Genomic DNA, 60,948 nt, shown 5'->3' on the forward strand with positions numbered 1-60,948 from the left:
TCAGTTGATTAATTATATGTTTTATTTTGCAGGAAAGTCGTGATATCAAAACTAATAAAACATAAAGCTGCTTGCTGACTTTTCTCATCTCATAGCAGCACACAATATAATACAAATGTTAAAGACACTTTTTTAGTTTCTGTGTTGCTTTCAAACGGTTCTGATCATCGTAGAAAAGCCTGCACATATAAATACACTTCAACAGTCGACTCTAATTGCTAATGAAGACCGTAAGATTTAGTTGAAAGCTCAGGGAAATGGAACCATGAATGGAGACTACTTGGTCAGAAATGTTCTTTAAATATCTCGGCTGCAGCTGCATTCCACGTTTGTGAGTAATTCCTCTTTTGGTTTCTCAGTGGCGTCTCACGCAGTTATGACTGTTTTTTGTGGTTATTATTATAACAGTGGATGTTTAAATATAGTTGGTTTGTGCGTTAATGGGTCTTATTATTAGTGTGTCTCTGAACAGACTCATGAGTTTGGGGGATTCCCCTGTTCTTGCTCACATGAAATACCAAGAATACCTAAGCTGTTCTGATGTCCTTCCAACTGAAATAGTCATTAGAAAATACTTATGTAAACTATATACTATATACAAACAAACAAAGAAACAAAAGTTATTCACCAAATATGGCAGGAGTTGAAGTATATTTTCTTCATCTTCATGCACCCACATCCTAGTTGTTTTATGTTTTTGTCTTGATGCTTTTAGGTTTAGTCCGATATTTTCAATTCAATTTCGACCGAATTTCTTTAATGAGAAATACATCAGAAGTCGAACTTTTCAAGGTCATTGCTCTGCTGTGGCTCTTTCCAACATCATGCTGGTCTTGTTTTAGTTAAGTGTGATAATGAGCACTGAGCAATAGTCAGCTGATTTGTAATGGATAATGTTTTAGACTACTAAAGAAAGCATCACATTTACATATCATAAAGTTAAACTCCAAGCAAAAGAAAAGATGCTAAACCTTTTTTATCCCCTACACTCACATCAAATAGAAGTGAACAATAAGTGAATTTAAAGTTTGAGCATGAGCAACATGGGTCTGGAGGTCGGGCGAGGGTCTCTCGAGGCGGGCGGCTCCTCTCTGGAGGTCAGACGAGGGTCTCTGGAGACTGGGGCTCTGGAGACTCTGGAGACTGGGGCTCTGGAGACTCGGGCTCTGGCGGCAAGGTCTCTCTGTCATTATCTTGTCTCTATAGATCATCTGTTTTTCAACATTAAGATTTACCTTGATTGGCCCAAAAAATTAAAATGGTGCACAAAACCGTGCTATTGGTTATGTAGAGTATACAATTGTGTTTACAGTTCTGTTGGGATTCGCGCATCGGTGAAATGTGAATATCACGTAACAGTAAGGTGATGAATCCTGCTGCAACTCCACATGAACTGAACATATATGGACATAACATGACGGAAAGACTCTAGTACCTTCTGTGCGCGTGAGTCCCCCGTCCTGTCATCCCTGCAGCATGATTATTTCCAAGAACATTCTGCATGACAACTGAGGGTTCCTCTTTTTGTGTGAAGCTGCAGTATATAAGACCCCAGCTCCTCTGGTTCATTCATAATTTGCTGAGATCCAGAGGCAGGTTGAAGATTTGAAGATGTGGACGACTCTCTCTGCCAGCCGTTGGATTAGCCTGCTCACCCTGGCTGTCCTGATGCTCTTCTTTGCATCACAAGGTAAAACTGAACTCATGATTTATGTGGAGCGTGTGCAGACACCAGCTTTTGTCTTCTGGAATCTGATTATAATACAAAAAAAGGATAAAATTAGTCATTGATTTGCAAATTATCAATTGTCAAAAAACTATTAGTTAAGCAAAAATGACAAATATTTGCTGATTCAGGATTCCTTAATGTGAGAATTTGCTGCTTTTCTCCTTCGTATGTGATAATAAACTGGACATCTTTGGGGTTTGGACTGCTGATCAGACAAAAGGAATTAAAAGGAATTCCAAAATGTCCCATTGGCCTCTGAGATATTCTTTTGACATTTCTGGCATAAATTTTAGCATTAGCGTCTATTTGCAAAATGCAAATACATTGAATAACTAATAGAAAAAGGTTTTGATGGAATGACTTAAGGATTAAATACACTTCATGTTTTCATTATTTCTCATTATATTTTCTAAATGATCTCGGCTTGGTTTCCTTTTTTACCCTCCTCAAATGGAAACACTACATGTGAATAGGGGAAACAAAAAGATGGGTTCTTTTGTATTACACATTTGCAGAAATGTTATGTTTAAATATAAAAGGCATTATCTAATGCAATGTTTTGGTGAATTCAGGAGAAATCTACAAATGCAAATAGGAAAAGTTTAAAAAGCCCAAAGTGTCTGGCATTAAGTATAAGCGGAGGTACGTTTTTTTCCAATATCAGGTTCTTATGCAGTGAGCAAATAAAATATATAAGACGTACCAGCAGTGATTCAGGGAACTATTTCGCGAGTACCTCCCAGTGTGTAACAGGTCTTTCCTTCTATATTGATGACCAGACCTTGTGATGTAATGCAGAATAATGAGTATTTTCTCTCCTCGTGTGTGTTTTTTGCAGTGGAGTCCTCTGGACAGAGTGTACCGTGCTGCAGCAACTTCAGCTCCAGGAAGGTCCACATCATCAGAGAGTGTTACGAACAGAAAGCACGAAGGAACTGCCAACACGCCTTCCTGTAAGTATTATATCTGAGTACGGGACACCAGAGAACCAGTCAATGACAAACCTCTTTCCAATTCTTGTCCATTTTCTCCACTGTTGGCTTCATCCTGAAAACAGAAAACAAAAATTGTATTATCAGATTTTGGAGCTTCTTTTAGGTCTAATTGGTTGCAGAAGAGAATGCAGAAATGATAAATGTTTGTGTTCAAAACGCATGATCACAAATGGACCAAATAACCAAACATTCAGGTGACAGAATGTTTTGTGTCTCTGTTTCCAGGGTTATAAACAAGAAGCATCGTTGGTGCATCAGACCAGATGCTGCGTGGCTCCAAGCGAAGATAGCGAAGGTGAGAATCACTCAAAGCATCTCTCCATCAGTTTAGCATTTAGCAAAAAAGTCTGGATTCTCATGTTTAATACCAGAGCAGGTACATTACTGGCTCATCTTATTGGGCTAAATTTACAGGTCTGGAGAATCTAAGTTGTTTCTAAAATGTTATCAAGCCTCTTGTGACTTTTACCTGCAGATGTGAAAATGGATTTTAACAAAGTAGTACGAACTTTCCCAATAAGGTCTGGCTCAAAGAAAGTACAGATACAGACTGTTACACCTAAATCACTTTGGTTACTAGGTACATTTACTCAAGAAGTAATTTACTTATTTTTGAGGTACTTTATCTGAGCATTGCCATTTTCTACTCTGCTACATCTCAGAGGTAAACGTTGTACTTTTTACCCCCCTACATTTATCTGACTTGATGCAACTTTTTATCGCATCCGAGTGTCTGAACAGCTGGGCCAACATCTGTAAAAAGTGCAAAAGTGGCCAAAGTTTTGCCTTTTGGCAGTAAAATAAGTTGAACTAGTAGAATAGCCGAGTTTGTTTTAATTGACTTGTTTTAAAAATGTAGGCCGTGCAAAAAGCATAAGAAACTACAAACAAAAACAAGAGTCAATTTCTCAGTAAAACAAATTGTTGTGAGTCTTTTTCTAATTTGACATTTTCCTTTTTCCTCTCCTTCTCTACGATGCAGGGAGAGCTAAGCTGTCCTCCTGATCTGTCGCTTTAAAAGACGTCCTGGAAGTCATGAAGACAAAACGTCCCAGCGAAGCAGCTACCAAGAAGATTTTCTGCCGGTTTACTATTTATTCGTTTTAAGTAAATATCTATTTAAAATCTAAGTTATTTTTTGTATTAAATATACGGCTATAAAAACTGAATTGTGTGGTATTATTTGTGAGTGGTGGCAGAGTTTATTCTTTGAACCTGGAACCCAAAAATAAATCATGTTAAACGGATTTTAAATGTACATGCACGTTGTCTGGTGGTATGAATGTGACACTGTGCTGACTCAGTGTCACATTTCTTTCAAACCAAACTGTAAGGATTGTAATAGAAAAGATAGATATTCATATACAGTAGGTATAGAATTGACACAACATAACAGACCAAGAAACAAAGTTTAAAGGAGTCATCTAAATATAAAGCGAAGGTGCAATTTGCTCTGAAACAAACGTTATGCTTAGGCCTGTAACCTTAACAATAAGTCTCAAAAATCTTTTTTTTTTCCATGACTCTATGGGTCCAGATGACTCTTTCTATATAAGCCACGCCCATTGGCAGTTATATCCTTTTTCTACTGTTTTGATTTGGGTCCAAAACAGTAGAAAAAGGATATAACTGCCAAATTTGTAGCAACCGTCACCAATTTTGGACCGATCATCTCTGGACTGAGTCAGAACAATTCATTTTTTTGCAGATTTCAATGTTCCACACAGTTTTGCTGTCGCTGGCACAGGATGTTGCACACAGATATAAAGATCTAAATACATAAATATAAAAGTACTGAATTGTATGAAAGTGTAAACCTTTTAATGCAGAAACAAACTGGTCAAAAAAGAAGGAATCAAAATTCCAGTCTATCATGTCTATAATCATTGAATTTAATATATCGGCCCCCTTGTCACAGATAACCAATCTTTGGGTCAGTGTCGTCTTGATATCAGGTACCAGTGTCGTCTTGATATCAGGTACCAGTGTCGTCTTGATATCAGGTACCAGTGTCGTCTTGATATCAGGTACCGGTATCGTCTTGATATCAGGTACCAGTGTCGTCTTGATATCAGGTACCAGTGTCGTCTTGATATCAGGTACCAGTGTCGTCTTGATATCAGGTACCGGTGTCGTCTTGATATCAGGTACCAGTGTCGTCTTGATATCAGGTGTCGTCTTGATATCATCTTGATATCAGGTACCAGTGTCGTCTTGATATCAGGTACCAGTGTCGTCTTGATATCAGGTACCAGTGTCGTCTTGATATCAGGTACCAGTGATATCAGGTACCTTGATATCAGGTACCTGTGTCGTCTTGATATCAGGTACCAGTGTCGTCTTGATATCAGGTACCTGTGTCGTCTTGATATCAGGTACCAGTGTCGTCTTGATATCAGGTGATATCAGGTGTCGTCTTGATATCAGGTACCAGTATCGTCTTGATATCAGGTACCAGTGTCGTCTTGATATCAGGTACCGGTGTCGTCTTGATATCAGGTACCAGTGTCGTCTTGATATCAGGTACCAGTGTCGTCTTGATATCAGGTACCAGTATCGTCTTGATATCAGGTACCAGTATCGGTGTATTCTGTTACCTGAAAACCCCCAAAGAACCAACCATATTTAAGGAAAAGGATGCCATTTAGGCATTCTTTTTGTATACTACAGCTACCAGTTTTAACTTAAATAATGAAGGTCCTGGTTCAAAACTATAAAGTGGATAACATTAAACTGTATAATGTGAAATTGTCGTCAAATGATCCGCGAGTTGTTGGGACTACAAAAACAACTCGTAGTCGTGCAGTGGTGTTACAGAGTGACGCTTCTCTTGCCTCATAAACATTCTTTGACAAACAACCTGTTGTCCACCACCGGTGATCCACTATCTTCTCGCCATCATCACCACAGCAAAATGATTTCAAATACAGGAAACAATGCGCATGCACAGCAACGGTTCCTCTTTTAATGTGAAGCTGCAGTTTATATATCTTCACTCATCTTTACACTTTAGTCAAATAAACATTTAGTAACTGAATAAAGAAGCAGGTAATGTGATCTAAAGTCCAGCTCTGCAGCGTTTTGAAGATGTTGACGACTCTCCCTGTCAAGATTTGTCTGCTCACTCTGGCTGTTGTGATGCTCTTCTCTGCATCAGAAGGTACATTTATTGTGTTTGCATTGTTTTTAATATATATATAATATCTAATAGAGTGCTGTTTTTGATTGTGATTGTAGCTCAGGCCCTAATGCAACAAATATGAGGCAAAATGTCTCTGGTTTTGTGGGATTTTTGATAACTAGGTACCCTACATATTATTTAATATTAAGTAGAGTTGGTTTTATCTTAAAATAAAAACCCTTGACTTTTAAAACATAGTCGAAGTAGTTCTATGCTAAAGCAAAATGCAGAAATCATCCTATTTTTTAACACTAAGTCAATGTTTCTGTATTCGGGGGTTTACAGTCTAAGTATATTCTTTTAAAATATTTCCAAAATGTGCTTCTTTTAAATAAGCTTAAGTACTTCCATTACTCTCCTTGCTTCTTAAGTCTCAACTTAAAGGATAAGTTCAGAGTTTATCTTAATGCAACGCTCACATGCCAAATGTTCTGTTTGAATGAGTGACTGGTTTTAAATCATTCCTCATCTCAGTGCTGGCTGTAAAGAAATGTACCCACTCCGACAGCAAGAATCACTGTCTGAGGATTTCTTTATTTTTACTGAAACTTTATAATTTTCTTTAAATGATTAATTTAAAGTAATTTTAGACATATTTTTAGAGATTAATAATAACATTATTAACAATTTACCACATTTATTATTACTTCCCTTGAATGTCTTGGTATGATTTTGAAGTAGACATTACTTAGTGCTGACCTCTGCACGTTTTGTATGAAAAAAAGAAAAGATACATATTTCTTATTTGCATTTAATCTCTTAATTTAAGGTGAGGCAGTAAAAACTAGAGACCATCTTGTGATTCAGTCACACCAGCCTACTTCCCGCAGCCTTGCTCGTACCACACCAATCGACACACTTATACAGTTATACTGTACTAATATAATGATATTTATTAAAAAACCTCCAACTTCATAGTTATAAAAGTGTAAATTAAAGTGTTTAACAATGTGTAATGCTCACGATTTTGGTAAACATCTAATATTATTCCTGAATGATGACAGTCTCTCTCTCTCTCTCTCTTTATGTGTTTGTGTTGGTCTGTCACAGGGGATGCATTTATACATCCACCCTGCTGTAGCAAAGTTACCAGCTACAAGCCAAGAGGTCGAATCGCTTGGTGTTCTGAACTGGAACCTGTAGGACGGGGCTGCAAACGCGCCTTCCTGTAAGCACAGCATGCTATGAACACCATCACATAAACGCTAAACACTAAACCTGATCAAACAAGATGTTTCTGTGCTCACCTCTCTCCAGTGTTAAAGAACTGTTTTGAAGATTACCTTATGACAGCAGAACACCACTCAGTGACCACTAAATTAAATGATTTTTACTTTTAATTTAATTTAGTTATTGCTGATTACATAACAGTTATTTTGGTAAAACTTTATACAAGATCAAATAGTCAAAAAAATTATTTTCTTGCTAACAGGGGAACACTGAGCTGCACTCTAACTCAAATGTTTCATTAGAGGTGTTAGAGGTAATGATTAATGACTAATTGTTTTATTCCTGTTTCCAGGGTTAAGCCTGTGTCAGGGGGATTAAACTGTATCAATACAAACGCCATGTGGCTCAAAAGGATGCTACAGAAGGTAAGAATCATCCATTCAACAAGTTTACAGCCATGCCAGATAAACTCTTCCACCTAGTCCCGCCCTACTGTGCTATGATTGGCTGTTACATCTGTGCTGTGATTGGCTGTTACATCTGTGCTGTGATTGGCTAGTACTTGTTGCCCTCAACTGTTCTCTTCATTGTGTTAAATTCAACAACTTCATCCACACCAAAGACTCTTGTCTATCTTATCAGTTTTTATGCTTTTGTCACAGTTAACAATGACAATGCTAATATGCTAATGTTTAGTAGGCATGGTGGTTATCATGTTTAACACCTTCAGTTAAAGTGTTAGCATGCTAAAAGTAAAGTACTGCTAAGGCTGATGGGAATGTCTTTAGTTCTGCAGGTGTTTTGGTCATAAACCAAAGATTTGGACTCATTTAAATGTCGACCTGATGACGGCACTACATAGAAAGTCAGATGATCAGCAAAGTAATTCCAATTAATCCTGAAGGTCTGAATCAAATGACAAGGCAAATAGTTGTCCAGATATTTCACAGATGGTGTAAAATGAACAATGTGAATTTTCCAGGAAAGTAGGAAGCGGCTCTTTTGATGACCACACAGAACAAGCGTCATGATTAATCATTTTACTATGACGCCGCACTATTTAACAATCCCTCTGCTGTTTGGAAATGTCATTCAAAGTTCAGAGCTTTCCTTTTTAAGAAAACAAAGTAAACAGGAATGGAAAATCTTTACAATAAACTCAAAAAAACTATTAACAAGTCTTTTCTCTCTGTCTTCCGTGCAGGGACAAATAAAATGTCCTCCTGCGCTTCAAATTTCCAAACGCAGATTCAATGTCCTGGATGAAGGTGTTGCAGCATAAACTTCAAAACAAAGGATCTACTCGGAACATTTCTGCTGATTTATTCCATTCATGAAAATGTCAATTTCTTTTCAGCTTTTAAAGCAATCTATGCTATTATAGTTATAGTTGACTTTACTGAATTATGGCACAGTGATGACAAAAAAAATAAAGCATATTAAACGGATTTAATTGCTGTTGACTCATGTTTGTTTACATAAACCTGGTTGTATAGTAGGGATTATTTGCATAATTTCACAATATTATTACCTTTTAAATAAATCAATGTTAATTCTTTACTGTCACCGACGGTTCATACACATAAATCTAACAGTAATTAAAAATAAAGAAGAATAAAAAGATGTATTATAAATAGAAAATATGTATTTACTGTGACGTATCAAAACAAAAAGATATTGCACTCCGGGATTATTGATATTGGCTCTATATATATGTTATAAATAAATAAGGGAATTAACTTAGGTTACAACTGGTAAGTTAACATCTGTAAGGAGTTGTGGTTGAAATGTAAAACAGTAAGATGGTGCTTGAATGAGGCTTCTTTAAAGGCCAGATAAGTTCTGAAAAACCATGTCTTTATGCAGCAGGTGACAGGAAACAGAAGAGTGTCCTCCGTAGAGTGTCTTAAATATCATTTCATTGGAACTCCATGACTCAAACCATTAAAAAACCCTATTTTTAGCCATCTTGATGTCAATTATTCTGCTCATTGATGACAGTACACCAGAGAAATAACATCATCAACACTGAGGAGGAGGATTTCTGGTAAGAGACTTAACAAACCTGTATATATAAATATAGACATGATGAACACAACGCCACCATCTTCTTTGTGAATAAGTCTCTGCGCATGACAACAACGTTTCCTCTTTTTTGCATGACGCTGCCGTTTATATAGCTTCACTCACCATTACACTTTGGTTCAATGAGCAGTTAGTAACTGAATAAAGAAGCAGTTAAACAGCTCTAGGGTCAGTTCTTTGGTGCCGTGCAGCGTTTTGAAGATGTGGACGACTCTGTCGGTCAGGATTTGTCTGCTCACTCTGGCTGTTGTGATGCTCTTCTCTGCATCAGAAGGTACAACTCTTCTTTTATGGTGTTTTGAATTGTTTTGAATTTAGAGTAAGAAAGTATTATCCAATACAAACTTTTTTTTAAATGTAATTATAGGTTTGTGCTTAATGCAATAAGTTAGTAGCACAATATTTCATGATTTTGTTAAACTATTGAGTACTATATAAAAGGTTTTCTTCCAATCAATAAACTGAAACACACATTGAGAAGACTACCTATCCTTTTTTTGTCATAAAGTTTTCATTCATTTTAACATATTACCATTATACATGGCTACAGTGTTAAGTGCATTTAAAATAATACACTTATTATTTACGACTACCTATTATTTAATAGCATTTACCAGTAGTTTGTCTTTTTCTCCAATTATAACCTTGATAAGTCAGAACTTTTTTAATTTAACAAAGTCCAATTCATTTTTTCCGTTTGGTAAACACTTATTCTGTCTGCTTTCAGCTGCTTTAGGTATTTAAAAATCGTTAAAAAAAAGTTATTTGACAATTTATCAACTATAAAAATAGTTGGAGATTGGTTCTCCGTGTCTCGATTTGCTGATAAACTTTATGTTCATTGTATATTTTATCATTGTTTAGTTTTTTGGTGCTATTGCATATACATTTATATTTGTATACTGATGATGTCACGATTTGCTATATTTAGTTTTATATTTGAGAAAAACTTTCAAACTACGGTGTTAAAATGCTAATCATCCAACCGAGGCAAAAGTAAAAGTGGGGAGGAAGAACATTTCATTCCATTTCAAATGAATTGCAGCCTAATGAAGAAATAAAAGCACAACAGAAAATGTAAAATATCCTATTCTACGCGTATCTCCCAGTGTGTAACAGTGTATCATGCTTTTTAATTTAATGAGTGAAAAACATATTGATGACAGTTTCTCTTTCCCTTTCTGGTACAGTGGATTCATCAATACATTTTCCCTGCTGTGAAAGAACCCAACGTCCAAAGCCTATCAACAATCATGATATCAAGCAGTGTCATGAACAGAAGCGACTCAACTGCAAACACCACGTCTTCGTGTGAGTACATGTCACCAAACATCAGTAGTTGAGATTGCAGGCGAAGAAACTCTTAGATATTTTATAGTACAAATACAAAGGATGTAAAAATTCTCCTTCACAGGTAAAAGTTCTTCATTCAAATATTTACAAATAAAAGTATAAAAAATATCAGCATTTAAGTATACTTCAAGTACCTCTGAGATGTAGTGAAGAAAAAAGTACAATATTTACTTCTGAGATGTAGCCAAATCAATAAATGACTAATTGTGTTATTTCTCTGTTTCTAGAATGAAGCTGAACAGCGGTGAGCAGATTTGTGTCAAACCAACTCTCCCGTGGCTCAAAGAGAGAATACAAACGGTGAGAATTAACAAACAGAAACCTTCTCTGTCATTACATTACATTACATTACAGATGATTACAGAAGACACTGATGACAGGGAGGTGCCACCATTTAACTAACATTCATGCAACATCCAGTCCACAACAAGCAACTTTTTGAAAATGTGTCCATTCTTTTTAACCTAAAATGGTTTTGCAGCATTACATTGCAAGCAGTGTGGATTTTAGTGAACCGGAACGTTTCCTGGAGAGAATGATGTAATTTGGTGACAAAGAAAAAAAGCTATCTTTAAAGCCATGTTAACTTTTAATTGTTTCCTGTTGACACATTTAGCATTTTTGCACCTTTTAGATTAGCTGCTGAGCACTGACTTCAAGATTCTCTATTGATTAAACTGGTTATTAATTGTGAATTAATTCATTGGAAGTGTACAGTACCAGTCAAAAGTTTGGACACATCTTCTCATTCAATGTTTTTTCTTTATTTTTATTTTTATTTTTTCTACATTGTAGATTAATATTGAAGACATCCAAACTATGAAGGAACACATATGGAATTATGTGGTAAACAAACAAATGCTCAACAAACCAGAATATGTTTTATATTTTGAATACCTATGTTGAATACACTTCCTGTAAGTCGCTTTGGATAAAAGCGTCTGCTAAATGACTGTAATGTAATGTAATGTAATGTAATGTAATATTTTAGATTCTTCAAAGTAGTTGAATGAGAAGGTGTGTCCAAACTTTTGACTGGTACTGTACCAATTCAATACAATCTCAATTTTCGATTAGTACAAAAAAAACCATAGTTATTGGAAATGATTAGTGAGCTAAAGAGCTGTAAAATAGAGCAACACCAAAGAAAGTGCACATTTGTTGGATTTGTTGGATAACGCTTGAAAAAAATATATAGATATAATGTATTTAATTTCCTTTTCTCTTTCTCCCTTTCTCTGCATCACAGGGAGAATTAAAGTGTCCTCCAGAATTCTCACTGAGAAAAAGAGTCCTGCAATATGATGATCTGGAGTAGCAAAACCAAAGCAACTACTGGGAGCAGCTTTTGCTAATTTTACTAATTTCTTTGCTTTTAATATTTTAGAAAAGTATTATTTATTTTTCTACATTATTTTCATAATTTACAATATTTGAAAAACGGTCAAAAACGAATAGCAGAGTTTTGCTTTTTTGTTGTTGTTGGAAATAAACCTGGAAACTAAATTATATTAAAAAGCTTTTAAATGTGTCTCAATCTCGATTGTCTTACTTTTTTTAAGGTCTACTTTTAGTGCTGCAGGATACTTTGGTATGAATGGGGATTTCTGAGTCTGTGCAGCAGAAATGGAAACACTGAGTGTGTGAATAATAGTGTGATCAGTCGGGGAGGTTTATTCTTAGCCGTCTAGACTTCAGCTCTGAATGCATTTCTGTGTATTTGTACTGACATACATGTGTTTTATGAATGGGGTCATTATAAATAACTCAAGCTTTGGGTTTTTCTTTTTTAGCCTCATAAACATTAACATGGCGTTACATATAAAAATATACACATTTATGGACAGAAGTGCTTCATTTGTTCAATCTACTGAAATTAATTCACTCACCAAATTAAAAAAACTAAAAATAAGCTAACTGATGTCTCCTTATTGTTTCATTTTTAAATACATATATTATTAAATAAATGTTATACGTTTTATAATGAGAACATTAGAAAATTTACTGTATGGATGATTCCACAATTCTTGTTATTTGTGGTCAGCACTTTTTGGTTTACAGGCCAACTTGGAGACGTACCCACACTTGATTTGGCATCCATGTTAACTCTAAAGCTGAGCCGAACAGCTCTTTCTTGGACCTTCTCAAGGTGCTCAGAATAATGGAAACATCTGAGGCTCCATGAAAACTTAATGTGATGAAAAAGATCATAGGTACGCAGGTGGACCTTCAGTTCGGATAAATAACAAGATGGCTCAATCTCTGGACCAGTTAGAAATCTTTATAATTTAAATAGTTTCATTTAAATCCCAGTCTAAGAAAAAAACAAGATAATCCTTTATTAATCCCTCAGTGCAGCAGAGTGGACGGTGCAAACAAACAAATAAGAGATATAAGTAGAAAAACAAGATCAAAACAAGTATAATAAATAAGTGAAAAAACATTAAAAAACAACAATAACTACAGAATGTTACAGAATGATTGTTAATATTGCACAGATTATTTATATTGCATGGTGGATGTATTGCATTGATATAGTCCGTTTTTCGTGTGTGTGGCCTTTTGGGATTAAAAACATAAAAAGAAGAGAGAAAGGGCTGCAGGACTTTGGTTTAATAATCCCAAGTACTTTCATTTCATGTTTTTATTCTAGTCACATACATTAGACGAGGCTTCTTAGGTTTTCATCTATTTAACTCACTACTTGCTGGAGCCCCGGCGTCGGCCATCAGACCTCTGGAGCTTGTCCAGAAAGCTGCAGCACGTCTGGTGTTCAATCGCCCCAAGTTCTCTCACACAACTTCCCTTCTCCGTTCTCTACACTGGCTCCCTGTAGGAGCATCCAGTTACAGACTCTGGTGCTAGCCTACAGGGCAGTGAAAGGAACAGCTCCTTCCTATCTCCAGGCCATGGTCAAGCCCTACACTTGGCTCTGCTGCCTCGGGCGATTGGTTGCCCCGTCGCTCAGAGGTCCCTGCGGCCGATCCACCCGGTCACAGCTTTTTTCTGTCCTGGCCCCTCAGTGGTGGAATGAACTCCCCACTGACGTCAGGACAGCAGAGTCGCTGCCCATCTTTAGGCGCAGGCTGAAAACTCACCTCTTCAAGAAGTACTACCCTGAGCCTTCCTCGTAGCACTTATTGCACTCGTATTAGTTGTTGCACTTACTGTATTTGTATCAGTTCGCTGCACTTATTGAATTTGTATTTGTTTACTGCACTTATCCTATTCGTAGTAGTTTGTAGCACTTACTATATTCGGATTAGTCTGTTGCAATTATTGTTTTCGTAGTAATTTGCCTCTGCACTATACTTTTGCTCTGGTTTATGCTTTAAGATGCTTGTTTAAGAAAGGAGATGCACTTATGACTTCTGGTGACTAGTAGTTCTCTTGAATACCTATGTTGAATACACTTCCTGTAAGTCGCTTTGGATAAAAGCGTCTGCTAAATGACTGTAATGTAATGTAATGTAATGTAATTTATCCATTCATTTTGTATCTTTTATAAATTCATCTGTGTTCACAGAATGACGAGGCTCTTTCAAAATCATTAAAAAAAATGAAATTGAAAAAGATCAGATACTGTGGAAAGCAATGTGAAGCAACACAATGCAGCAATATCAAAACCACACATCATTCCAGACAGTACCACAGGTTTACTGAGTTGCGTGCTAACACCGTTTTAGAGAAGCCACAGATATGCCTTGTCACGGTGACGGAGACCGATGAAGCAACGGAAAAGAGGAAGAGGTGCGTTTTAGGCCGAAAGCAAATCATGAGAATTAGAAAAGGTAGTTGCTTCACAATAACGTTTGTTTTCATTATAATCTATAATCTGCATTTCACTGGGACGTGTCAAATGTGTTCAGAGTGAGAGAATCCAAACGCAAAAGATATTGGTCTTAAGTCCAAATCAGAGAAATAAATGGAAATATTCATATACTTCAGCAGTAAATCTGTTCATGCATGCATTCAATTACTTTGTTATTAATTTAGATTAGTGTGCAATATCCCCATTTGCAGCTGCTCCTACACTATAATGAAGGAGCCATCCAGAGCTGCAACACATGCATTTAAAATACCAATGGAAAAAATCTGCACAAGGTCTTTTAAGTTGTAGTTCATATGAACGTCCTCAGCAGATGAAGATGGAGCAGCTGCATTTGTTTGAATTCAAGACAGCATTCCGAGCGCCTTAAATGCTAACTTTGGTATTTTCAACCTTGACCCTATTTGAAAAAAAAATGTGTGTGTATAGAAGGGACAACATTTCAAGTTTTAAGATGCAAATGTCGGCCGACAAAACAAGCTGCGAGTGCAAGTGAGCAGCGTCAATATGAGGTTAGTTCCTCTAAAAGACCTGGTTTTTTTTTTGCCAATAACAGGCTCACATTGTTATCATGTGTGTCTCACAAACTCATGGAAAGGACCCTACAGACAAATAAACCATCCAGTGGCTGTTGTCTACAGCTTTCACTCTATCTGGACCACTTTCAGAAAATGTTGGGGAAAAAAACCTGGGCAAATAAGGTCCAGGTTGGAAAATACCCTTGGAAAGTTACCCTCTGAGCTCCAATCCCTTTTGGGGCGTCTTTTTGCTCCCGTCACATTTTACACTCCTTCGCCTCGTTTTTCAGAAACAGAACAATCATGACGAGAAGTAGAGAGAACTCATTCATGTCTTTTGAGCAGAATAACAGTTATAATGACGTACATCTTACAAAAGAAAAAAAACCTGCATTATTTCTCCCACATCAACAATCTCAAATCGTATTTATTTCCCCTTTACCAAATATTGCGCCTCCTGTGATTTGAACATTGCAGTAGGCCGTATTGTGATTTGGATAAAAATTGGATTAATTGTTTATCCTTGCATGTTATGGACAACTAACCCACCTCCCTCCTACTGTGTTTACACCCCAACGTTCCCATTTAATCCAGTGCTCATTACAGACTATGCACAGCAGCTTTATCTTTTGTCCAAACACTTTGCAGAACTGACAGGTTGTCTGCTTGTCAGTTAGTTTGAGTTACTTTAAGACACTGCCTTAGCTGATGTTGCCCCGACATTCCTAAATCAATAGACCTGCCTCTGGGTCTGTGTTCTAAGGTAGTTTGTTACCCAGTTGGTAATCCACCCACGGTCATATGGTATCCCAGCATGCATCCTTTCCTCCTTTTTTCTTTTCTAAATGTGGCTACAGGTTTTCTCTTCCCCACTGGATGGCGGCAGAGCTGTGACAAACACTGACCTGAGTTCACCGTCGCTGCTGTCTGACGGTGACTCAGCTGCTGACTCTCATCTGTCTGGTTTCAGTGCTGCAGATTCGTGAAGAGGTTTTTTTTCTGCCGGACAAGAAGAAAAAGTGTGTTTTGGTGTTTATAAAACATCGAGTCTAATAAGTGTGGCTCTTTTTAACAATATAAATAATATAATTCGATACATTGTGACAAATTAACTTCTTATTCAAAATTTATTTAAACATTACAGTAAAAATCTAAAATAAGAAATTACAAAAGCAAAATTTACAATAAAAATCACAATAAGACACGACACTTACTCAACATGAGAGATCAAACTTTTTGAAGTAACCCTTATTAATAACACCATCACGCATTAGTCACTCTCACTTTAGGTGTCAATATGACTTTACCGGGTAATATTTATATGACCGTCAAGGGACATTAACACCTGAAACTAGAGATTGAGACCATAAACTCATGTTTACAATGTTTACTGAGGGAATAAATCAAGAGAGAAGTAGAGTCATTTTCTCATAGACTTCTATACAACCAGAGGAGTCGCCCTCGATAGATAGTAGAGAGAATTCAATTCAATTCAATTCAATTCAGTTTATTTTGTATAGCCCAGAATCACAAATTACAAATTTGCCTCAGAGGGCTTTACAATCTGTGCACATGCGACATCCTCTAACAGGGAGAAAAAAGGAAGAAACCTCTGGGAGAACGACAGAGGAGGGATCCTTCTCCAGGATGGACAGAATGCAATAGATGTCATGTGTACAGAATGAACAGCATAACAGAGATACAGCTTTAAGACATGAATGCAGCTTTAACACATGAATCATTGACTTCCCCCAAGGCTGAGTGAAAACTAGATGAAATCTAAATGCCACAAAACAAACAAACAAACAAACAAACAAACAGCAAGATAAGCATCTGAGAAGTTTCCTACAGCGAAGTGACTGAGGGGGCAGCTGTTGTCGCGGTTGAAGTGTTTTCATTCTGAATCTTATCACTCGTCACTTACCGAAATGTCAGCAGAAGGTGTGAACATCACGGCTACTTCAGCTCAAACCCACCATGTTCTTTTATGAATAGATCTTGGAAATGAATGTTGATTAAGTAGTAGTGAAAATGTTGAGAAAATGTGTCACGCACAAAGAAGCCAGGTCCAAATTGAGATTAAAAAAAGGAAACAATTTAGAAAATATCGATTCTTATGGTTCATCTTAACCTTTTTAAGCCCTGCCATATTTTATTAGATAAACCTAAACATAATACCATCATTGAAAACCAAACATTTATCCCTAATCCACCAGATGGCAGGTGGATTTTAAGAGTTTAAGAACTCTCTTTAATATATATATATATATATATATATTTATATATTTTGGTCAAACATATTTAATGCAATCTGTTCCGCAACCAGCATTCAGTGCGGGAGGAAAAAATTGTTGTAAAAAAGATATAAATGGACTTTTAAATAGTGTGAAACAGACATGTGATCAACCATACGGTTTGTCTGGTTGTCATGGCGATTTGCTGTTTGTCAAGTGAGCTTACAAGAAACTGACCATCATTTCCCCACATCCTGTGAAACGGAGGTGTGATGAGGTTGACAGAACATCGGCCTTCCGAACTGAAAGTATTAGCAAGACGCTGAATGCCCTCTGGTGTGATTAGTGTTTCACATGACCTGTCACATGTCATACATCCGGAAAGTCTGTCTTATGTGCATAATTACTTCTCCTTTTTCTAAAACTTAAAGTAGATATTGCAGGGGGGGCAGGAAGTAGTTGAGGGGTTGACTGTTTGTGGAAATATTGTCCTTCCTTTTCATTTGGAAACAATGAAGTCACACATTTTCCACTGTAGAAGGACATTTCTTCAAAACCTCTAGTCTGACTATTAATTATTTACCTTTTCCAAGAATTGGATGATAACATGGTCTAAACATGTCTAATTAAAGAGGTGTTTCAGATTAAAAAGATACGGCTCATTTTATATAGAAAAAAACTTTTTTTTTTTTTTACATTTGACACCAGATTTGCTCAACAAAAGAAGAGAAGTTGCTTTAGATACAGAAACTAAGACCAGAAGCCTCAGTGTCTGGCCTGTCTGTAAGTCGCTTTGGCCTCTAAATGACTGTAATGTAATGTAATGTAATGTAATTAATCATATACAGAATACAGTGGATAAAGTGGATTTAGTCGTCATGATGTCACCCATTGGTTTGTGGACTGATGTTTTGAAGCCTTGAGTTCGTCATTTAGGCCATCTCATTTTTTTCTAGATCTGGGCACAAAATTGAGGTATTGTTTGACTGGAGAAGTTACAATACTACTTGGTATTCTGGGATGCCCCCAGAAACGCGGTTCTAATAAATGAAAGCTTAACGCTAAGCTAATTGTTTAGCTGCAAATGTACTTTAAAGATTTTGGAACTTCTTGTATCGCTGCTCAAGTAAGTCTTTTTGTTTAGATACAAGAATTATAATGCAATGTTGATTCTTTTCCTAATTAATTCACTTTTTTTCTCACAAAAAAATCAAAAAGAACCGTTAAGAGTATCGATAAGAGTATAAGTATGTATTAAATCCTCCAATAGGTATCCTCCTATTTCCTCAGATACCTTAAAAGTATCAAGTACTAATACTCAGCCCTATTGATCCCTGGTGTCCACCAACAAGTCTTTGCCGCCACCATTGAAACCAAAGAGTGTAAAAGTGGATTTGATGAATGGACATTTCGCGTGGTCCGCTGTATTTTGGTGCAAACCCCAATATTGTATGAGATTACTGGATCATAGACATCCATTACAACCCACTTGATATTGTGACATGGAACATTTTTCTTTGTTTTCCTGATCTCATCATTTTGAATGCATCATCATGTCATTCACACAGGCGACCTTCATGCATCAACTCTGCACTTGAGGTAAACCACAAGATATAGAGAGAAGATAAACGTGTGAATATATACGTGACTGGAAAGTTAGGGTCTGTGTTTTGTGTACACGCGACGTGCAATAAGCTTTATATAAGTGATGCTTCCTATTTCATCCATGCAAATTAGTGAGATCAATAAACGGTGTTGCATGCAAAGTCAATGCTGCAATTGTGTTGGTAAAATACAAATGTAAAATTTGTCAAGTATAAGCTTTAAATGTAGGAACAAAAGAAATGTTAGGCTTTTTAGATCTTCACTCTACAGACTTTGTCTCCAAAAAGGTTTGAATGATGAGTTACTTCCTAATTTAATGTTATGAGATATCCTCTGTTTGTTTCTGATGAACTGTTTGTTTTGTACTCGTCCAAAATGGATTACATTAGAATGTTATCATATTGTCTTTCTATGAAGGATTCCGTCTTCATGAGCTTCTTGATGGCCTATTTATATATTTCTTCTCTAATTCCATTTCTTCTCCTTTCTCGTCTAGGGACATACTCTTCAAGCTCCAACCAATTCTGAATTATATATTTAAACGTTTATCTTGGTATGGCAGCTTTTCTTCATTTTTTTAAACAAGTTTCAAGTTACTTAGATCAAAAACTTCAGTGTCTGGATTCAGCAGAGACTTTTTTTTTGTAACCATTGAACAGGAAGTGGCCATATTTGGACTGAGGAGGAGTGACGTATAGACGCTGTATACGTCTCTGGTAGAGACCTGTCAATCAGTGTGTAGCTCCGCCCTAAAGCATAAACAGCTTTATGGTCTGTTTGTCAAGCTCCAACCAATTCTGAATTACATATTTTAAACACTTATCTTTGTACGGCAGCTTTTATAACATCAGAAACCTCAGCGTCTGGACTCACATGTTTTCATGCTTGTATTGGAGGCCTTTGGTGCCATGATGTGATGTTTGGGATTCCTGATTGATTGTGTGATGTCATTTTGTAGTGTGACCTGATTGGTCTACATAGGTCTACCATCCTGTTTAAGATATGCTCTCCCTTTGTCTTGTAAAGTATCCTGATGAAGGTCTATGGACCGAAACGCTGTCACTAAATATCTCCGAATACAAGTAAAGAAGACAGTGTTTTTGTTCTCAAAAAAAAATCAAGTATAAGTTTTATATGTTTTTTTCTGATAGCTGCAATCAGTTTGTCATGTCAGAATGTTACCTGACAGCTACGGTCATTCACTCTGCGCTTATTAAAGAAAATATGGGGAAGTGGTTTGTACAGAGGATGTAAGCTGTTCAAGCGGAAAGACAAAATTGAGAAGTCTACATATTGGTGGTGTAAATAAAGCAGAATAAACACTTTATTTCAGACTATCAGAAACTCATGTGTCAGGTGTCTATCTTCTTAGTTACATTACATTACAGTCATTTAGCAGACGCTTTTCTCCAAAGCGACTTACAGTCAGTAGTATGTTACATATCATTCACCCATTCACACACTGATGACAGGCTACCATCAAGGTGCCACCATCAGACTCTAACTAACATTCATCATCCAGTCCACACCGATGGCCTTCAGGAGCAACTTGGGGTTAAGTGTCTTGCCCAAGGACACATCGACTGGGTATCGAACCACCGACCCTCTGAATGGAGAACTACCTTGCTCTCCACTACGCCACAACCAGGGCGGCTGGGGCATAGGTGAAGCACTGCAGTGAAATATGGACAATGAAAGATAATAATAATAGTATTATGTTGTGTTAATTTCAGCCTCTAAACTCCTTCTCACTCATATTAGTTGCATTCTGCTGTGTCCAAATGACTCCTGACTGACTTTTTGAGACAGTGCCAAGTAAAGGCTTCACATTCTTTCCACGCTGAATCAGAAGTCATGAAGTCATGAATTCAGTGTAAGCTATTGTCACCGCAGTAGCTGACATTGACGTAAGCACATATCCTCTAAAAGGGCACTATTTGAAAAATGCAACTCCTCCTCTGTTATCAGCTCTTTTCTTACACAACACTAAGCTTTTTGAGGTAAATTAGTTTGAGATGTGGATTAAGCTACTTTTCCCTTGCAGAGCAGTTTTTATTTGTATTTTTAAGTGGGGAAACTCTGTGGAAGTAAGAAATAATCCATTCAGCATGTGGAGCCCGGTGAAAAACACCCCATGTGTTGCAACCAAGAGTGAGAAGTTGGGTGAAAAGAAAGTAAGAAGGAAGTCTGGTTTATTTTGATCCTCTTACCATCAACCATAAGATAAATGATAGCAGCCGGGGAATTTAAACCCAAACTCAAGACACAAGCTGCGAAAATAGCAACTCTAAATGTAAAAAAACATACAAAGCTGTAGCCTTTAATGTCATACATTTATAGTGTCTGAGTTTGCTATCAGTCACATTTCTTTGAAAAATCTAATTTCAAGATAGCTCCACTAAAACTACACTCAATCATTTCTTTACATGGATTTTACTACAGACGGGACAATATAGCATTTTATGGCGACAGAAAAACACTCACAATAAGTTGATTGTGGTAAATCATCTGGATATTTAGGAATATTGTCACCGGTGACTTGAAAAAGCTGTCTATCAGGCTATAATGTAGAGAAATAGAGCAGGGTTCAACACGTAAGAAAGAACAGTCGCACACAATTTAGCTATTTATAATTAAATGTATTTATTTATCGAAGTGGGACCTTATGAGCCATGATTATCTTCATTTAAGATTCACTAAAAAAGATGTGTCCTATCTGTTATTCAATTAAAATATTAGTTTCAAGGTGAAGTGATTCATGATTATCTGGAACATGTCTTGAATCACAAATATTCGGGACAGTACATTGTCATATGGTGTTATGCTTAAATTGACCTGGTTTTCCCAGAATCTTTGTAAAAAATAAGAGCTGCTATCGTTTGATGTGTGCAGGCTTGCTTGAACATTAGTTCGTCACAGAGCTATCAGCTTCAGTAATTACGACACAGGCCTTCTCCCCTCCCAACACCTACTTCTCAGAAAGGTCTCGTCACCGAACTCACATGCAGGGCTTCTACAGAGATGATGATGACTGTTTATCTCAAATACATTGGGAGGACAAGTGTTGCATTTGGCTGCAAATGAATCACCAACTGTTAAGATATCACACCCAAGAAAAAAAAGAAGCTGTGTGGTCAGAAGGGTGACATTCTTTGGCACCACAGAAGCTGCTAACACCAACTACTCAGTTCCTCTTTGGATACTTCAAATACAACAGACACATTAAAGCACCTTTAGGCAATTTTTGTCAATCAGGTAGCTGCTTGGTCGAAACCACTTGCATCAAATTGAGCTAAAAACATCTCTTTGGGTTTTTACGAGAACACAACAAACTGAAAGTATTGAGAGAGTGGAAGGTTCTGCTTTTTCCAGTGTTTTGCTCAACATCATGTTTCAGTATTTGTGGTCGTCGGTTGTCTGTGAGTTTGCATTCGCTGCTCTGCTTCACAGTTTTACAGCTGGAAGTTTACAAGCTGCAAGTTTAAACAAAGTCACGCATACATGTGTTTTTTTTCTTGCCCTAGATATTTAAGCTTGTATCCTATTTTTTATTATACTCACAATACAAACCAGCAAACCACATTGCTTAATGTATTGCTCTTTCTGCAAACTAACTTGTGGCTGTACAGTTATACTCTGTATTTACACCCATTTCCACTCCTCTGAGCTGTATTGATTTCTGCTCATTAGGTAACATAACATTTTGGCTTGTTGTTCCACTAAAACGTTGTAATACTAGCTTCCTATTTACCTTATTGGTAAAGTCCAATTTAAAGCTCTTAGTAGACATTGAATGCATCATTAAGACCAAAGAAGTAGTCATATGAATGAATGAATTGTAATAATAACAGTTGCCAGTCACAACTCACAAAATGGAAAACCGTAGTCATGCACCTATTTATCGGCCTATTTATTTGAGCTTAAATTGGCCTGGTGTAACAGACCCCTTTGCACATGTGAACCGCAGATTCATTTTCACAGTTAAAAGTTAACCATAACAGCCAATATTTAGTAAAATATGCAATCAGGACATCTGCATAAATAACTAGAAAATGCATTTCCTGTAGAAAATGTTCAGGAATCAGGAAAAAATGTTTTTTGAATTGTTTGTATCAAATGAAATGATGTGCCTGCAAACATTCAGACTGCTATAAACAGCTCCTGGTTTTTGATGAACTTTCATTATTGTCGTGGCATAGGTTAGGCACTATGATATCAAACAAAATCTATACTGAAGACAATGATTTTATACATTTTTTGACTAATTAAAGTGATTAAATAAGACACTATTCAGTGAATAACAGAAGCTAACCTTTAATTAGGGACTAACTCTTAATCACGACTCTGTTGTGGAATCATTTGACTCCTCTCTCTTTATTTTTAGACATAACTACATAATGTTTGACACACACAGGAGTGAATAATTCTGATTAGTGTATTACATATGGGTTTGTACTCAGGGGTCCGTGTTGAGATGTCTGAGTGTCACTGTAGTGGAGCCTTTCGTGACCAAACTTGGAGCAATTTCTGCCCAGAACGATTGACACATTCAATGATGAAATAAATGCCACAACAGCGACTTCCTCAAAATAGTTTCACCTTGAAAAAAAAGGGTGTCTTGAAATGAGGCAGATTTACAGTATCTTAAATCTACAGACTCATTCATACCTTTTTTCTTTGTAAATGCTTTAACCTGCTGGCCGGGTTGAAAAGCATGTTTTCGTTAAAACTACACCGTTTATCAAATCCAGATGCTGCAAAAAAACGTCATTATCATCAGATTTCCATCTTTCCAATGGTCCTTAAACACACCATGTGTAACAAACGCTTTCATCAGAAAAAGCAACTGAAACAAAAACTGTGGTATGTCATTAAAAACATTTTATTCTACATGTCTCATTTGCCCCAAATAAACCGTGTGCTTGAATCAGATTCTGTGAAAGACATTAAATCCTGAGCTCTTCAGTGGAACTATGAAGACATAATTGATTCATCTGAGACCAGCAGTCATGTGACAACAATTCAGAGAAACTTGGACTAAATTGCTGCTGAACACAGGGCAGAGAGGAGAGGAGAGGATGTAAACTGCTCTCCATTTTTGTTCCAACATTAATTAGATGTTTGCCAATTTTTGTTTGCCGATTTTTGTAAAACAAATTATCAAAGAAATCCAGCTTGAGTTTAGTTTCTTTTTTATGATTTATGTCATTATAACTGTGTTATTCTGCACTAAAGACATGTTTGAGTTCTCTCCGCTTCTAGTCATGATTGTTCTGTTTCCTTAAAGAAGAGTACTTTTATTTTAAAGCTTTAATAAATGTAATGATACAAGTTATGGCTTTAGGGTTGACCTTTGGCCTGTTAGGGATTCCTAACAACCCACGTGATCAGTTAATCAGAAATAAAAAAGTATTATTAGACTTTTTTCCAAAGAAACGCGATGATGAAAGTGCTTCCTGTTGGTCAGATTCTTCGTGGAATAACCCCGATACATGAGCGGGTCATTCATTCAGACGAAGAGAGAGAGAGAGAGGAGGGGAAAAGAAAAGAGAAGGAAGATGACTAACCGGAGATACCGCTTCCGCTTTTTCAGGCCTTAAAAGTCCTGCTGTCCCCAGACACCGTCAGTTCATCAAGCTCTGTGGAGACGAAGGGAAAAGAAAGACAACCAGAGTTAACTTCACTCAGGATTCATCCGTTCAATCTCGTGTCTATCATCCTTTATTTTTTAATGAAAATGGAAAACTGTGGAAGCATGATGAAGAGCACGCTGGTCGTCTTTTTCCTGGTGGCTGTGGTTCAGTATGGATCAGCAGGTGAGATCAAGATTTAGATCAACAAAGAAAAAAAAGTTCTTGTTTCGTTGTGCTTGTATTGATTCTATTCGATTCGCTTTTGTTCGCTTGTTTTTATAGTTTCTTGTGTAATCTGTAATATTAACTCTCATCTGTTTCCCTTTCAGCAGAAAAGCTGGCATCCTGCTGCAAGAAAGTCACAAGTACGGAGATAACCGATCCGATCTTAGGATACATGGTGCAGCTGCCCAACCCGCCGTGTGTCAGAGCCGTCATGTGAGTACAAAGATTAGTAATACATTTAGGAAAAATATATATCATTTCCAAAACAGGAATGCAGTCTGAAAAAGTGCTCCATATTTTTAATAATTAATAACTTTGTTTTTTTTATGTTATTTCTATATATTTGCCATGAAACTATTTAAACTATTTACATTTAATACACACAGTACCTGAAGTCCTACATCTGATGGTTCTGAAAAGAAAGACCCATTTAAGCCTCTACCTCCCATTTAACTGGTTAATTGATTCTTTTTTAGCTAATTATACAAACTTTAAATCAACTTCTTACATAGTTAATAATATACACCTCATATTTCTGATTGCTCTTTGTGCAATAATGATTAAACTGTGCAATAATGATTAAACTGTAAACTGTCCAATAAAATTCTTTAGCTATTGCTTATATATTCTGTCCATATAAGAAACTGTAAATACATATTTTAGGATTTAATATTTTTTTATTGCTTATATTTCTTTATTCTGTATATAACAGCAACTGTAAATACATATTTTCTCCACCAAGGATCAATAAAGTATTCTGATTAACAGTTTGATCCCAGTTTGTACTCTAACAGCTTGTACTAACAGTTTGTACTCTAACAGCTTGTACTCTAACAGTTTGTACTCTAACAGCTTGTACTCTAACAGTTTGTACTCTAACAGCTTGTACTCTAACAGTTTGTACTCTAACAGTTTGTACTCTAACAGCTTGTACTCTAACAGCTTGTACTCTAACTTGTACTCTAACAGTTTGTACTCTAACAGTTTGTACTCTAACAGCCTACACAGTGCTGACGTTGTATTTCTTTGTCATTTCTGCAGCTTTCAAACAGAGAAGGGTCTTTTCTGCAGTCAGCTGAACGCTCGTTGGGTTCGCCCCAAGATCCAAGCCTTCCGGTGAGTTCATTTTCCACGTTTGTTCGTCTTTTTCTACACTCACTCATTCCATAATAAGCGTGTGGTGTAATTTAATTTTCTTTTCCTTTTTTATTCTCACAGGGAAGCAGCAGCCCGATCCACTACTGTATCTCCGATCCCCTTGTCTCCCGTCTCCCTCCTCTCCATCATCACCTCCACCGCCTCCACTTCTTCCTCCTCCTCTTCCTCTTTCCCCTCCACATCCGAGACGCCTGCTGGTGAAACCATTTCAGAAACGGCGACGAGTGGCATCTTCTCCACCTCCAGCCGATGAAAAAACAAAGATGAAATTCACCAAGAAGTTCACGATTATCACCTCAACCCTTGATACAAACTAATGTTTGAAAAAAAAGCACTTCAAGAACAGAATTATGTTAAATTATTATTATTTTGAATATCTAGTTTCTTTCAATGCCTTTAGAGTGAAATTATTTATTGGTTTAATTTAAAGGACCAGTGCTGATAGAAGTATCCAGTATTTATTATTACCAAGTGTATTTATCAATGTTTACAAGTAACTGTGTACAATTTAGTGATTACAGTCCTGAGAAAATGTTTTGAGCTATTTATTTATTAGAAAACTTGTGAAAACATGAAATTGGCCAGAAATAAACGTTGCACATTTGATCCTGCACTCAGTGTTCATATGTTTCATTTGCATCTTATCTGACTTCGTTCTCTGAAAAAGCAAGAAAAAGTCTAATGGTTTTACCCAGAAATAAATACTTCATCGGAAGACTACACTAAAATAGTTATTTCTGATTATATAATGTACATTATGGCATGTGGCAGCTGCATGTGGTTAGTGGTTGGCACATTTAATCACCCACAATGACAGCAACCTGTTGAAAGTGTCACAACTTCATTTTCCCACAAAAAAAGCATCTTTGATTTTCACTTTTATCTTCACAGCTTTATAAAACATTCCCCCCCCCCTAGGTCTCACGTTGACACAAAGCAGCAGCTTTCCTCGCCCACAAACATTCACACTTAGTATTATGCCAAAGAAAAGTAGCACCTCTGACTCTGCAGTGTTTCCAGTCACATACTTGAAAGCACATTTTGAAGTATTGCATAAGAAAAGCTTCATTGAAACAGAAACAATTTGATAAAAGTTCCTCAATTGCAAAGAATGTTTACACTGATTTGAGGTGTTTTTTGCCTTTGTTGAAAAAGAGTTGATGCACCTAATGGATTATTGAGGCGCCATTTTTTTTACTGATTCTACAGCCGGTGTCGGGTTACAGTTTCCCGTTAACCATCACAGTGTGAAATAAAGTTTTACTGACGATATTCATTAAAAACACTACTAATGACAAGTTTTTTAGTCTTTTATATGCTAGAACTCTTATCGAATCTGCTCATCTGTTCAATTCCTAATTGATACTCTATTATTTTGTGAGAAAAAAGACAATTAATTTCCACCTGTGTGTGTTTTTCCTTTACAAACATCCTTTCTACTGCTTCATCCTCCGCTCTCTCTCACACTCTCTGTGTGACTCACTGTCCAGCGGTGGGTGTTTCACCGTTTCTTTTTCATAAAAGCTGACTTCAATTTGCTGAGCATTTCTTTTCTACTACTGTATTGTAAATCATGTGATTGCTGAGGCCCCCATCAAACCAGGAAGTCTTTTCATTTGAGTGAGAGCCATGGATTTATAATAATACAATGAGACAGTAAATTAAAGGACATAATTATGCAGAAAACAACCCCCTGCGGCCCCAAAAGCATTCTCCCCTGTAAACAAGCCGTCTGTAAAACTGACACCTCGAACTACGTGCTGAGTTTAAAAACTGCAGCCAACACTGTGACTTCCTGTTGTACCTTGAAGGCCATAACATCTATTAATGTAATGTAACATATTTAGTCACTTATCTCTTCTTGTTTTCTTGACATGCAGATACTGTCACAGTTTTCCTGTCCCGCCATCTCCTGACCCGCTCCGGCCGACCCCTGCACCTCCTGACCCGTCGGTGATCCATCCGACCCCTGCACCTGCTGGGCCGCATCCTTCCCCGGGTCCCGTCCCGGCTGGGCCGCATCCTTCCCCGGGTCCCGTCCCGGCTGGGCCGCATCTTTCTCTGGGTCCCGTCCCGGCTGGGCCGCATCTTTCTCCGGGTCCCGTCCCGGCTGGGCCGCAATCCTTCCCCTGCTCCTGTTCGTGTTGGGTCGCAGCGTCCCCCTGCTCCTGTTTCCACTGGGTCGCCAGAGCCCCAGGTCCGAGAGACCTTGCCGCCAGAGCCCCAGGCCCGAGAGACCTTGCCACCAGAGCCCGAGTCTCCAGAGCCCCAGTCTCCAGAGCCCCAGTCTCCAGAGACCCTCGCCTGACCTCCAGAGAGGAGCCGCCCGCCTCGAAAGACCCTCACCGACCTCCAGAGAGGATCTACCCACCTCGAGAGCCCCAGTCTCCAGAGCCGCAGTCTCCAGAGCCCCAGTCTCCAGAGACCCTCGCCCGACCTCCAGAGAGGATCCGCCCGCCTCGAGAGACCCTCACCGACCTCCAGAGAGGATCTACCCACCTCGAGAGCCCCAGTCTCCAGAGACCCTCGCCCGACCTCCAGAGAGGATCCGCCCGCCTCGAGAGACCCTCACCGACCTCCAGAGAGGATCTGCCCGCCTCGAGAGACCCTTGCCCGACCTCCAGAGAGGATCCGCCCGCCTCGAGAGACCCAGTCTCCAGAGCCCCAGTCTCCTGAGACCCTCGCCAGACCTCCAAAGACGCCCCGTCGGCCTTGTCTTCCCCGTGGCCGACCTCCAGAGAGGCCCTGTAGGCCTGGTCGTCCTCCTGTTCGCCCCCTCCAGATGGGTTCTGCCTGTCCGCCTTGCCTCAGCCTTTCGAGGATTCTGACTCTGCGGCCTCGGAGGAGCCACACCCACCTCATCAGCACAATCCCTCTCACCTGCTCGCTCTGCTGCACCTACTCCCTCCAGTATTTAAACCCTCTCACACACACTGCCAGATCGTTCGCCGCATTCATGCCCTTGGACTGACTTCCTGTTGCCGACACTGCCTGTCTGGACTTCCCTGCCTTGCCTGTGCCCCGGTCAATGACTCAGCCTTCTGTCCCTGACCACGAGTATAGCCTCCGCTTCCTCTGGTTTCCGTCTGCCTGATCCCCTGCCTGTTTCCCTGACGGCTTGGCGTTCTCCTTATAGGAATTCACGACGTGAGTCTGACCCCGCCTGTTTGTCTGACCCTGCCTGTTTGTCTGACCCTGCCTGTTTGTCTGCTGTATGTTCCGCTTTAAATAAAGCTGCTGCATTCAACTCCGTTTCCTGCCGCACTGCTTCTGGGTTCACACATACAATTTCATAATTATTTTAGCTTTCAGCAGCACACAGCCTAATATAAATGTATGATTATTTAATTTCACGGTTTTATTATCTAGAACTTTGCAGGTTTCTTTAAAATACTCTGAATAAAGAAGGAAACCGTAAAATTCTCAATGTAAATTCAGATTGAAAAGAAACATTTAGGCCATAATATTCTGTTTTATCTCTAAATCCATGCACATTGCACTTTACTCTGTAAGTGGATTTTAAGGTATTTGTTTTACATCACAGAACTGCAGAATGTGAGTCACTATTAAGCAGAGTTAAACATAATATATGCATTGTCATCATACCTGTTAGCTAGAAAATCGAAACCTGCTGTGTAGATATATGACCCATGACAAAACGGGACACATCAACCACCAGGGTGGTGTGTGTGTGTGTGTGTGTGTGTGTGTGTGTGTGTGTGTGTGTGTGTGTGTGTGTGTGTGTGTGTGTGTGTGTGTAAGTGTCAGTGTTTCAAGTTGTTTTCTGAGAAAGCTGTTTTCTCAGAAAGCTGTTTTCAATTTGCTTGAGAGCCTAAAAAGATTCTCTGATGGGGGGCGGAGGTGTGAAGGCACAGTGGCCGTAACTTCTGCCTCCAGCCAAGCCCAACTTTATAAAACCATCCACTCTGCACTCACCCATAAACGTCCAAAGCTCCTTCAGCTTGTGTAGTTGCAGCCTGATCAGTGAGAACCCCGTCGTTCAACATGTCCCTGAAGATCCTGTCCATCGGTCTCCTCCTGCTCTCAGGGTGTCTCTGCTTCCAGAAATCTGACAGTAAGTACCAAAACCATGAAACAACTATCTCATATTCTCCCATATTCTAATGTTTTAACATTTCAGGAGTCGTTTTCCTTTCAGCTTCAGCTTGGTGCTTCATTTTGCGTGACCTGTGTGTGTGTTATGTTTATCATATCATTATTGTGATTAGAGTCATGTGTATGTACTGTATCTATCTCTACTGGAGATGGTTGTTCAAATTTGGGGAGCTTCTTAATCATAATTACATATTTATATTATTTTTATATTTATTATATTTTTTATATTTATTATATTATATATATATATATATATATATATACAAACATTTATTTATTTAAATTTTTATTATATTATATTATTAAAATAGGGAGAAAAAAATGATCTTGTTTTTTTGCCGCTGATACCAACTGGCGGATCCATATCGGCAGATACAGATCAATGAAGTTGTTTTGTTTGATTACAGCAGCTGGTCTACAAAAATAATTCAACCGCTGTGAAGTCATTAAACCATGACATTTTTTAAATGGTATCTTTTTACTTTGTTACAGTAATTTATAGTGTTTTTTAATTCAAATGATAAGGAAATAAAAGATTGTATATGTTTTGATTAAAAACATCGTCATTAGTAGTCTTAATGATGTATTGTAATTGGTTTTAACAGCTCATAATTAATCTCTAATATATATTTTACAATTCCGTGAAAACATCTTCAATCAGCTGGATTTATTCTAGTTTATCCCCAAAAACTACATTTTAAGAGATTACATTTGAACACCTGATTGGAACGTTATAATTTTACCCAAAATTAATTTTAACTGAACGGAGCCTGAGCTCATCATAATGTAACTAAATGGAAACTCCGTCAACGTTAGCCATTAGCGGTGCTGCTAACGTTACTAGCTCTCCTCCTGTTGATTTAAACACAGATGTGTAACATTATCAGAGAGCAGTAACTATAAAAGCATTATTGCAGATGTCTGATGGCATATTTTTTTACTTTTTTTGTCAATAAAGCTTTATTTAACACTGTGACGGTTAAACTGTGTAATTAACCCGCGGTTCACGGATCGCCAACGGTCCTCTACACCACGAGTGCATTGAAGTCATCTGCTTCGGCCAAATACACACATTCTGTAAACCTCTCACGTTCTCTCTGGCCTTCTCAGGACGACTAAATAAAAAAAAGAGTTTGCCATGCTGCACTAAGGTCTCCAGTGCGAATATCACCAACAAGGTGATTGGTGAAACATATACAAAACAATCTCGAGGGCGTCTCTGTGTGGAGGCCATCATGTAAGTTTATACATCTCGTCAAAAACACACGATCAGAAACATTTAGACTCTCCCTCATTCTCTCATTCAAATCACTTCTGTTTATTTGTCCCAGCTTCGCCACACCAGGGGGAAAGGTCTGCGTTGATCCAAATGCCATATGGGCCCTGAGACGTAAGTCTGAAGCAACACTGACACAGAAACAACAGAACACAGAAACACTAACGCTCTCCTCTTTTGTCTCTCTCTCTCTCTCTCTCTCTCTAGTCATTGCTAATATGACGAAGGTGTGAAGCATCGACGCCTGTCTGAGCAAAACCTTTTGAAAAACCCCAAACAGAGCAACACCGACACACCTGGAAGTGTCATGTGAAAGATATTTTGTATCCCGAACTTCTGATATGTTTAAATCATAACGAGATATTTTGCAGAGTCAATTTAAATTCAGCTCCGTATATATTCTCATTATTATCTACCCAAGATCTTTTTTATTGCCAGTGATTTGATTCATTTTAATTAAAAGAAACATTCAATGAAATCGTAAGTAGAGACGTACATTTGAGACCAAAAAAGTATTGTTTACGTTTTCTACTACTTTGTCATTTGCGAGAGCCTTCATCATGTCAAGTGTTGATTTAAAAAATTACATGTTGTTCAGCTGATCACGGTTTTCTTAAAGGTTGTGTCACGTTGCTTAATTCTTTAAATCAAACCTGGCTCTTAAAATCACCTGCTATCTTTCTTTAATAATAATCGACTCACTTCGCTTTTCTCAATAGCCGATACCGATATTTTAGAGCAGGGCGGCCGATATATAACGCTGATGTCATGTTTTTAGCTTGTTTTGCTTCTGATTAAATAAAATAATTGTGTACATTTTTTTTGAATTGCTGAACTTAAATAAACATTTATTTTTAACACTGTCTCTGTTTGCTTAAGCAGATCTGCACTCTGTCTGAAGTGCATTTATTTAAAAAAAATGTAAAATGCAAATAGCTAAATAAACTGGTAACAAACTTTGTAAAAGAAATGCAAGAATTGAAAAATAAATAGAAATAGTTAAAGTGTTCTTCACTGAAGAGACTTACACAAATAAAAATAAAGAAATATTGTTAGTTTAGTAACATTTTTCTGGTGTTGGCTAACTTTATCGGTCTCGTGAGAGCGGCTAATTATCTAAAAATGTAATGAATCTGCCTGATTAATTAGCCAACCGATGAAATGTTCTATCACTATTGTTGCAGCAATGCAAATGAAAAAGAGGAGATGGATGTGACAGTGAAGATTGTGAGTTCAGACGTTATTGGATGGGTATTTAACATCCTTCTGGAAGAAAACTAATACATTTAATCTTGTTCTTTAAAAGAAAATAACTTGTTTGGAGGGAGAAAAAGACGCAACAAGATCTGCAACTGCACTGTCTTCAGAAACCTGCACGAACAAACAAAGAGGAGAAGGGTGAATCTAATCTAAACTTAAGGTCGTAGGTTTTCAGCCTGTATCGAAGGCGTCCTATCAAAGTGCAACTCATCATTTTTATTGGTCGTGCCTGTGCCGGAGTTAATATGAAGTTGTGAAGCACTGACCCAGGTGATTTGTTTAAACTTGAATTTTCAACTGGACTTTAGTGCCACCTGGTGGCCAGCAACTGTAAAAACAAAACCCTGTGTTTATACACCCAGCTCCCTGTTCACTATGTGCATCTAGCTAAAACAAATATGTACAATACATAAAGGTCATAATGTTTTAGAGAGGTGTTTGACCGCTCTAAAACATGGAGGGAAGATCAAGAGAGAGGAGAACAGGTGCAGGAGGATGAACAGTGAAAGAGCACAGATTGATAGGAGGAGGAAGAGGGGTGAAAAAGCAGACGGTGGCTCTCAAGAGACTAACTGAAAAGATGGAGCTCAAGGAAAAGAGGACTCAGGAGGACTGTTAAAAAATTTAGTTTTAGTCCTTTAGAGCGAAGAAGGCACCGGAAAGTGACAACCTTTTGGGGTGAAATGTAGGCTAAAGCTTAGTTTATACTCGCCGTAGAGAAGCCCCGCAATCATGTGACTGTCACAAATAATTCACTGATAATTCTTTAGAAACAGGAGGTATGAAGGCGGTATTAAAATTAATCTTCATTTCAACGCGAAGGAGCAGCGGCTCTACTCCGAGCCTAACCACATCATCTGCAAAAAGCAGGGATGTGATTCTGAGGTCCCCAAACTGGAAAATCCTGAGGTCCCCAAACAGGATTGGTGACAATGGGCAGCCCTGGCGGAGGCCAACACTCACTGGGAATAAGCTCGACTTTGTGCCGAGTATCCGGACACAGCTCTCACTTTGGTCATACAAGGACCGAATGGCTCGTAGTAACGAGCCAGGTACCCCATATTCCCACAGTACCCCCCACAGGACTCCCCGAGGGACACGGTCGAAGGCCTTCTCCAAGTCCACAAAACACATGTAGACTGGATGAGCAAACTCCAATGCCCCCTCCAACAGACCTGCAAGGGTAAAGAGCTGGTCCACTGTTCCGCGGCCAGGACGGAATCCGCATTGCTCCTCCTGAATCCGAGGTTCGACAATCGGCCGGAGCCTCCTTTCCAGCACCCCGGAGTAAACTTTCCCGGGGAGGCTGAGCAGTGTGATACCCCTATAATTGGAGCACACTCTCCGGTCCCCCTTTTAAAAATGGGAACCACCATCCCGGTCTGCCACTCCACAGGCACTGTACTCGACTTCCACGCGACACTGAAGAGACGTGTCAACCAAGACAGCCCAACAATGTCCAGAGCCTTTAGCATCTCCGGTCAATCTCATCCACTCCTGGCGCTTTGCCGCTGAAGAGCTTTTTAACTACCTCAACGACCTCCGCCAGGCATATGGACGAGTCTTCCCCTGAGTCTTCAGACTCTGCCTCTTCCACAGAGGACGTGTTGGTCGGGTTCAGGAGTTCCTCAAAGTGTTTTTTTCCACCGCTCGACAATATCCCCAGTCCGGGTCTGCAGTTCTCCCCCCCTGCTGAGCACAGCCTGAGGCAAGCCCTGTTTCCCCTTTCTGAGTCGTCTCACGGTTTGCCAGAACTTCCTTGAGGCCATTCGAAAGTCCTTCTCCATGGCCTCCCCGAACTCCTCCCTTCTGGCCAACCGGTACCTGTCTTCTGATTCAGGAGACCCCTGGGCCAGCCAAGCCCGAAAGGCCTCCTTCTTCCACTTGACGGCCTCCTTGACAAGCACTGCTCGCCTTCCGACCACAATTTCTAGCAGCAGCTTCCACAATGGAGGATCTGAACATGGCGCACTTGGATTCCATACGGCCACAGGTCTGATGACACAACTACAAAGTCGATCACAAACCTTTGGCCTAGGGTGTTCTGGTACCAAGTACACTTATGAACCTCCCTATGCTCAAACATGGTGCTTCTAGCACAGAAGTCCAACAACAAAGCACCACTCGGGTTCAGATCGGGCAGGCCGTTCCTCCCAATCACACCCCTCCAGGTTTCTCCATCGTTACCCACATGAGCGTTGAAGTCTCCCAGAAGAACTATGGAGTCCCCAGTTGGCGCCCTTTCCAGAACACCACCCAAGGACTCCAAGAAGGCCGCGTACTCCGAACTGCCGTTTGGTGCATAGGCATGAACAACAGTCAGAGACTTCCCCCTCGCAATTTGCAGTCGCAGAGGCGACCCTCTCGTTCTCCGGTGAAAACTCCAAAACAGTGGCGCTCAGCCGTGGGCTCGTGAGTATCCCCACACCCGCCCGGCGCCTCTCACCCTGGGCAACTCCGGAAAAGGATAGAGTCCAGCCCCTCTCCAGGAGTTTGGTTCCAGAACCGGTGCTATGCGTGGAGGTGAGCCCAACTATATCTAGCTGGTACCGCTCCACCTCCCGCACCAACTCCGGTTCCTTCCCCGCCAGAGAGGTGACATTTCATGTCCCTAGAGCTAGTCTGTGATGACGGGGGTCAGCACGCCCAGGTTCCCATCCCTGCCTGCCGCCCGGTTCACACTGCACCCAACCCCAATGCCTATCCCTGCGTGTGGTGGGCCCACAGGGTTGCGGCACGAAGTAGATTTTTTGGGCTGTGCCAAGGCGGTTTCCCATTTCCGGGCGAGGTGCCACAACTTTTCATTGTCCTATTCATTTAGGGTTTGTGAATCGCTCTTAGTCTGACCCCTCCCCTGAGACCACTTGGGAGACCCTACCAGGAGCTATTGCCCCCGACAACACAGCTCTCAGGATCACTGGGGCACACAAACCCCTCCACCACGATAAGGTGGCGATTCATTGGAGGAGACATACAGTCTATGGGCATATCTATGAGTTAAAGGTTAGAGTAAGTTTATATATATATATATATATATATATATATATATATATATATATATATATAGTTGTGATGGTCAAGATCAGGGGTAGATCTGGGGAATGCATTATATCAGTGAGGGTCTGTACGGTCCATGACAAGTAAACAAATAGAAATAACGTCTACTAGCTCATTTTCCAAAGGCACAAATGTAAATTTGTCAAACACAATATTCATTCATTCATTCATTAATTTTCTGTAACCTGCTTATCCAGTTAAGGGTCGCAGGGGTGCTGGAGCCGATCTCAGCTGTCAATGGGTGAAGGCAGGGTTCACCTGGACAGGTCGCCAGTCTGTCACAGGGCAGACATATAGAGACAGACAACCATTCACACTCACATCCACACCTACGGGCAATTTAGAGTCTTCAATGAACCTTAGCTGCATGTCTTTGGACTGTGGGAGGAAGCCGGAGAGAACCCACGCTGACACGGGGAGAACATGCAAACTCCACACAGAAGGTTGTCTAGCCCAGGAATTAAACCCGGGCCCCTCTTGCTGTGAGGCGACAGTGCTAAGCACTACACCACCTTGCAGCCAAACACAATATCAGATGCGCTAAACTGGTTTTAGTGTCTCAAGAGATATCACCGTCCAAGGTTTTCCATCATACAATGTACCATGTGGCAGTAGTTTCATCCAAATACTTTTCAAGCAGAAATGACAACTTGCTGCTTAGCCATGTGGCAATTGTTTTTGTTGTTGATATAAATATGAAAAGCAGGGGAAAAGAATCAGTAAATAGAAATTCTGGCAGATCACCATTTGGCCTAATTTGATATATTTGACAAGCTCTGGTAAACGTTCATCTTCAGTTTTCATTACTTAAATCACTTCAATGCCAAGTATATGCAATAAGGTACATATACATTAGCTTTTAAGTGACTCAATTTCTAAAAAGAATACGATCTTACAAGTTCAAAATGCTAAACTGTCAGCCATTTGATAGTTTAGCTAGTGGCTAACGTTAGCTACTAGCTAGCTGACAAGCTAACGGTATCTAGCAGCGTTAGCATTTAACGCTAGCTAACAATTTGCTAGATTAATATCAAAGCTGCATTAATGTGTGTGTTTTATTTAAACTCCTTTTTTATAATGACAGCAATGCATCATATTTATAATTTCATCTTTTGGTATTTCTAAAAAGACAAACAGCACTGTTTTCAGCTTTGTGAGGATGCATATTCCAGCTGATTCCTTTGAATAGTTTATTTAACTTAAAGTTACTGTAAGGAACTTCTATCTGGTCCTGAACCAGTCTCAGTTTAGTCCTGATCCTCTATAGACCTCCATCAGTAAACGAGACCATCAGAGAGAAGATTGTCTGTTTCAATAAAGTTATTCTTAAAGCTCGTCATCGGAGCCACCGGGTCGGATTCTGGAGAAACCAGATGAAATCATGCAGGTTCACCAGAACAAACACAGCACAGTTTTGAATTCAGGACTTTTACTTGTAGGAGGTATTTTGTGTGTTGTGTATGAGCTTCTGTGGCTCTGATGGAGGAAGTAAAACAATAATAACATTCGACAACTCAAGTTGGATGCAGTATAGATATTATTGAAATTTTGACGACAACATTTACAAATTAAGTCATTTTTTTACAGCTAAGAGATCCAGATTCTCTGCGTGGCGGCGCTCACAGGTGTGAGTTTATTCTCCAGCATGAATCTTTAGATGATTCTTTAAAGCCTGACATCGGCTGAAGCTCCTCCCACACTGCTCACAGGTGTAGGGTTTCTCTCCAGTATGAATCCGCTGATGAGTCTTCAAATCCCATCGTCGTGCGAAACTCCTCCCACACTGCTCACAGGTGTAGGGTTTCTCTCCAGTATGAATCCGCTGATGAATCTTCAAATTGCCTCGTACTGTGAAGTTCTTCCCACACTGCTCACAGGTGTAGGGTTTCTCTCCAGTATGAATCCGCTGATGAGACTTCAAAGTGTTTCTTTGACTGAAACTCTTCCCACACTGCTCACAGGTGTAGGGTTTCTCTCCAGTATGAATCCGCTGATGACGCTTGAAAGTGCCTCGTACTGTGAAGTTCTTCCCACACTGCTCACAGGTGTAGGGTTTCTCTCCAGTATGAATGTTCTGATGAGACTTCAAAGTGTTTCTTTGACTGAAACTCTTCCCACACTGCTCACAGGTGTAGGGTTTCTCTCCAGTATGAATCCGCTGATGAATCTTCAAATTGCTTCGTGTTGTGAGACTCTTCTCACATTGCTCACAGGTGTAGCGTTTCTCTCTAGTATGAATGTTCTGATGGATCTTTAAACGTCTACGTAGTGTGAAACTCTTCCCACACTGGTCGCAGGTGTAGGGTTTCTCTCCAGGATGAGTCGGCTGATTAATCTTTAAAGCGACACCTTGAGTCAAACTCCTGTCACACTTGTCACAGGTTAGAGGCCTTTCTCCAAGGTGCACACGGGGACTATACTTCAGGTGCTCCGAGAAAGACCAGAGACGGCGGTATGGTTTCTCCTCCGTGTTGGCACGGTGACGTGGATCCACTTGCTCCATCATGAAACTCTCCTCGCTCTCCCCAAAAGGTCCGGATGGATTTGTGGACGTCTGTTTTTTTTAAGCAAAAACATTCAGACAGAGAAAGATAGAAAGAGTGTAAGAAGATATTAATTGGTGGATCTCAGAAATCATAGCATGTCAATAAATAGCTTTCCATATTAAAGGAGACATATTGTGCTCATGTTCAAGTTCAAACTCGTTTTTTGGGGTTTCTACTAGAAAATGTTTACATGCATTAATGTTCAAATAACATCTTTATTTTCATCACACTGTCTGCCGGAATATACCTGTGTTCACCCTCTTTCTGAAATGCTCCATTTTAGCACTTTTTGACAAAATTGAGTTGAAATGATCCATCTATCTACTACATTACCCATGAGCCTCTGCTTGATTTACCAGGAAAAGAGGTGCAAAACAGAGTGGTGGCAAATTCAAAACACTTCATCGTTAGAGTTGAAAGGAAAACACAGCGGCCACAATTGAAAACAAAATCCTTAAATCAATTGATTTAATGATTTCATATTGTAAAATGTGAGATTTTTTATTTTAAAGAGTATCTAAGTACTATGTACATACATACTGTCTATGGAGAAATACTGATAGTATTCATGTATTCAGAAACTGCCTTTAAACAAGCTGTCAGGATCACAAATATATATATAAAATATAATGACTATTTCACAGTTTTAAAGGTAAACTTTATTTCTGGTTGCAGTGTATGTGAATGACAGGAAGTAAACATGGACCCAAGCTGTTGCCTAGCAACAAAATTCAGTTGAAATGTGCCAAAGTCTGGAGATCTCTTCTAAATTCACCAACAGTTACCATTAGATAATGCCTCATTTGCATATTAAATCATAACATTTCTGAAAAACTTGTACTACAAAAAATAAGAATTACATTAATGTGAATAATCAACTGAAGAAGTTTCATGGTGATATCTTCTAGTTAAAGTTTACCTCTGATGAGCTCATTGTGCTGCTGGTTGTTCTTCTAGACGTCTCTCCATCTGTGAGTCAACTCTGTCATCATGAAACAAAGACAGTAAGACGGAGAAAACATGAATAAACAATAAGGACATAAGCAAGATAATCCAGTCGGACACGTGAAACTCTGAGAAATAACACACAGGCCTTGTTCCTCTGCCTGTTTACGTCGTGCATCTTTCAAATAACTGAAGTCTAAGAATGAATTGGATATGTCTGAGACATATTTGTGAAAATGATTTTCAATGTTTTTAAGCCTTTGACAAGAATTTTTGACATTTATTTTAACATGAAAAGGAAAAGAAAGTTTACTGTACAAATGTAAAACACACTACTCATTGCAATCTGTTACCTAGTCTTATGTCAACATCTAAGATTGTCAATTGTTATCCCGCTTCTCTCCGTTTCTATGCACTGTGCATAATAGCGATAATGCCTTCGTTCGCCTATGTTCTGTTGGATTGATGTATAGTCAGACGTCTGTTGCTATTAACCAACGGTTTCTCATGTACAAAACTAATGTAAATATGTTGACGTATAACAGCCGTGTTTTGCGTCGCCAAATATGCAATGATACCATTGCTGATTGTATGGATGTCAAGACCATGATCAGTCTCCTAGCGAGCATCTGATTATGTTTGCTTCTTCCTACTGGACAATATATGTGCGAATAAATTATTATTATTATTATAATGCTTGTTCAAAGTAAGAGAGATGTATATGTTTGTATCAAATGAAATGATGTGCCTGCAAACATTCAGACTGCTATAAACAGCTCCTAGTTTTTGATCAACTTTCATTATTGTCGTGGCATAGGTTAGGCACTATGATATCAAACAAAATCTATACTGAAGACAATGATTTTATACATTTTTTGACTAATTAAAGTGATTAAATAAGACACTATTCAGTGAATAACAGAAGCTAACCTTTAATTAGGGACTAACTCTTAATCACGACTCTGTTGTGGAATCATTTGACTCCTCTCTCTTTATTTTTAGACATAACTACATAATGTTTGACACACACAGGAGTGAATAATTCTGATTAGTGTATTACATATGGGTTTGTACTCAGGGGTCCGTGTTGAGATGTCTGAGTGTCACTGTAGTGGAGCCTTTCGTGACCAAACTTGGAGCAATTTCTGCCCAGAACGATTGACACATTCAATGATGAAATAAATGCCACAACAGCGACTTCCTCAAAATAGTTTCACCTTGAAAAAAAAGGGTGTCTTGAAATGAGGCAGATTTACAGTATCTTAAATCTACAGACTCATTCATACCTTTTTTCTTTGTAAATGCTTTAACCTGCTGGCCGGGTTGAAAAGCATGTTTTCGTTAAAACTACACCGTTTATCAAATCCAGATGCTGCAAAAAAACGTCATTATCATCAGATTTCCATCTTTCCAATGGTCCTTAAACACACCACGTGTGACAAACGCTTTCATCAGAAAAAGCAACTGAAACAAAAACTGTGATATGTCATTAAAAACATTTTATTCTACATGTCTCATTTGCCCCAAATAAACCGTGTGCTTGAATCAGATTCTGTGAAAGACATTAAATCCTGAGCTCTTCAGTGGAACTATGAAGACATAATTGATTCATCTGAGACCAGCAGTCATGTGACAACAATTCAGAGAAACTTGGACTAAACTGCTGTTGAACAATTCAATTCAGTTTATTTTGTATAGCCCAGAATCACAAATTACAAATTTGCCTCAGAGGGCTTTACAATCTGTACACATGCGTCATCCTCTGTCCTTCCCTCACATCCTCTGTCCTTCCCTCACATCAGCACAGTAAAAACTCCCCTAAAAAAAAAAGGAAGAAACCTCTGGGAGAATGACAGAGGAGGGATCCTTCTCCCAGGATGGACAGAATGCAATAGATGTCATGTGTACAGAATGAACCACATAACAGTTACAACACATTCAATGTATATGACATAAATGATTCATATAATAAGAGTAGTAGGCAGAGTAACAAAGGAAAAAATTAAGACTACTTATAATAACAGCAGCAATTATAATTATGAAATAGGGAATAGTATTAGTAATGTGACTAATAATAATAATGGAAGTAGCAGTGGGTGTCAGTCGGCTCACAGCAGGAGGCACGACTACGGTCCAGGTACCACAACGATTCATGGAAACCTGCGAAGCGAGAAAGCAAAAAGGGCTTCAGGGTGGAAGTAAAGCTAAAATGCTTAATGGTACAGGTAATAGTAATAGTAATGTGACTAGTAATAATAATGGTGGTAGCAGTGGGTGTCAGCAGGGCCGTAGCAGGATGCACGACCACGGTCCAGGTACAGCCACGATTTATAGAAGCCTGCGAAGCGAGAAAGCACAAAGACTCCAGGGTACAAGCAAAGTCAATAAGCGTAATAGTACAGGGAATAATAATAGTAATGTGACTAATAATGATAGTGGTAGTAGTAGTGGGTGTCAGCAGGGCCTCAGTAGGTGGCACGATGACAGTCCAAATATAACCCCGATTCCTGGGAACCTGCGAGGCGAGAAAGCACGAGGACTCCGGGGAAGAAGCAAAATCAATTATGTGCATAAATAGGAAATTAATACATAAAGAAGGAGTGAGAGAAGAGGAGAGAGGAGCTCAGTGTATCCTAGGTAGTCCCCCGGCAGTCTAGGCATATAGCAGCATATCTAGGTGATACCAGAACCAGCCCTAACTATAAGCGCTATCAAAAAGGAAGGTCTTAAGCCTGCTCTTAAAAGTGGTGAGTGTGTCGGCCCCCCGGACTGCAACTGGAACCTGGTTCCACAGAAGAGGAGCCTGATAACTGAAGGCTCTGGCTCCGAACACAGAGCAGAGAGGAGAGGCTGTAAACTGCTCTCCATTTTTATTCCAACATTAGTTACACTTGTAGCAACTTGAATTTGTCTTTGTAAATATAGATTCTAGTGTTTGCCAATTTTTGTAAAACTAATTATCAAAGAAATTCAACTTGAGCTTAGTTTCTTTTTTATGATTTATGTCATTATAACTGTGTTATTCTGCACTAAAGACATGTTTGAGTTCTCTCCGCTTCTAGTCATGATTGTTCTGTTTCCTTAAAGAAGAGTACTTTTATTTTAAAGCTTTAATAAATGTAATGATACAAGTTATGGCTTTAGGGTTGACCTTTGGCCTGTTAGGGATTCCTAACAACCCACGTGATCAGTTAATCAGAAATAAAAAAGTATTATTAGACTTTTTTCCAAAGAAACGCGATGATGAAAGTGCTTCCTGTTGGTCAGATGCTTTGTGGAATAACCCCGATACGTGAGCGGGTCATTCATTCAGACGAAGAGAGAGAGAGAGAGAGAGAGAGAGAGAGGATGGAAAAAGAAAAAGAGAAGGAAGATGACTAACCGGAGATACCGCTTCTGCTTTTGCAGGCCTTAAAAGTCCTGCTGTCCCCAGACGGCGTCAGTTCATCAAGCTCTGTGGAGACGAAGGGAAAAGAAAGACAACCAGAGTTAACTTCACTCAGGATTCATCCGTTCAATCTCGTGTCTATCATCCTTTATTTTTTAATGAAAATGGAAAACTGTGGAAGCATGATGAAGAGCACGCTGGTCGTCTTTTTCCTGGTGGCTGTGGTTCAGTATGGATCAGCAGGTGAGATCAAGATTTAGATCAACAAAGAAAAAAAAGTTCTTGTTTCGTTGTGCTTGTATTGATTCTATTCGATTCCCTTTTGTTCGCTTGTTTTTATAGTTTCTTGTGTAATCTGTTAAAGCACTTTGTGTTGCCTATTAGTGCTACAAAAATACATTTCTTATATATATATATTTTTTTTTTATTAACTCTCATCTGTTTCCCTTTCAGCAGAAAAGCTGGCATCCTGCTGCACGAAAGTCACAAGAACGGAGATAACCGATCCGATCTTAGGATACATGGTGCAGCTGCCCAACCCGCCGTGTGTCAGAGCCGTCATGTGAGTACAAAGATTAGTAATACATTTAGGAAAAATATATATCATTTCCAAAACAGGAATGCAGTCTGAAAAAGTGCTCCATATTTTTAATAGCTTTGTTTTTTTTACGTTATTTCTATATATTTGCCATGAACAGAATTTTACAAACTATTACATTTAATACACACGGTACCTGAAGTCCTACATCTGATGGTTCTGAAAAGAAAGACCCATTTAAGCCTCTACCTCCCATTTAACTGGTTAATTGATTCTTTTTTAGCTAATTATACAAACTTTAAATCAACTTCTTACATAGTTAATAATATACACCTCATATTTCTGATTGCTCTTTGTGCAATAATGATTAAACTGTGCAATAATGATTAAACTGTGCAATAATTCAGCTGTGCAATACGTCCAATAAAACTTTACTTTAGTTTAATCCTTTTTTTATTGCTTATATTTCTTTATTCTGTATATAAGAGCAACTGTAAATACATATTTTCACACCAAGGATCAATAAAGTATTCTGATTCTGATCCCAGTTTGTACTCTAACAGTTTGTACTCTAACAGTTTGTACTCTAACAGCTTGTACTCTAACAGCTTGTACTCTAACAGTTTGTACTCTAACAGTTTGTACTCTAACAGTTTGTACTCTAACAGTTTGTACTCTAACAGCTTGTACTCTAACAGCTTGTACTCTAACAGTTTGTACTCTAACAGCTTGTACTCTAACAGCCTACACAGTACTGACGTTGTATTTCTTTGTCATTTCTGCAGCTTTCAAACAGAGAAGGGTCTTTTCTGCAGTCAGCTGAACGCTCGTTGGGTTCGCCCCAAGATCCAAGCCTTCCGGTGAGTTCATTTTCCACGTTTGTTTGTCTTTTTCTACACTCACTCATTCCATAATAAGCGTGTGGTGTAATTTAATTTTCTTTTCCTTTTTTTATTCTCACAGGGAAGCAGCAGCCCGATCCACTACTGTATCTCCGATCCCCTTGTCTCCCGTCTCCCTCCTCTCCATCATCACCTCCACCGCCTCCACTTCTTCCTCCTCCTCTTCCTCTTTCCCCTCCACATCCAAGACGCCTGCTGGTGAAACCATTTCAGAAACGGCGACGAGTGGCATCTTCTCCACCTCCAGCCGATAAAAAAACAAAGATGAAATTCACCAAGAAGTTCACGATTATCACCTCAACCCTTGATACAAACTAATGTTTGAAAAAAGCACTTCAAGAACAGAATTATGTTAAATTATTATTATTTTGAATATCTAGTTTCTTTCAATGCCTTTAGAGTGAAATTATTTATTGGTTTAATTTAAAGGACCAGTGCTGATAGAAGTATCCAGTATTTATTATTACCAAGTGTATTTATCAATGTTTACAAGTAACTGTGTACAATTTAGTGATTACAGTCCTGAGAAAATGTTTTGAGCTATTTATTTATTAGAAAACTTGTGAAAACATGAAATTGGCCAGAAATAAACGTTGCACATTTGATCCTGCACTCAGTGTTCATATGTTTCATTTGCATCTTATCTGACTTCGTTCTCTGAAAAAGCAAGAAAAAGTCTAATGGTTTTACCCAGAAAGAAATACTTCATCGGAAGACTACACTAAAATAGTTATTTCTGATTATATAATGTACATTATGGCATGTGGCAGCTGCATGTGGTTAGTGGTTGGCACATTTAATCACCCACAATGACAGCAACCTGTTGAAAGTGTCACAACTTCATTTTTCCACAAAAAAAGCATTTTTGATTTTCACTTTCATCTTCACAGCTTTATAAAACATTCCCCCCCATAATTATGCAGAAAACAACCCCCTGCGGCCCCAAAAGCATTCTCCCCTGTAAACAAGCCGTCTGTAAAACTGACACCTCGAACTACGTGCTGAGTTTAAAAACTGCAGCCAACACTGTGACTTCCTGTTGTACCTTTAAGGCCATAACATCTATTAATTTAATGTGACATATTTAGTCACTTATCTCTTCTTGTTTTCTTGCCGTGCAGATACATTTGATTTTGTTTGCTAAACTTTTGAGATATGCTTCGTTGAAACGTCTCACACAACCGCCAATAAAATCAGATAATTCATATATGCGTGACAGAAGTTTGACTTTGCTAAAACCATTTCAAAAGTAAACCATGTCAACAAGCCTCTATTTATACGTGTGTGTGTGTGGGTGTGTGTGTGTGTGTGTGTGTGTGTGTGTGTGTGTGTGTGTGTGTGTGTGTGTGTTGTGTGTGTGTAAACATGTTTCAAGTTGTTTTGTGGTTGTGTGTGCAAACATGTTTCAAGTTGTTTTCTCAGAAAGCTGTCACAGGTGGTTGGTGGTTTTCAATTTGCACAGACAGCCTAAAAAGATTCTCTGATGGGGGGCAGAGATGTGAAGGCACAGTGGCCAGAACAAACGCGTCGTAGGTGCTGCCTCCAGCCAAGCCCAACTTTATAAAACCATCCACTCTGCACTCACCCATAAACGTCCAAAGCTCCTTCAGCTTGTGTAGCTGCAGCCTGATCAGTGAGAACCCCGTCGTTCAACATGTCCCTGAAGATCATGTCCATCGGTCTCCTCCTGCTCTCAGTGTGTCTCTGCTTCCAGAAATCTGCAGGAAACAGTAAGTTCCAAAACCATTAAACAACTATCTCATATTCTCCCATATTCTAATGTTTTAACATTTCAGGAGTCGTTTTCCTTTCAGCTTCAGCTTGGTATTATGTGTAATAAAATGGAATGACACAGGGAAAAAGTATTGAACACGATTACTGAAATGTATTTAATACTTGGTACAGAAGCCTTTGTTGGTAATGACAGCTTCAAGATGCCTCCAGTATGGAGAAACTAGTGGCATGCATTGCTCAGGTGTGATTTTGGCCCATTCTTCCACACAAACAGTCTTCAAATCTATTTGAGACTATATTCTCCCAGTATTTCACAGGCTTGTCTAAATGTTGTGCAGCAAACTTTAAATGAGCTTCAACATGCTTTTTCTTCAGCAGTGGAGTCTTGCGTGGTGAGCGTGCATACAGGCCACGGCGGTTGAGTGCATTACTTATTGTTTTCTTTGAAACAATTGTACCTGCTAATTCCAGGTCTTTCTGAAGCTCTCCACAAGTGGTCCTTGGCTCTTCTGATAATTCTTTTCACTCCTCTGTCAGAAATCTTGCGAGGAGCACCTGGTCGTGGCCGGTTTATGGTGAAATGATGTTCTTTCCACTTCCGGATTATGGCCCCAATAGTGCTCACTGGAACATTCTGAAGTTTAGAAATCCTTCTGTAACCAATGCCATCAGTATGTTTTGCAACAATAAGGTTGTGAAGGTCTTGAGAGAGCTCTTTGCTTTTACCCATCATGAGATGTTTCTTGTGTGACACCTTGGTAATGAGACACCTTTTTATAGGCCATCAATTGGGACTGAACCAGCTGATATTAATTTGCACTGACAAGGGGCAGGATTGCTTTCTAATTACTGATAGATTTCAGCTGGTATCTTGGCTTTCCATGCCTTTTTGCACCTCCCTTTCTTCATGTGTTCAATACTTTTTCCCTGTGCCATTCCGTTTTATTACACATAACTTAATTTCTGAACTTATTTGTTTGGTTTTCTTTGTATGTATGGATTACTTGGGTTGTTACCGACATCTGGTGAAAATGTCATGTCAATAGCACCTTTAGAAATATATTTACTGAGAAAAATGGTGACGTGTTCAATACTTATTTTACCCGCTATATATATATATATATATATATATATATATATATATATAGACACATTTATTTATTTACATTTTTATTATATATTTTTTATATTATATTATTAAAATACGGAGCTGATACCAACTGGAGATCATTGATGATCCATATCGGCAGATACAGATCAATTTTGTTGTTTTGTTTGATTACAGCAGCTACTAGCTCTCCTCCTGTTGATTTAAACACAGATGTGTAACATTATCAGAGAGCAGTAACTATAAAAGCATTATTGCAGATGTCTGATGGCATATTTTTTTACTTTTTTTGTCAATAAAGCTTTATTTAACACTGTGACGGTTAAACTGTGTAATTAACCCGCGGTTCACGGATCGCCAACGGTCCTCTACACCACGAGTGCATTGAAGTCATCTGCTTCGGCCAAATACACACATTCTGTAAACCTCTCACGTTCTCTCTGGCCTTCTCAGGACGACTAAATAACAAAAGACCGAGATTGCGATGCTGCACTAAGGTCTCCAGTGCGAATATCACCAACAAGGTGATTGGTGAAACATATACAAAACAATCTCGAGGGCGTCTCTGTGTGGAGGCCATCATGTAAGTTTATACATCTCGTCAAAAACACACGATCAGAAACATTTAGACTCTCCCTCATTCTCTCATTCAAATCACTTCTGTTTATTTGTCCCAGCTTCGCCACACCAGGGGGAAAGGTCTGCGTTAATCCAAATACCATATGGGCCCAGAGACGTAAGTCTGAAGCAACACTGACACAGAAACAACAGAACACAGAAACACTAACGCTCTCCTCTTTTGTCTCTCTCTCTCTCTCTCTAGTCATTGCTAATATGACGAAGGTGTGAAGCATCGACGCCTGTCTGAGCAAAACCTTTTGAAAAACCCCAAACAGAGCAACACCGACACACCTGGAAGTGTCATGTGAAAGATATTTTGTATCCCGAACTTCTGATATGTTTAAATCATAACGAGATATTTTGCAGGGTATGATTTAAATTCAGCTCCGTATATATTCTCATTATTATCTACCCAAGATCTTTTTTATTGCCAGTGATTTGATTCATTTTAATTAAAAGAAACATTCAATGAAATCGTAAGTAGAGACGTACATTTGAGACCGAAAAAGTATTGTTTACGTTTTCTACTACTTTGTCATTTGCGAGAGCCTTCATCATGTCAAGTGTTGATTTAAAAAATACATGTTGTTCAGCTGATCACGGTTTTCTTAAAGGTTGTGTCACGTTGCTTAATTCTTTAAATCAAACCTGGCTCTTCAAATTCAATTCAATTCAATTCAGTTTATTTTGTATAGCCCAGAATTACAAATTTGCCTCAGAGGGCTTTACAATCTGTACACATGCGACATCCTCTGTCCCGGGACCCTCACATCAGCACAGTAAAAACTCCCCTAAAAATCCCCTTTAACAGGGAGAAAAAAGGAAGAAACCTATGGGAGAACGACAGAGGAGGGATCCTTCTCCAGGATGGACAGAATGCAATAGATGTCATGTGTATAGAATGAACAGCATAACAGTTCTTAGATACAACACATTCAATGTATATGACATAAATGATTCATATAATAAGACTACTTATAATAACAGCAGCAATTATTATAGTAGAATTATAATTATGAAATAGGGATAGTAATGTGATTAATAATAATCGAAGTAGCAGTGGGTGTCAGCCGGGTCACAGCAGGAGGCACGACTACGGTCCAGGTACCACAACGATTCATGGAAACCTGCAGAGCGAGAAAGCAAAAAGGGCTTCAGGGTGGAAGTAAAGCTAAAATGCTTAATGGTACAGGTAATAGTAATAATAATGTGACTAATAATAATAATGGTGGTAGCAGTGGGTGTCAGCAGGGCCATAGCAGGATGCACGTCCACGGTCCAGGTACAGCCACGATTTATAGAAGCCTGCGAAGCGAGAAAGCACAAAGACTCCAGGGTAGAAGCAAGTCAATAAGCGTAATAGTACAGGCAATAATAATAGTAATGTGACTAATAATGATAGTGGTAGTAGTAGTGGGTGTCAGCAGGGCCTCAGCAGGTGGCAAGATGACAGTCCAAATATAACCCCGATTCCTGGGAACCTGCGAGACGAGAAAGCACGAGGACTCCGGGGAAGAAGCAAAATCAGTAATGTGCATAAATAGGAAATTAATACAAAGTCACCTGCTATCTTTCTTTAATAATAATCGACTCACTTCGCTTTTCTCAATAGCCGATACCGATATTTGAGAGCAGGGCAGCCGATATATAACGCTGATGTCATGTTTTTAGCTTGTTTTGCTTCTGATTAAATAAAATAATTGTGTACATTTTTTTTGAATTGCTGAACTTAAATAAACATTTATTTTTAACACTGTCTCTGTTTGCTTAAGGAGATCTGCACTCTGTCTGAAGTGCATTTATTTATCTTTTTTTTTTTTTAATATAAATAGCTAAATAAACTGGTAATCAACAAACTTTGTAAAAAAAAATGCAAGAATTAAAAAATAAATAGAAATAGTTAAAGTGCTCTTTACTGAAGAGACTTACACAAATAAAAATAAAGAAATTTATTTCGTTTAGTAACGTTTTTCTGGTGTTTTCTAGAACTCTTATCGAATCTGCTCATCTGTTCAATTCCTAATTGATACTCTAATTGTTTCTTTTGATTATTTTGTGAGAAAAAAGAATTAATTTCCACCTGTGTGTGTTTTTCCTTTACAAACATCCTTTCTACTGCTTCATCCTCCGCTCTCTCTCACACTCTCTGTGTAACTCACTGTCCAGCGGTGGGTGTTTCACCATTTCTTTTTCAAACCAGAAAGTCTTTTCATTTGAGTGAGAGCCATGGATTTATAATAATACAATGAGACAGTAAATTAAAGGACATAATTATGCAGAAAACAACCCCCTGCGGCCCCAAAAGCATTCTCCCCTGTAAACAAGCCGTCTGTAAAACTGACACCGCGAACTACGTGCTGAGTTTAAAAACTGCAGCCAACACTGTGACTTCCTGTTGTACCTTTAAGGCCATAACATCTATTAATTTAATGTAACATATTTAGTCACTTATCACTTCTTGTTTTCTTGCCGTGCAGATACATTTGATTTTGTTTGCTAAACTTCTGAGATATGCTTTGTTGAAACGTCTCACACAACCGCCAATAAAATTAGATAATTCATATATGCGTGACAGAAGTGTGACTTACTGTGGGAAACAGTAAGTACCAAAACCATTAAACAACTATCTCATATTCTCCCATATTCTAATGTTTTAACATTTCAGGAACTGTTTTCCTTTCAGCTTCAGCTTGGTATTATGTGTAATAAAATGGAATGACACAGGGAAAAAGTATTGAACACGCTTACTGAAATGTATGTAATACTTGGTACAGAAGCCTTTGTTGGTAATGACAGCTTCAAGACGCCTCCTGTATGGAGAAACTAGCCGATTCCTGTTCCGTCGGCGTTGCTGCCGACTCCTGACACATCGGCGTTCCTGCCGTATCCTGACCCTTCAGCGTTCCTGCCGATTCCTGACCCTTCAGCACCCCGGCCGACTCCTGACCCGTCGGCGCTCTGTCCGACTCCTGCACCGCCCGTACCGTTGGCGCCAAGGCCGACTCCTGCACTGCCCGTCTTCATGCAGTGCACCTGTCTGCCACACCCACCTCATCAGCACAATCCCTCTCACCTGCTCACTCTGCTGCACCTACACCCTGCAGTATAAATGCCCCACTCATTCACACACTCGCTGCCAGATCGTTCGTTGTTTTCATGCTACACTTTCCAGCAATTTACAGACCACGGTATTCCTACCTTGCCTCTGCCCCGGTTAACCGACTCAGCCTTCTGTCTCTGACCACGAGATTAGCCTCCGCTTCCTCAGGTTTCCGTCTGCCTGATCCCTTGCCTGTTTCCCACTGTGAGTCATATCCTGCCTGTCTGTCTGTCTGCTGTGTTCTCAGCTTCAAATAAAGCTCCAGAACTTTATCCCGGCCGACTCCTGACCCATCGGCGCCCCGGCCGACTCCTGTCCCGTCGGCGTTCCGGCCGACTCCTGTTCCGTCGGCGCCCCGGCCGATTCCTGTTCCGTCGGTGGCCCGGCCGACTCCTGACGCGTCGGCGCCCTGCCGATTCCTGTTCTGTCGGCATCCCGGCCAACTCCTATTCCGTCGGTGCCCCGGCCGACTCCTGACCCGTCGGCGCCCGGCCGACTCCTGATCCGTCGGCGCCCCGGCCGACTCCTGATTCGTCGGCGCCCCTGCCGATTCCTGACCAGTTGACGTTCCAGCTGACTCCTGACGCATCGGCGCCCCTGCCGATTCCTGTTCCGTCGGCGTTGCTGCCGACTCCTGACACATCGGCGTTCCTGCCGTCTCCTGACCCTTCAGCGTTCCTGACGATTCCTGACCCTTCGGCGCCCCGGCCGACTCCTGACCCACCGGCGCCCCGGCCGACTCCTGTCCCGTCGGCGTTCCGGCCGACTCCTGTTCCGTTTGCGCCCCTGCCGATTCCTGTTCCGTCGGTGCCCCGGCCGACTCCTGACACGTCGGCGCCCCTGCCGATTCCTGACGCGTCGGCACCCCTGCCGATTCCTGATCCGTCGGCGTCCCGTATTAATTTAATGTAACATATTTAGTCACTTATCTCTTCTTGTTTTCTTGCCGTGCAGATACATTTGATTTTGTTTGCTAAACTTTTGAGATATGCTTCGTTGAAACGTCTCACACAACCGCCAATAAAATCAGATAATTCATATATGCGTGACAGAAGTTTGACTTTGCTAAAACCATTTCAAAAGTAAACCATGTCAACAAGCCTCTATTTATGTGTGTGTGTGTGTGTGTGTGTGTGTGTGTGTGTGTGTGTGTGTGTGTGTGTGTGTGTGTGTGTGTGTGTGTGTGTGTGTGTGTGTGTGTTTCAAGTTGTTTTCTCAGAAAGCTGTCACAGGTGGTTGGTGGTTTTCAATTTGCACAGACAGCCTAAAAAGATTCTCTGATGGGGGGCAGAGGTGTGAAGGCACAGTGGCCAGAACAAACGCGTCGTAGGTGCTGCCTCCAGCCAAGCCCAACTTTATAAAACCATCCACTCTGCACTCACCCATAAACGTCCAAAGCTCCTTCAGCTTGTGTAGCTGCAACCTGATCAGTGAGAACCCCGTCGTTCAACATGTCCCTGAAGATCCTGTCCATCGGTCTCCTCCTGCTCTCAGTGTGTCTCTGCTTCCAGAAATCTGCAGGAAACAGTAAGTTCCAAAACCATTAAACAACTATCTCATATTCTCCCATATTCTAATGTTCAGCTTGGTATTATGTGTAATAAAATGGAATGACACAGGGAAAAAGTATTGAACATGATTACTGAAATGTATTTAATACTTGGTACAAAAGCCTTTGTTGGTAATGACAGCTTCAAGATGCCTCCAGTATGGAGAAACTAGTCGCATGCATTGCTCAGGTGTGATTTTGGCCCATTCTTCCACACAAACAGTCTTCAAATCTATTTGAGACTATATTCTCCCAGTATTTCACAGGCTTGTCTAAATGTTGTGCAGCAAACTTTAAATGAGCTTCAACATGCTTTTTCTTCAGCAGTGGAGTCTTGCGTGGTGAGCGTGCATACAGGCCACGGCGGTTGAGTGCATTACTTATTGTTTTCTTTGAAACAATTGTACCTGCTAATTCCAGGTCTTTCTGAAGCTCTCCACAAGTGGTCCTTGGCTCTTCTGATAATTCTTTTCACTCCTCTGTCAGAAATCTTGCGAGGAGCACCTGGTCGTGGCCGGTTTATGGTGAAATGATGTTCTTTCCACTTCCGGATTATGGCCCCAATAGTGCTCACTGGAACATTCAGAAGTTTAGAAATCCTTCTGTAACCAATGCCATCAGTATGTTTTGCAACAATAAGGTTGTGAAGGTCTTGAGAGAGCTCTTTGCTTTTACCCATCATGAGATGTTTCTTGTGTGACACCTTGGTAGTGAGACACCTTTTTATAGGCCATCAGTTGGGACTGAACCAGCTGACATTAATTTGCACTGACAAGGGGCAGGATTGCTTTCTAATTACTGATAGATTTCAGCTGGTATCTTGGCTTTCCATGCCTTTTTGCACCTCCCTTTCTTCATGTGTTCAATACTTTTTCCCTGTGCCATTCCGTTTTATTACACATAACTTAATTTCTGAACTTATTTGTTTGGTTTTCTTTGTATGTATGGATTACTTGGGTTGTTACCGACATCTGGTGAAAATGTCATGTCAATAGCACCTTTAGAAATATATTTACTGAGAAAAATGGTGACGTGTTCAATACTTATTTTACCCGCTGTATATATATATATATATATATATATATATATATATATATATATATATATATATATATATATATATATACACACATTTATTTATTTACATTTTTATTATATATTTTTTATATTATATTATTAAAATACGGAGCTGATACCAACTGGAGATCATTGATGATCCATATCGGCAGATACAGATCAATTTTGTTGTTTTGTTTGATTACAGCAGCTACTAGCTCTCCTCCTGTTGATTTAAACACAGATGTGTAACATTATCAGAGAGCAGTAACTATAAAAGCATTATTGCAGATGTCTGATGGCATATTTTTTTACTTTTTTGTCAATAAAGCTTTATTTAACACTGTGACGGTTAAACTGTGTAATTAACCCGCGGTTCACGGATCGCCAACGGTCCTCTACACCACGAGTGCATTGAAGTCATCTGCTTCGGCCAAATACACACATTCTGTAAACCTCTCACGTTCTCTCTGGCCTTCTCAGGACGACTAAATAACAAAAACAAGAATTTGCCATGCTGCACTAAGGTCTCCAGTGCGAATATCACCAACAAGGTGATTGGTGAAACATATACAAAACAATCTCGAGGGCGTCGCTGTGTGGAGGCCATCATGTAAGTTTATACATCTCGTCAAAAACACACGATCAGAAACATTTAGACTCTCCCTCATTCTCTCATTCAAATCACTTCTGTTTATTTGTCCCAGCTTCGCCACACCAGGGGGAAAGGTCTGCGTTAATCCAAATGCCATATGGGCCCTGAGACGTAAGTCTGAAGCAACACTGACACAGAAACAACAGAACACAGAAACACTAACGCTCTCCTCTTTTGTCTCTCTCTCTCTCTCTCTCTAGTCATTGCTAATATGACGAAGGTGTGAAGCATCGACGCCTGTCTGAGCAAAACCTTTTGAAAAACCCCAAACAGAGCAACACCGACACACCTGGAAGTGTCATGTGAAAGATATTTTGTATCCCGAACTTCTGATATGTTTAAATCATAACGAGATATTTTGCAGGGTATGATTTAAATTCAGCTCCGTATATATTCTCATTATTATCTACCCAAGATCTTTTTTATTGCCAGTGATTTGATTCATTTTAATTAAAAGAAACATTCAATGAAATCATAAGTAGAGACGTACATTTGAGACCAAAAAAGTATTGTTTACGTTTTCTACTACTTTGTCATTTGCGAGAGCCTTCATCATGTCAAGTGTTGATTTAAAAAATACATGTTGTTCAGCTGATCACGGTTTTCTTAAAGGTTGTGTCACGTTGCTTAATTCTTTAAATCAAACCTGGCTCTTAAAATCACCTGCTATCTTTCTTTAATAATAATCGACTCACTTCGCTTTTCTCAATAGCCGATACCGATATTTTAGAGCAGGGCGGCCGATATATAACGCTGATGTCATGTTTTTAGCTTGTTTTGCTTCTGATTAAATAAAATAATTGTGTACATTTATTTTGAATTGCTGAACTTAAATAAACATTTATTTTTAACACTGTCTCTGTTTGCTTAAGCAGATCTGCAATCTGTCTGAAGTGCATTTATTTAAAAAAAAAAATGTAAATAGCTAAATAAACTGGTAACAAACTTTGTAAAAAAAAAATGCAAGAATTAAAAAATAAATAGAAATAGTTAAAGTGTTCTTCACTGAAGAGACTTACACAAATAAAAATAAAGAAATATTGTTAGTTTAGTAACGTTTTTCTGGTGTTGGCTATACTTTATCGGTCTCGTGAGAGCGGCTAATTATCTAAAAATGTAATGAATCTGCCTGATTAATTAGCCAACCGATGAAATGTTCTATCACTATTGTTGCAGCAATGCAAATGAAAAAGAGGAGATGGATGTGACAGTGAAGATTGTGAGTTCAGACGTTATTGGATGGGTATTTAACATCCTTCTGGAAGAAAACTAATACATTTAATCTTGTTCTTTAAAAGAAAATAACTTGTTTGGAGGGAGAAAAAGACGCAACAAGATCTGCAACTGCACTGTCTTCAGAAACCTGCACGAACAAACAAAGAGGAGAAGGGTGAATCTAATCTAAACTTAAGGTCGTAGGTTTTCAGCCTGTATCGAAGGCGTCCTATCAAAGTGCAACTCATCATTTTTATTGGTCGTGCCTGTGCCGGAGTTAATATGAAGTTGTGAAGCACTGACCCAGGTGATTTGTTTAAACTTGAATTTTCAACTGGACTTTAGTGCCACCTGGTGGCCAGCAACTGTAAAAACAAAACCCTGTGTTTATACACCCAGCTCCCTGTTCACTATGTGCATCTAGCTAAAACAAATATGTACAATACATAAAGGTTATAATGTTTTAGAGAGGTGTTTGACCTCTCTGAAACATGGAGGGAAGATCAAGAGAGAGGAGAACAGGTGCAGGAGGATGAACAGTGAAAGAGCACAGATTGATAGGAGGAGGAAGAGGGGTGAAAAAGCAGACGGTGGCTCTCAAGAGACTAACTGAAAAGATGGAGCTCAAGGAAAAGAGGACTCAGGAGGACTGTTAAAAAATTTAGTTTTAGTCCTTTAGAGCGAAGAAGGCACCGGAAAGTGACAACTTTTTGGGGTGAAATGTAGGCTAAAGCTTAGTTTATACTCGCCGTAGAGAAGCCCCGCAATCATGTGACTGTCACAAATAATTCACTGATAATTCTTTAGAAACAGGAGGTATGAAGGCGGTATTAAAATAAATCTTCATTTCAACGCGAAGGAGCAGCGGCTCTACTCCGAGCCTAACCACATCATCTGCAAAAAGCAGGGATGTGATTCTGAGGTCCCCAAACTGGAAAATCCTGAGGTCCCCAAACAGGATTGGTGACAATGGCCACAGGCACTGTACCCGACTTCCACGCGACACTGAAGAGACGTGTCAACCAAGACAGCCCAACAATGTCCAGAGCCTTTAAAATCTCCGGTCAATCTCATCCACTCCTGGCACTTTGCCGCTGAAGAGCTTTTTAACTACCTCAACGACCTCCGCCAGGCATATGGACGAGTCTTCCCCTGAGTCTTCAGACTCTGCCTCTTCCACAGAGGACGTGTTGGTCGGGTTCAGGAGTTCCTCAAAGTGTCTTTTCCACCGCTCGACAATATCCCCAGTCCGGGTCTGCAGTTCTCCCCCCCTGCTGAGCACAGCCTGAGGCAAGCCCTGTTTCCCCTTTCTGAGTCGTCTCACGGTTTGCAGGACTTCCTTGAGGCCATTCGAAAGTCCTTCTCCATGGCCTCCCCGAACTCCTCCCTTCTGGCCAACCGGTACCTGCCTTCTGATTCAGGAGACCCCTGGGCTAGCCAAGCCCGAAAGGCCTCCTTCTTCCGCTTGACGGCCTCCTTGACAAGCACTGCTCGCCTTCCGACCACAACTTCTAGCAGCAGCTTCCACAATGGAGGATCTGAACATGGCGCACTTGGATTCCATGTCCCCAGCCTCCCCCGGGATGCACGAGAAATTATTCCGGAGGTGGGAGTTGAAGACCTCTCGGACAGGATCCTCAGCCAGACGTTCCCAGTTCACCCTCACTACACGTTTCTGTCTATCCGGCAGCCTCCCCCGCCACCTGATCCAACTCACCACCAGGTGGTGATCAGTTGACAGCTCTGCTCCTCTCTTCACCCGAGTGTCCAAGACATACGGCCACAGGTCTGATGACACAACTACAAAGTCGATCACAAACCTTTGGCCTAGGGTGTTCTGGTACCAAGTACACTTATGAACCTCCCTATGCTCAAACATGGTGTTTGTTATGGACAGTCCATGACTAGCACAGAAGTCCTACAACAAAGCACCACTCGGGTTCAGATCGGGCAGGCCGTTCCTCCCAATCACACCCCTCCAGGTTTCTCCATCGTTACCCACATGAGCGTTGAAGTCTCCCAGAAGAACTATGGAGTCCCCAGTTGGCACCCTTTCCAGAACACCACCCAAGGACTCCAAGAAGGCCGCGTACTCCGAACTGCCGTTTGGTGCATAGGCACGAACAACAGTCAGAGACTTCCCCCGCGCAATTTGCAGTCGCAGAGAGGCGACCCTCTCGTTCTCCGGTGAAAACTCCAAAACAGTGGCGCTCAGCCGTGGGCTCGTGAGTATCCCCACACCCGCCCGGCGCCTCTCACCCTGGGCAACTCCTGAAAAGGATAGAGTCCAGCCCCTCTCCAGGAGTTTGGTTCCAGAACTGGTGCTATGCGTGGAGGTGAGCCCAACTATATCTAGCTGGTACCGCTCCACCTCCCGCACCAACTCCGGTTCCTTCCCCGCCAGAGAGGTGACATTTCATGTCCCTAGAGCTAGTCTGTGATGACGGGGGTCAGCACGCCCAGGTTCCCATCCCTGCCTGCCGCCCGGTTCACACTGCACCCAACCCCAATGCCTATCCCTGCGTGTGGTGGGCCCACAGGGTTGCGGCACGAAGTAGATTTTTTGGGCTGTGCCAAGGCGGTTTCCCATTTCCGGGCGAGGTGCCACAACTTTTCATCGTCCTATTCATTTAGGGTTTGTGAATCGCTCTTAGTCTGACCCCTCCCCTGAGACCACTTGGGAGACCCTACCAGGAGCTATTGCCCCCGACAACACAGCTCTCAGGATCACTGGGGCACACAAACCCCTCCACCACGATAAGGTGGCGATTCATTGGAGGAGACATACAGTCTATGGGCATATCTATGAGTTAAAGGTTAGAGTAAGTTTTGGGATATATATATATAGTTGTGATGGTCAAGATCAGGGGTAGATCTGGGGAATGCATTATATCAGTGAGGGTCTGTACGGTCCATGACAAGTAAACAAATAGAAATAACGTCTACTAGCTCATTTTCCAAAGGCACAAATGTAAATTTGTCAAACACAATATTCATTCATTCATTCATTCATTCATTTTCTGTAACCTGCTTATCCAGTTAAGGGTTGCAGGGGTGCTGGAGCCGATCTCAGCTGTCAATGGGCGAAGGCAGGGTTCACCTGGACAGGTCTCCAGTCTGTTGCAGGGCTGACATATAGAGACAGACAACCATTCACACTCACATCCACACCTACGGGCAATTTAGAGTCATCAATTAACCTAAGCTGCATGTATTTGGACTGTGGGGGGAAGCCAGAGAACCCGGAGAGAACCCACGCTGACACAGGGAGAACATGCAAACTCCACACAGAAGGTTGTCTAGCCCAGGAATTAAACCCGGGCCCCTCTTGCTGTGAGGCGACAGTGCTAAGCACTACACCACCTTGCAGCCAAACACAATATCAGATGCGCTAAACTGGTTTTAGTGTCTCAAGAGATATCACCGTCCAAGGTTTTCCATCATACAATGTACCATGTGGCAGTAGTTTCATCCAAATACTTTTCAAGCAGAAATGACAACTTGCTGCTTAGCCGTGTGGCAATTGTTTTTGTTGTTGATATAAATATGAAAAGCAGGGGAAAAGAATCAGTAAATAGAAATTCTGGCAGATCACCATTTGGCCTAATTTGATATATTTGACAAGCTCTGGTAAACGTTCATCTTCAGTTTTCATTACTTAAATCACTTAAATGCCAAGTATATGCAATACGGTACATATACATTAGCTTTTAAGTGACTCAATTTCTAAAAAGAATACGATCTTACAAGTTCAAAATGCTAAACTGTCAGCCATTTGATAGTTTAGCTAGTGGCTAACGTTAGCTACTAGCTAGCTGACAAGCTAACGGTATCTAGCAGCGTTAGCATTTAACGCTAGCTAACAATTTGCTAGATTAATATCAAAGCTGCATTAATGTGTGTGTTTTATTTAAACTCCTTTTTATAATGACAGCAATGCATCATATTTATAATTTCATCTTTTGGTATTTCTAAAAAGACAAACAGCACTGTTTTCAGCTTTGTGAGGATGCATATTCCAGCTGATTCCTTTGAATAGTTTATTTAACTTAAAGTTACTGTAAGGAACTTCTATCTGGTCCTGAATCAGTCTCAGTTTAGTCCTGATCCTCTATAGACCTCCATCAGTAAACGAGACCATCAGAGAGAAGATTGTCTGTTTCTATAAAGTTATTCTTAAAGCTCGTCATCGGAGCCACCGGGTCGGATTCTGGAGAAACCAGATGAAATCATGCAGGTTCACCAGAAACTCCTTCAGACCAGACTCCGCTGCAGTAAACTCAGCAGTTTTCTAAGGGGAATCTGGTGCTTCGAAACATTACCACTTTTCTCCACAGGGGCCGCCAAAATCAACACAAAATGAAAGTTCCTCATAGTAACTTTAAGTCAAATTTTGAATTCAGGACTTTTACTTGTAGGAGGTATTTTGTGTGTTGTGTATGAGCTTATGTGGCTCTGATAGAGGAAGTAAAACAATAATAACATTTGACAACTGAATTTGGATGCAGTATAGTTTATTCTCCAGCATGAATCTTTAGATGATTCTTTAAAGCCTGACGTCGGCTGAAACTCTTCCCACACTGCTCACAGTTGTAGGGTTTCTCTCCAGTATGAATCCGCTGATGAGTCTTCAAAGTGCCTCGTTGTGTGAAACTCTTCCCACACTGCTCACAGGTGTAGGGTTTCTCTCCAGTATGAATCCGCTGATGAGTCTTCAAAGTGCCTCGTTGTGTGAAACTCCTCCCACACTGCTCACAGGTGTAGGGTTTCTCTCCAGTATGAATCCACTGATGAGTCTTCAAAGTGCTTCGTTGTGTGAAACTCCTCCCACACTGCTCACAGGTGTAGGGTTTCTCTCCAGTATGAAGCCGCTGATGACGCTTGAAAGTGCCTCGTACTGTGAAGTTCTTCCCACACTGCTCACAGGTGTAGGGTTTCTCTCCAGTATGAATGTTCTGATGAGACTTCAAAGTGTTTCTTTGACTGAAACTCTTCCCACACTGCTCACAGGTGTAGGGTTTCTCTCCAGTATGAATCCGCTGATGAATCTTCAAATTGCTTCGTGTTGTGAGACTCTTCTCACATTGCTCACAGGTGAAGCGTTTCTCTCTAGTATGAATGTTCTGATGGATCTTTAAATGTCTACGTAGTGTGAAACTCTTCCCACACTGGTCGTAGGTGTAGGGTTTCTCTCCAGGATGAGTCGGCTGATTAATCTTTAAAGCGACACCTTGAGTCAAACTCCTGTCACACTTGTCACAGGTTAGAGGCCTTTCTCCAAGGTGCACACGGGGACTATACTTCAGGTGCTCCGAGAAAGACCAGAGACGGCGGTATGGTTTCTCCTCCGTGTTGGCACGGTGACGTGGATCCACTTGCTCCATCATGAAACTCTCCTCGCTCTCCCCAAAAGGTCCGGATGGATTTGTGGATGTCTGTTTTTTTTAAGCAAAAACATTCAGACAGAGAAAGATAGAAAGAGTGTAAGAAGATATTAATTGGTGGATCTCAGTAATCATAGCATGTCAATAAATAGCTTTCCAGATTAAAGGAGACATATTGTGCTCATGTTCAAGTTCAAACTCGTTTTTTGGGGTTTCTACTAGAAAATGTTTACATGCATTATTTTCATCACACTGTCTGCCGGAATATACCTGTGTTCACCCTCTTTCTGAAACGCTCAGTTTTAGCACTTTTCAACAAAATTGAGTTGCTAGGCAACAGCTTCTTTCCATGTTTACTTGCCGTCAGTTGACCATTTAACTTTACTGCAACTGGGACACATTTAGAATGTTTACATTTAAAGTTGCTGTGAAATGGTCCATCTATCTACTACATTACCCATGAGCCTCTGCTGGATTTACCAGGAAAAGAGGCGCAAAACAGAGTGGTGGCAAATTCAAAACACTTCATCGTTAGAGTTTGGAAGAAAACACAGCGGCCACAACTGAAAACAAAATCCTTAAATCAATTGATTTAATGATTCCATATTGTAAAATGTGAGATTTTTTATTTTAAAGAGTATCTAATTGCTATGTACATACATACTGTCTATGGAGAAATACTGATAGTATTCATGTATTCAGAAACTGCCTTTAAACAAGCTGTCAGGATCACAAATATATATAAAAAATATAATGACTATTTCACAGTTTTAAAGGTAAACA

At 39.8% G+C, this 60,948-nt stretch overlaps 1 protein-coding gene across 1 annotated transcript; it reads right to left on the reverse strand.

The window, feature by feature from the left end:
* Positions 1 to 37,057: 37,057 nt before the first annotated feature.
* LOC129111070 (gastrula zinc finger protein XlCGF57.1-like) lies at positions 37,058 to 60,165 on the reverse strand. Its single transcript, XM_054623365.1, has 3 exons — positions 59,340 to 60,165; positions 49,780 to 49,793; positions 37,058 to 37,759 (listed from the first exon to the last, which is right to left on the reverse strand). Exons 1-3 carry the CDS (start codon positions 60,163 to 60,165, stop codon positions 37,058 to 37,060), a joined length of 1,542 nt encoding a protein of 513 aa, XP_054479340.1.
* Between the last annotated feature and the right edge of the window lie 783 nt (positions 60,166 to 60,948).

This window comes from Anoplopoma fimbria, chromosome 21, assembly GCF_027596085.1.
Source record: "Anoplopoma fimbria isolate UVic2021 breed Golden Eagle Sablefish chromosome 21, Afim_UVic_2022, whole genome shotgun sequence".
NCBI lineage: Eukaryota > Metazoa > Chordata > Actinopteri > Perciformes > Anoplopomatidae > Anoplopoma > Anoplopoma fimbria.

What these genes read in the sequence shown, in the direction of transcription:
- LOC129111070 (XM_054623365.1), bottom strand. Translation starts at nt 60,165, where the DNA reads ATGGAGCAAGTGGATCCACGTCACCGTGCCAACACGGAGGAGAAACCA.